Below are 55,818 nucleotides of genomic sequence, written 5' to 3'. Positions count from 1 at the left end.
TCTGTCAAAACAATTAAAACGAAACTGGCAAGACACTGGTTCGATATGATATCATAAACCTCTTTTCCTTATTTAAGTTCATATATTGTGTTTATAGTTAATTGTATGATGGATTTTTTAAAATTATCTTAAAGCATTCAAACATAATAGATTTGTACTTGCGAAAGCAACTTAATGGTGCTTAGATATTTCCTTTTTTTTAGCAAATGCTAAAATGTATCACTGTATGCTTTCCTAATAAAATAAAATAAATAAGCGTGCTCCATCTTAAAGTGTATTTTCACCTGTCATCGGGTGAAATCGTGGTCAAACGCAAGGCTATCATTGTCTAAATAAAAAAAAACTCAAAATCTTGAGCAGCCCGACTATAGAAGTTCCTCAACCTAACAGAAAATTCCAGCTATACCGCTTCCTAGTACTCTTGTGTCCCTGTGGTGAGTAAGGTAACCAGAGCTTTTGGGGAAACTCGGCATATCTTGGTCTTATGATTATAATTAATTAAATAAATCCATCAAAATAAAATTTTCTTAAAGTAATTCAAATGATGCAATATTGTTACATTGTTAGCAAAAGCTTTTAGACCAACTTCTAGACACCAAACAACTGGATATCGTAATAGTTGCATTTCGTTATTAGAATATAGCAAGGGTTAGTAAAATATAAACCGGAATATTTAACAAAACAGAAAGAACTAGTCAACTGAGGTAGAGCACAGTAGAAAGAGGTGAGTGAGAGGCGAGTAAGATGACCAGAGCTACTGCGAGAAACTGGGGATGGGGTCGGCAACACGCTTGTGATGCTTCTGGTGTTGCAGACGTCTATAAGCTACGGTTATCGCTTACCATCCGGTGAGCCGTACGCTTGATGAAGTCGACGGAACTTAAAATACCTATCAAATCTATTAATGTAGCTATAGATGATCTTGGGAGGGCTAGCCAGTTATATTCCGGTAAGACTTGTCTTATTTACTTTTGTTAACTATAGAAATAAATAAAATTGGAGTTTCTATTTGTAATATTAAAATAACCACTTTTTTAACCGACTTCGAAAAAGGAGGAGGTTACTCAATTCGATCGTATTTTTTTATGTATGTTCGAGGATAACTTCGTCGTTTATGAACCGAATTTGATATTTTTTTTGTTGGAAAGAAGATATCCTAAGTGTGGTACCATAATAAGGAAACCAGGATCTGATGATCTCAGAGAAATCGAGGGAAACACTCGAAAATCCGCATAACTTTTTACTAGGTGTACTGATTTTGATGATTTTTAATTTAATCGAAAGCCGATGTTTATCATGTGGTCACATTCAAATTTCATCGAGAAATGATTACAACTTTTGGCGTAATCTTTGATAATGCGTATTTACTTGACTATTTTTTCGTCTACCTACGTTGTATTACTTGTCGATATAATTGAAGTCGGTTTTTCATCGTTTGCCTGCAAACACAATTATTCGTCTACATACATGTTTATAGATACTGGTCTATGTAATTGAAGTCGATTTTTTTTCGTTGGCCAGCAAATACAATTATTTTATATTAATATATCATTAATCTTTAAATACAATAAAAATTAAATAAATATTTTACAATGCATACTATGGTCTATCAAATTATTACTCGAATTATTATACTACGGTATTTTGCTATGGATATTTTTACAATAAACAATTTTATAATTTAATTCTTCTTAAGTATCAAAACAATTTTATTTTCAGATTATTGGAGGCTTCACATCAGTTTTGGTTTTATTTTTTTTATTTTATATTTTAACCAAAAAAATGCAAACAGCTTTAATCACCGAGGCCACATTGACGCAGTGTTCACTGTAAATGACTGAACGCGTTTTGATTCCCGTTCATCACAAACATTTGGATTGGTCATACTTTTTTTTTTGTATTCTGGACATCTGTCATGTTTTCGACGTTAACGCTTCAGCCTGTAATATGCATAAATTGTTCAACATTTACATGTTTGTTTATATTTTACGTAGAAAGCTGGTAAACCAGAACAACTTTATATATATATATATATATATATATATATATATACTTTATTGCTCTCAAAACTACATATAGAAACATAAAATAATAGTAAGGTTTATGGCAAAGGTGGACTTATCTCTGAAAGAGATTTCTTTCAGTCAACCCATGGTCATGAGTAAGTGTTTCATATAGCGAGGCAAACAGTTCAAGAAGTATTTATTAAGAAGAAAAAAACACCAATAATTGTTTTTGCTCGCAAACGAAAAAAAAACCGACTTCAATTACATCGACGAGTAATACAACGTAGATCGACGAAAAAATAGTCAAGTAGCAACGCGTTATCAAAGATTACTCAAAAAGTAGTTATTAGATCTCGATAAAATTCTTCGAAAGCTTTCGATTAAATTAAAAATTATCAAAATCGGTACACCCAGTAAAAAGTTATTGCGGATTTTCGAGAGTTTCCCTCGATTTCTCTGGGTCCCATCATCAGATCCTGGTTTCCTTATTATGGTACCAAACTAGGGATATCCCCTTTCAACAAAAAAATAATTATCAAAATCGGTACATCCAGTAGAAAGTTATGCGGTATAATATAACGTAGGTCGACGAAAAAAGCGTCAAGTAAAAACGCAATATTAGATATAACTCGAAAAATAGTTGTTAGATCTCAAATAAATTTAAATGGGACCAATTGACACACACCACCTTTCGATTAAAAAAAAATTGTCGAAATCGGTCCACCCGGTCAAAAGTTCTGATGTAGCATACACAAAAAAAATACAGTCGAATTGAGAACCTACTCCTTTTTTGGAAGTCGGTTAAAAAAATAAAATAAATAAAAGATAATAAAATAATACCTGAACGTTAAAGTTTAAACTATTGTTTTGTTAAGCGGTTGTACATATTTACCTCGTAACCTATAAGTACGGTGGAAAACATATAGATAATTTTTAAAAAATAAGATGCTTATAATAAATATTTGTTATTGACGAAATTAAACTAGTTGCACAGTGGTCGAAACTGGAGTTTGGACCACTGGGCAACTACCAGTTAAAATTAATTTAAATTATAAGTTTGAACATTATTAACAACACAAAGTTTTTGTTTCACACTATTACACTATTTTCCTCAATAATATTTTTTTTTATATCCAACCAATAAAAAAAATTCATTAAAAAATAAAAATTTACCATATGAACTTCCTGTTTAAAAAAAAACTTTCAAAAATACTTCTCATATATTTTTAGATAATACACGTACAACTGATAATTTCGTATAGTCATTCAGACACCTCATGGCCATTTACTTTTATAAATTAGCTACGTCCTGTTGTTCGCGGCTTAGTAAAGTTGGATTAACACTAAGCTTCGGTGGTGACTGTAAAGAAAAGCGAGTGTCATGTATCTTTTTATTTATTTATTAACTCTCTTATTACACTTTTATAATATAAATACAGCGAATATTCTTGGCTTATTTCCGCATACGGGTAAAAGTCACCATATGGTTTTCGAGCCCCTATTACATAAATTAGCCGAAAGAGGTCACAATGTGACCGTTGCATCATTTTATCCATCCAAAAATCCTCCACCGAATTACCATGATATCAGTTTACGAGGTATGTATGAATTACGGCTTGAATCGTTCGATTTAAATATTTTTGAAGCTCCTAGTATATTGGACAGAATACCAAAACTAGGGAAGATGATGAAACAAGTATTGCAACTTCAGCCTTTCGCGGTTGCGTCTGTGAAAATTTGTGAAAAGCTTATAAACTTTTCACCGCTAATAAATGTATTAAGGGACGATTATGATGCTGTTATATTAGAAAATTTTACCAGTGATTGTATGCTTGGTCTCCTTTACGCATATGGAATAACAGCACCAGTGATATCTATTCTGTCTGGAACACCCATGCCTTGGACAGTGGAACGGGTAGGTGCTACTGATAACCCTTCGTACGTACCAACAATCACAGCTCCTTTGTCTTCTCGAATGTCATTAACGGATCGTTTAGAAAATACATTGGTTAATTTCGCGTTGAAGAAATGGTTTTATAATGAAATACAAACAAAAGAGAGAGCGATTATTGAAAAGAAGTTTGGTAGAATTCCAGATTTAGTTGATTTAGGAAAGAACGTTTCTTTAGTTCTTACGAATTCGTATTATACACTGACTGGAGTTAAGCCTCTTGTGCCTGCCCTAGTGGAAGTTGGTGGTTTACATTTGGATTTCCAGAAGCAACCTATACCGAAGGTAACGTACCACACTTAGGATTTCTTTTTGTCGTAACGACTTATTTAATTAAGCTTTTCCAAGCGTTTTAGACTAATATATGATGACTTCGTACCGTCATACTTTTGTTTTTTTTATTTTGCATAGTAAATATACATATTCTTTTTATTTATTATTATGTTAAGGACATTAAAACGTTGTCCTGATAATTAAAAACACACAAAATATTAGTGTTTGTAATCTTGTTTTCGTATTATTTCTTATTTTAGTTTATCGAGAAGTTTCTCAATGAATCGAATGACGGTGTCATATTATTTAGTTTCGGGTCTCACATAAAAACGAAAACATTACCAAAGTACAAAGAGGAAATCTTCTCTAATGCACTTTCGAAGCTGAAGCAAAGAGTTATTTGGAAGTACGAAGACAGTGGCGAGGAAGGAAATCTCTCCGGAAATATCCTCAAAGTCAAATGGTTGCCGCAGTACGAATTACTCCGTGAGTACTTTTTTTTTGTTTCATTCATTGTATCCTTCAAATCGATAACCTTGACAAAATTAAATTTCTTAAGTCCAAGATATTTAAATTGAAAACAATGAAATGATAAAAAAAAAACCTCCTCATTGTGCTATAAACAATAATATCAATCAGTGAATTCAACGTTTGTAATCATAGCAAAAAAATCCGAATTGTAATCGATCTCGGAAAATTCTTTTATTTATTTATTTTTTATAACTTAAATACAGATACAATACAGCCCTATCTACCACCTAACTTTAAGTTATGCAGGAAATAATTTTAGGTATAGATGTAAGTACGAAGATAAAGAAGAACCTTATTTTATAAAAGGGAAAATTTTGAAATAACCGCGTATTTATATATTACAAACCGCAATATTTCTTAAAAATCACATACATCTGCTCGATTTTGTTTAATCTGATCGTCGTTTAACTAAATAAGTATTAACAACATCAAGAATTGAAATGTTTATGATAGTCCATTATACACAAGCACACATTTACAATAAAGTTCCGAATTATTTTAAATAATTAGATACCTCATTGAAATTCTTTGATTAGGATTCGTGGCGTCTATAAGATTCGGTATCCGCTTGCCATCAGGCTGACCGAACCGTACGCTTGTTTGCCATCATTACTATATTTTTTTATTTATATATAATCCTGTTGGTTTTTTTTTTTATACGCAATTTATTTTTTTCGTTCTTATTTTTTTTATTTCTACTAACTTTATAGAACACGAAAAGGTCATTGCGTTTTTATGTCACGGTGGCATGCTCGGTATGATCGAGGCGACTGCAGCTGGTAAGCCGATGATCGTGGTGCCTTTCTTCGGTGACCAACCCTCGAATGCAGCAGCGGCAGCTGAAGCGGAAGTTGGCATCGTACTTTCTTATCAGGACCTCACTGAAGATGTCTTGAGTGAAGCTTTGGAAACTGTTATCAGTGATAAGTAAGTAATTAAGTATTATATTGAATTTAGTTATGCACTTTGTTCATTTTTAAGTACTTATAAAATAATAATTTTATAAGTAATTATAATTACCCAATTAATTTGGTAAGAAGAAACGAAAAAAAAAATGATAGCGGTCTTTCTTTTTTTTACAATATCTCCATTTAGAGACTGTCACACCTTGAACTGATCTGAAACTGCTTATATACGGCCTCCTTTGCTATACATTAGTTGGGACTTTATCCCCCACTGCTCCACGCCAACACTTAACTTCCTTATATTTAACGATAGTTCTCAAGTACAAATGATAACAATCGAGATCAAATGGATTACGTAGTACGAGAAATGATAAGAATACAAGGACAAACGTGTATATTTGAAAATAAAGGCCCAGAGTCAAGAACCACCGTAGCTTTTGGTGTACTGCGGTTTCCGCTGAAACCACTACACTAGAATAATTGGCAGATTTAATATTTAAAATCGGAGACAAGATTCTGATTAGCACGTCATTATACAGGCAACGATAAAAAGTTCAAATTACATTTTTAATATAAGATCTTGACATCTAATGCTAATTTACCTATCTATATTTAGTATCAAATTAAGTGACCTTCTGTATTAATACTTAAATTTCAATCATTGTGCTAGTTTTGCAATGTCTAATCATATTACATGTAAATTTATTTGGACATGATAAAACACTTACCTAGTTATTTTTGTGTGTGTCTTTATATGTATTTGTTAGTATGTATTATGTAGTATGTTACATTTTTAAATATATTTAAAATTATTATCTTACTACCGACCCGCCCCGGCTTCGCACGGGTGCAACGCTGATACTAAATACACTACAGAATGTCTTTATTTATAGTGTGAAGCTAGCTTATGACATGGTTATTAACATAATAACAACAACATTCAAATATGCGTCGTTAGATTACACGTTGTTACAGAATGCGTTGAAGAAATAAAGGCTCACTGCTCGTTCCCCGTAGGTGATAGCGTGATAATATGTAGTATGTAATATGTAGTATGTTGACCCGACTTCTTAATAATATTCGTGCCAAATTTGAAGTAAATCCATGCAGTACTTTTAGAGTTTATCCCGGACATACATAAAGACAAACAAACAAACAGACAAACAGACAAAAATTCTAAAAACTATATTTTTGGCTTTGGTATCGATTGTAGATCACACCCCAAATATTCTTTAAAAAAAATATTCAATGTACAGTTTTGACTTTCCTACCATTTTATTATATGTATGGATTATACATATATTCTGCTGTGTGACTACGGCAGATAAGAATATAGCTACCCGTTGGTATCGTAAGAGGGACTAAGGAATAACACAGTTCCACTACCATCTTGGAACTTAAAAAGCCGACCGATGGCGGGATAACCATCTAAATGCTGGCTTTGAAATACACAGGCCGATACGGGCAGCAGCGTCTTCAACACGCGACAAAGCCAAACCACCTGCCCAGCGTGGTGACTATGGGCAAAACACATGATATCGCGCCATTTTTGGCGTGAACTTGTGGAGGCCTATGTCCAGAAGTGGACTGCGATAGGCTGAAGTGATGATGATGAGTGACATATATTAAGTTGTGATTTTGTACCTACATTAATGTTGGAGTTATTTCTTGGTTTTTTTTCTTTTTCTTCTTCAATAAATACTTTTTGCACTGTTTGCCTCGCTATGTGAAACACTTACTCATGACCATGAGTTAACTGGAAGAAATCTCTTTCACAGATAAGTCCACCTTTGCCATGCACCTTGTTATTATGTTATGTTTCTATCTGTATTTTTAAGTGAATGTATTTGACTAATCTCGCTGATTAAGATTAGAATTATTACCGAATTAATACGAAAACTTTAGAAATAAGATAGATAAACGTGGTAAAGTGTTAGTATATGAATAAAATAGATTAAGTATAAAGTACTTACTTTGACCTTTCCTACAACAATTGTATTACTCATATGCCACAGAGTACTTTGTATATGTAAGTAAAGATATGCTTAATCATCTAACTTGCATACCTCCATCCCGGTTCTAAAAGTATGTGTACGTGTCGCTTCTGTTTTGTTTTTTTTTTTTTTTTTTTGCAGTTCAATTTATTTATTTTTTAATTTACTACGGAAGCGATGGATTTGTTTAAATAATTGTTTTTTTTGAAGAAAGTAATGTAGCTCTTAGGTTTATTACGTATTAAAAAAAATGTGCATATAAAAATAAAATTATAACGCCAAGTGTAAGTATGTACGCGAATAACTTTTAAACAATTATTATACCAAATTCGACAAATGTTATACTTTTGACTTTGTTTTTATCAGGACAAGGTTTGTATAGTAAAACTAGCTGACCCGGCGAACTTCGTATCGCCTAACACAAACTTTATCGTATGGTATTAAATTTCAAATTGACTTTTAAGTATTATCACAAATCTTTTGTATGGGAGTATAGAAAAGTGTTGTTTTGAGACTTTTTCAGGAAATTTTAATTTTTTTTTTTTTAGAATTTTTCTCTCCGTAAGAACCATCCTCGTACTTCAAGGAATATTTTAAAAAAAGAATTAGCGAAATCGGTCCAACCGTTCTCGAGTTTTGCGCTTAGCAACACATTCAGCGACTCATTTTTATATTATAGATAAAATTTAAAAGAACTCTATATTTTCGCGAAAAAATATGACAAAACAAAGTTCGCTGGGTCAACTAGTAATTACCTACTAAATGCCTAATAAAATAGAGTAAACGTAAAAATGCAATAAACGAATAATACGATTAAGTTCGACTTTTTACGTGATTAAAGTAGTAGGAGCAGTATAGCTAACCGATATAAATGTTAGTATTAATCATACTATCGTTCGAATTTACTAATTTAGTAAAAGAAAATAATGTTAATGTAGCACTTAAGCTATCATTATTTACAACTTATTTTATATTTAATTCACATCCGTTCAAAAATATCGGTAAACATTATAAATAAAATATATTTTTAGAACCAACGAAGGTTATATTCAATATCTTTCTATTTTTGTAATTTTATAATTTTATTTATTCATGTGTCATTGTGAGTGATATGTTAGAATAATTTATTTTAAGAGCATAGGTTATACACTATAGCTAATATTTTTATGCGTTACTGGTTTTAAGACTAATTATTTAAATCCAACCGACATTATTATAAATTAATTTATTCAATGTACTAATGTACACACGGTCGTCTAGTTTTGAGGTAGGAAATTTTATGTTTTACCTTAACACATGAATTAAGTTCTGACTGACATAAATAAATATATTTTACAATAAAAATCGGAAAAGGAAGGAATCGAATTGACAACTGAAAAAACAAAAATCAGAGTCATAACCATCTGCTGAAAATTTATCAATATTCTAAATTAGTAGTTATTGTTTTTTTTATTTTTTTATTTTTTTGTAACACTATTTATGAAAGTTGGTATTGAAGACAATTTAAATTCTTATACCATTTAAAAGCTCCATTATCAAAAAGAAGATAATTTTATATAAAAAATGTGCTATACGTACATGTTATAGCGTAACATTGACGAAGGTTATTCAGAAGAAATCATAACTATCCAGTGAAGGGTTAATTTATTTTCTAATAATTTCAGAATGCGTGCGCATGCGCGAAAAATGTCAAAAATATGGCATGACAGAGAGACAGCACCTATGGACAAAGCTGTATTCTGGACGGAGCACGTGATGCGCTGGGGCAACTCTGCTCATCTGCACTCCTCTGCAAGAGAACTCACATTCACCCAGCTATCGTTACTAGATGTCGCTAGTATCATTATTGTAATTACAATAATAATTATTATCGTAGCATTTTATTTTATTGTAAAAATATTGCAAATATTTAAAAATATTACAAAGGAAAAGTTGCTTTAGAAGTGAAGGTTTTTCGAATACAAACTTTCTGGTATTAAAAATAAATGATGCATTCTTTCGATCAACCCGTAAATACCCGTGTACTTACCTATATTATCAGATGTTTCACTTACTTAAATTATATAAAAAACACCTATATAATAATAATAATAATAATAATAGAGACTGAGAAAAAACGTAAATATCTGGATCTGGCGCACGAGATTGTCGACATGTGGGGTGTGGGGTCCGCTGAAATAATCCCTATCGTAATATCTGCCAACGGTTTGATCCCGGTTAGCCTCGCTCACCATCTGAGGCAACTGGGGATCCGGGACGGTTCGCTCGCAGCCAGGATGCAGAAGGCGGTGTTACTTGACTCGGCTAGGATTGTCCGCCGGTTTCTCAGCCTACAGCCCTAACCCCCGGCCGTTTGATCTCCCTGCCGGGGCGTATTCCTCCACCCGCTTATATTTATATATGTAAGTATAAGTAAATTTACTATATTATTTATATAAGTAGTTATTATAATATATGTATCTATTATGTATTGGGCGGGCGGAGTGACATTCAGTGAAATAATAATAATAATAATAATAATAATACTCTCTTGTAGCTCATTAAAAGAAAACTATATAAAAACATAAAATGAAAGATGTACTAAGGCGGTCTTATCGTAGAAAGAGCGATCTCTTCCAGACAACCTTTGGGTATGAAACGCGACACAGAAATTATGTTATATTTATTTTATTTTTGTTTATATGTATATTTGTATTTTATCATTTCACTTAACTTTTATATTCGATTTAAATTTATGGACTATACTTTATTAGTCTATGGTAGAATATAATTATATATTATAATTTTATTCTTCTTTTTATTTATGTATGTATCCTCTATAAGTATTAGAAGGCAGACAGGCATACAAGTTTATTATATAACTACACCACCTACCCAATTTAGATAGTTAGTTTCCTTATTATGTTACTATTGTCTGGAAGAAATGGCTAATTAGCCATAAGTCCGCCCATTGTATTTTATGCTGTAATTTATGCAAAGCATGACGACAATAGAGATAAATGCTTGATCAGCAGAATAGAAGAACTCGCATTGTTTCACGCTTTGGAATCGTTTAGTCATGAGAAAGTCGTTTTTTAAATTAGAGGGTCATTCAGACAACCAGAGCGTGCAATTCTGTCGCTGTCTTGTTTGTTCAGTCGTGTTCATTAGTAATTTTAAATTATTATAATTAAATAGTTTTTTGTGCTGTGTGGCTACGGCACTAAAGAATTTAGCCACCCCCTCTCTTCCCGTGGGTGTCGTAAGAGGCGACTAAGGGATAACAAGGTTCCACAACCATCTTGGAACTTAAGAAGCCGACCGATGGCGGGATAACCATCCAACTGCTGGCTTTGAAATACACAGGCCGAAGACGGGCAGCAGCGTCTTCGACGCGACCAAGCCAGTACTGCGGTCACCAACCCGCCTGCCCAGCGTGGTGACTATGGGCAAAACACATGAGTTCACGTTATTTTTGGCGTAAACTTGTGGAGGCCTATGTCCAGCAGTGGACTGTATAAGCTGATGATGTAATGATGAAAAAGTATTTAAAGTCGTTTCAAGAATCAAGAGATTTTTATTATTATTTAAGAATTATAAACATCTTAAGGTCTTGAAACTGTTAATAACTCTAAATATTAAGTCATAGTTTTTAAACGTTACAAAAAAGGCAAAATTTTGAAGAGGAAGGTTTTTTGAAAGCAAGGTTTTCCGTAGGTACGTAGCTGCCTTATGTTTTTTTCATATTATTTTTTAAGAAAAAACTTTATATCGAGAATATTACGCTATTGTATACAGCAAACATTCTAGTAAAGTAGTGATTAGAGTTCCAGTAATGGGAAACAGTTGCGGGTATGATTTTCACTCGAGACGGATATTCGTAGTTGTAATAGGTATGAGATTCTAAGTGCTTGTTCTTGGGGTCTTCCCAATATTCCTCAAAGCTAGTTATTTTTTGTTAGGGAAGCTATCCCCCAGTTCTTAGGAAGTAACGTACTTAGTAATTTATAGTTCAACCATTTCTCCTCATAATAAATATGTATATTTATTTTCATATGACTTGGTTGGAAAACAAGCAATGGTAAGCGAATACTGTAGGCTATAGAAGCCTGCAACACCAAGAAGCGATAAGCAAATTGCCGCATTTTCGACCCTACCGCATAAACACTTCCATGCACAGTTGCAGCGAAACTGAGTAGTATATACTACCATATTGAGAAACCTTCTATCGTAGTAAGATAAATACTAAAAAAATCAAAATATTTTTTTCTGACGGATTAAAATTGATTTTATAGCTCTAAAACTAGTTTTATTCTGGTTCTATTAGAATATGTTCCTGCAATGAATAAGGATAAGGGATAATCTCATTACTTAAACAATCGACTGTTTTTTTTTTGTGTACATAAATTCTGATGTAATGCGATTTTCTTTTGGAGTTTACTTCCATATAGGTCCTCATATTTTTTTCATACCCCACGGTATGAAAAAAATGAGGCGTAAAATCTACTGAACTAATGACCTCGTTACATTTTTGTCAACGCCATCTATCGTAACCCTTTTGGGTTATTTGGTTCTTTTATTTACCATTTAATATGCTATAATTATATTTTTTTCTTAGACTAGTAAGCCTTTTTTGTGCCTATTTAGACAGCCGATCTGAAGGAGCTCCTGTCGTGCGTCGGACCTAACACGCACTTTTTGTTTGTTCTATTGTTATTGTTACTTATGTCTCTATAAAGCAATATCGTAAATGGACATAATTTCATTGCATTGTAAAAAAATAAAGAATTTGCAACAACGTGCTTTGGCGACTTCTAGGTCAAAAGTTTAGGGAATATTGAAAAATATTTATTCTGATTGTAGATGGAATTTGAAGATTTGTGGTGAATAAAATACACAAGAACGAGTAAGATTTTATTCATATTTCCAACATAAATAAAAACATTGTATAAATTAAGCAACTACATGTGAGAGCCATTTTGGTAAATTTTATGATGTAGGTAGGTACCTAAAATTAAATATTTTATCTATGAAAAAAGTCTACAGAATACACTCGGTTCTATAAGGTTTTGTATTTTTATATTAAAGGATGTTAATAAATTTAGCTCCCGATTTTTTTTTTATTTGATGCAATAATGTTTAAGCCTTTCTAATATGTGCAGGACATGACATGTTTTTTTTTTCGTAAAATATCAAAAACAATGATCTTCTTTAATAAAACAGATCATTTGATTCTAATGTTATACAGCCTTTATGAAGTGCCTATCCTCCAACTAGCTCATTTTCTAGCTTTTTAATCTTCAGTGGCAAAATATTTACCATTTCTTGACACAAACTATATTCTTCCTTCATCATTTTCGCTGCATCTTTGTCATACTTACAAATATCAACAACTGCTTGATACGAATCATAGCTCTTCTTGACATGTACCAGTTGTATATTTTTATCAACGGCAATTCTTTTCATACTATTCCTACCAATAAAAGCATAAGCACTGATAACAGGTCTGATGAGATCAAAATCTAGTTTAAAAGGCATTTTACCATTTTTATCTTTGACTGAATTCAAAAAGTGATCGTAATTTTCGATACTTTTTTCACACAACATGTTAATCTTCTTTAAATGATGTGGTGACGGTTTTTCCTTTGTCTTATTTAGTTTATCCAATTTGATATTCAATATTTCTGAATAGACTTCCCCTAATTCGTACCAAAGTTGGCGACAATATTGAAGGTAGTATGTTGGATTTATTTCTTTTATTAAATCTTCGAGCATATCAACCCTTCTTTTATGCATTTTGGACCTTCTTTCGTCATCTTCTTCAAAGAAAGCAAGGTATGAGTATGACTGAGAGCTATCTTGCACTAACTCTATATAATCTGAAGCTAATGTATCTAACTTATAATACTCTTTTGCCTTATTCAACCAACTCTGACAACTTAAGAACACTTCTCTAGCGTCTTGGTAAGTGAGTAGAAATTGGTCTCCGATTTTCTTTTCATATTTACTAACATCTAGATCAGAGAATATTAATTTTTTAATATCACCACCACAAATATTTTCATTGTCTTCCAATTCTAGGTTAGACATATCTGAAACAGGATATGGTACAATATCATTATTTATTCATATTATCATTAATTCTATGATTTTTAATTATAAGTAATTCATTACAGCAGCCTTTCGCAGTACACTACTGGACATAGGCCTTCACAAGTGTGTTTTGCCCATAGTCACTACGCTGGGCAGGCGGGTTGGTGACTGCAGGGCTGGCTTTGTCGCACCGAAGACACTGCTGCCTGTCTTCAGCCTGTGTATTTCAAAGCTAGCAGTTGGATGGTTATCCCGCCATCGGTTGGCCTTTTAAGTTCCAAGGTAGTAGTGGAACTGTGTTATCCCTTAGTCAACTCTTACGACACCCAGGGGAAGAGAGGGGGTGGCTATATTCTTTGATGTCGTAACCACATAGAATTTTAATTATAATTGTTATAATGCAATTTTATTGTGTGTATAATTTACACAAATAAACTTAAGTAAATTTTGTTTAGTCATAATTATGATTTATATGGAAGGCACATTAATGGGACTTTTAAAGGCTCTTCAACTTAGTAAAATAAGGCGATGTACTTTAACAGTATCGTACAGACTTAGACTATAGTTATTTTCGAAATACCTACGTAAATTCCCATTAAAAAAAAAAGTGTATCTAACTGAACCTTTGTTTGCTTTGAACCTTTGTTGTGAAAAAATAAAAACAAATAAAAGAATGTTTTCACATTAGTTATTATTATATATTTATTTTGTTCAGTTAGTTTTTTACAAATAATTACATATGTAATGAAGGTATAGACTAAAAATCCTACATATTAATAATAACTGGTTTAGTAGTTTTTGCATGAAAAATTACAAAATTACGCATCTATTCATAAATCCACCCTTATAAACTTTCATATTTATAATATTCGAACAAAATAAATTCTATTTAAAATAAGATATACCTGTAATTGCATCACTGATCTCCTCTCCATCATTCATTAACCTTGCTTTAGATGCTGTCATTAGTAACAGACAATATTTCGCCCAGCATCTCGCAACGTCAGCCGATCTATGCTTAAAAACTTCTTTTTTTGCCAGAAAACTGTCATCCGCACTTTCAGACTCCATCAATTTAGCTTCATACTGTTCTAGAATAGCTGATGCTGCAGCAAGATGATGTCTTGATTGGAAAAAACCGTTTTGCTCAGCGAAAAATTGAGATAATGTTGCAGAATTCAACGACCACTCAATCGGCTCGTAATCAGAATACTGCAACTGTCTCCTTAGTGTAACATGACAATATATTGCAGACTTTAAATTTTCTTTCAATGATCCGTATACTTGTGCTAAATAGTATAATGTTAATGTGTGAGCTTTTTCTAGAAACATGAAATCGCCAGTTATAGTTTCACCTGTATTGCTTATTATCTGTTCGATAGGTAAAGGCATTTGTAAAGTGCATTTGAAATCTTCGTAAAGCGTTTTCGCTTTCAGTAAATACGATTTTGCTTTTTCTGGCTCGTCTCTGTTAGACCACAAGATGCCGAGGTTATTTTGAACATTTATTAGAGTTGTTACGGTTTCAGGCTTTAAGGCATTCGGTATCAAAAGGTCTTCCGCGTCTATCAATACTTTTTCACTAGCAGATAGCTCCTCTGTCTCCATGTCTATAATTCCGATGTTCAAAAGTACCACTCCTAACATCGCATCGAGTTTTATTTTATCCAAATTAGTATCAGATTCAGACACGTTTTTCAATGTGTCGTGCATAGTATTTAGGATATCTCTGGCCTTGTATTTTGATAAGTATGGCTCATTTTCTGGATCATTTTTACTGACCTCATCCAATAGCTTACGAACCTTACCATAATTTTCTTTATAATCGTTAATAAACTCTTTTGCAGACATGTCTGCAGTAACTGTCATATTCTTTGTAAAAAAAACTTTTAAAGTGTACTCGCTGATTTTAAATATATATAAACTAACGAAAATTACTAAATCATTTATAATACTTAAACAAAAATATTTTCATTCAAATTCAATTGTTTCTTGTGAGATATTGAAACTTAGTTTTGTCAATTTGACTCAAGTGCACTGTCACCAAATGACACTTTATTTCGCCAATGTCATGTAGGGTGGAGTGTGAACGATGAATATTTCTACGTGCTGTCAAGAATCCAAACTCAATTAAATTATACATTTTATATTTATATAGTGTAAATTCAATTGTTCATTTTGTTCTACAACTACAAACACATAACGTGTTAATAATATGTGTATTATATATATGTAGTAGGTACCATATGATATTATTTTACAGAAGTGTATGGTTTGTTTTTACATACTACAAAGGTGATAAAAAAGTGTACGGTCCGGCCGGATCCCATCAAAAGCCTTTTAGAAATCATTGTTCTAGCCACTTTACTCACCATAAGAACACAACTCTACTTGAGAGCAGTGTCATTTAGGTATATTATTGTAAGGTTGAGGTACTTCTAAAGTACCCATCTCTTCCCGTGGGTGTCGTAAGAGGCGACTAAGGGATAACACAGTTCCACTACCACCTTGGAACTTAAAAAGCCGACTGATTGCGGAATAAACATCTAACTGCTGGTTTTGAAATACACAGGCCGAAGATGGGCAGCGTCTTCGGTGCGACAAAGCCAGCCCTGCGGTCACCAACCCGTCTGCCTGTGGTGACTATGGGCAATACACGTGAGTTCAGGCCATTTTTTGCGTAAACTTGTGGAAGCCTATGTCCAGCAGTGGACTGTGATAGGCTGCAATGAATTAAATGAGTGAATGAGGTACTTCCCCATTGGGGTGCTTCAGCAGCTTCTGAGGAGAAAATTGCTGCGCCCTATCTCAATGAAAATTAAATGTCCATATAGGGTCATGCAAGTATAACATAACTCAAATTTTGAAGTTTTGTGTGACTTAAGTTTTTCAGATGACGGTTTGTCTGGGGTACACAAATCTACCAATAATTCGTAGCACTCTAATCCGACTACGGTGAATAGCGTTGGTACTTTTAGCTCACTCGCTATCTTATTAACAATAAAATACTGTTCTAGACACTCCACATATAACCGCCAATTGTCCGACCGCAGATTAAATTCTGCGATTTTACCGATTGACATTTTTATATTATAATATAATTATATTATAATAAAATTATATTATGTGCTGTGTGGCTACGGCACTAAAGAATTTAGCCACCCCCTCTCTTCCCGTGGGTGTCGTAAGAGGCGACTAAGGGATAACAATTCCACAACCACCTTGGAACTTAAGAAGCCGACCGATGGCGGGATAACCATCCAACTGCTGGCTTTGAAATACACAGGCCGAAGACGGGCAGCAGCGTCTTCGGTGCGACAAAGCCAGTACTGCGGTCACCAACCCGCCTGCCCAGCGTGGTGACTATGGGCAAAACACATGAGTTCACGTTATTTTTGGCGTAAACTTGTGGAGGCCTATGTCCAGCAGTGGACTGTATAGGCTGTAATGATGATGATGATGATTTTTATATTATAACACTAATAATAATTTTATAAGATGCGTAAGTCCACTCGTCGCCACTGAGAAATATCTAGCCGTACTATATTAATTAACTGGGGCAAAGGAAACACACGTAAGCACTTGACCGTTTATTCGCACTCACAAAACAAGTTCTAAATACCCTCCGATTTAAACACATAGAAATAATGTTTCTACCGTGAAAACTACATATATTACAGTTTGACCCTCTGACCCTTAACGTCCCACTCCAAGCGCTCCGTAACACGTAAGTGACTATTTTTACGTTAAAGTACGTTTCTCAAAGTACCGGAAAGTCGGTAAGACACCTTTATTATTATTTTAATTAACATTTGCTAAGTTACAGGCCTAGCGTTTAGCAACGAGAGAAATTGATGGGCTGCCATATTCTCTGCTGAAAATTCCAAATAAAAAACGATGATTTGTATAGGAAGTTATTGTAAACTATTGTGTGTTTGAATTGGCATTCTATAATTTTCATATAATTTTTACCTGGATCCAGTTAGCCCAGATAGCTTAATTTGATAGCAAACGAAAAAACCAACTTCAATTACATCGACAAGTAATACAACGTATAGAACTATAGATGACAAAAATTAAAAACGCATTACGATTTTCTAAGATTCCCCTCGATTTCTCTGGAATGCCATGATCAGATCGTGGTTTCCTTACCATGGTCTTGGGATATCTTCTTTCCAACAAGAAAAAAAAACAACAAAATTGGTTCATTAATGACGAAGTTATCCGCGAACACACAAAAAATATTTACGGTCGAATTGACAAACCTTCTCCTTTTTTGAAGTCGGTTAAAAAGCCCATTAGGCCAAAGCATATTAGGCAGCTCAGTGTGATTTTTATTAAGTAAAACATCACAATAATCGTCAAAACTCCAGCAACGTGTCGGAGCCGAGACGCACACTTTTAACCTACTTTGATAAAGGAGGAGATTCTAAGTTCGACTGTATTTTTAACCGACTTCCAAAAAAGAAGGAGGTTCTCAATTCGACTGTATTTTTTTTTTTTTTTTTTTATGTATGTTACATCAGAACTTTTGACCGGGTAGACCGATTTCGACGAATTTTGTTTTAATCGAAAGGTGGTGTGTGCCAATTGGTCCCATTTAAATTTATTTGAGATCTAACAACTACTTTTCGAGTTATATCTAATAATGCGTTTTTACTTGACGTTTTTTTCGTCGACCTACGTTGTATTATACCGCATAACTTTCTACTGGATGTACCGATTTTGATAATTCTTTTTTTGTTGGAAAGGGGATATCCCTAGTTTGGTACCGTGATAAGGAAACCAGGATCTGATGATGGGATCCCAGATAAATCGAGGGAAACTCTCGAAAATCCGTAATAACTTTTTACCGGGTGTACCGATTTTGATAATTTTTAATTTAATCGAAAGCTGATGTTTATCATGTGGTCACATATAAATTTTATCGAGATCTGATATCTACTTTTTGAGTAATCTTTGATAACGCGTAGTTACTTGACTATTTTTTCGTCGATCTACGTTGTATTACTCTTCGATGTAATTGAAGTCGGTTTTTTTTTCGTTTGCGAGCAAACACAATTATTATTAAAGTAAAACTTCTTTACGCAAGCTTGACTTGGGGAATAAGCTGGTGAATGCGTGACGAGAGTGTTACAAAAGGTGTGGTCAGGTGAGGCGAACGGAAGTTGAGAGGGAGATATAATTTAGTGAAGATATAAAGAGAGAGAGTTACGTTTCGTAAGTTTTACTTCAGTCGTGTGGTCTAAAGCTATGGGTATGGTTTTAAGCATATTTGTGACGCACATTTCTTACACTAATTAAAATAAGTAGTAAATAACATTATAAGTCAAGTCTGTAATTATAGATTGTTTTTTTACTATAATTACTTTCTTACTCTGCATCAAAATCGACAAATTATTATCTTATCAATATACAAATTCTTCTTTTTCAAGTACCTACCTACTAAATGTATCTGATAAAGTAGGCAAACAGTATAAACTTAATTTTCGAGACTAATAGATAAGTACCTACTTCTCTTTAATTAAAAAAAAAAAATTGTGTAACTAGCGGAACGCAAACGTTGTCTTACCTGGAACAGCAGCTTCTCGTAAAAATTATATTTAACATTTAACATTAAAATGTTAATTTTGTTATTACATTATTACTTCTAACAAATCTACGGTTGAATCGTATTTTTTTCATATCTTAATGTACTATGGTCTCTATGTCAAAATTATTTAATAATTCTATTTCTTCTAGGTCTTCTGTGGTGGAAGTAATAGCGTTTTTTGCATTCTATAAAATATGTTAAAGTTTTTGGATATGATAAAAAATATACCTGAACTAATTCTACTTATTTACATAGTAGTAAAAAATTCTTACAACAAACTTAAGTCTTGTTGGTCATAGAAAAATATATTTAAAGGGCATTTTACAAAAAAAATACATTTCGAAGATTTGCACTGTTTATTCTTATTACTAATTTTTACATCATTATTATCTATGTTTTAGAAGTATAAAATTTATAATTATATGTGCAAATATAAAACAAACTGCAGTTTGTACTTATGTGGGCATTTGTATAACCCTTTTAAACAGTCTTAAGATGCATATAAACCAAAAACTAGTTTAAATTACGTTTGATAAAAAACAATCTGTTTCTATTTCAATAAGTATTTGTGTCTGGATAAAAAAATTTCTTGCCACTTCGACGCAAGTTATCACATTCTTCTAGTTATCCAAAATTATGTTTAGTAATAGTATTAAATTCAGAATTTTAGATAGTATAAGTACTTAGAGCTAGCACTTATTTTTTTTTTTCAATCAACATGAATTTAAATACCTCGGGAAAAATTTAATAAGTCTACAAAAAAAGACAAAACTTAAAAGCTAAGGCATAAATGATAGCCCCAAATAGTATTACTTTTCGAAAAGAAATTGAAATTACCTAAACTAAAAAAAAAACTAAGTTATACTTAATATAAAAAAGTAATTCTGCAATTTTAGACAAACTGTTGCAAGGCTTAAAATGAATCATATAGTTTAAAATAATGAATATACATTGTATTACATACCGATTTATAGATTTGTGTATGTATATTTTGAAAAAATAATTTTTACCCAAGTAATTATTCACACTATTTTAATGTAAGATTTATTGCAATTTTTATCATTTTAAAATTTGATATGCATTTAATAGTACATATTTATATATTTTATTACGCATATTAAAATATGTAGCTTTTTAATCGGCATTGTAAGAAGTATATACCATTAATATAAAATATATTGAAGATGTTACATAATGTTAAAGCAAAATTTACACAAACAATTTACTAATTAATTCAAGAATCATTCATTAAATAAGTCAAACATCATAATTACATTAATTCTAAAATAATATTAAAAATCATTAGGTATAGAGCACTAACTAACGTAAAAATACAATGAAAAACCTACAGAAACACTTACCGTGGGGTATCAATTATTGTTTAAAATAAAATATATTTTTTTAATAATAAAACATAATTATTAAAAATTAAATGTAAAATACTGAAAAAAATTAGTAAATTAATGATACACGTATCAAACATGCTCATATTTACACCATTATTTTAAAAATTTCAACCAATATAATAAGACTACTTAACACTACGTAAAAGCTGTTTGCTAAATAAATTCCAATCAAAAGGAAGTATGTGTAACATAACTTACCAAATAGAGAAAGAGGAGGTATTTAACAAACACTATATCTACAGCTCTTCATATTTTTACCTAATTTTTTTTTCTTTCTCAATTGGCTTTATATGTTTTTGTCTTGGACATCCTTCATTTTAAGTGTAGGCTTAATATTGACTGTGTTGTAAAAAAAAGTGAGCCAATGTGACATAGGTCTAAAAAGTTATGCTTTATGTTACGTATTTTATGAACAGTGCCATACATTTTTGTTTAGCTTGTAAGTACTTATGTTAACTTACTTATTATTAATAAATAATAAAATATAGAACTAAAAATATATTCCACTTAAGGAATATTATAATTAAGAAATAAAGTAGTTGAATTATATTGGTTAGAAAGTCAAGCACAAACAGCTAGTATGGTATGCTTAGGCCTGTTACACCATTTGTTGATAAATATGAATAATATGTTATTGATAGACTTTATAGATTATAGGGACGAAGAGTCATTAGAGGTTGTTTCATCTCAACCAATGAAAAAGTAAGTAAATGTGAATGGAAATGATAAGACTGGAGTTTGATAGTGAAAATTAAAAATATTATCAAGATTCAGTGAAACAGGCCTTTCTTTAGGTATTTAAACATCACAGGAATAACATTACTATAATGATATTTATAGCAACATTACATTAACATCACACTAGATACAAAACTTTCATTTCAATGAAGCTACACCATTCCTATATTCACAATTACAAAATATCATTATTTACACTGCTCTAACCATGTGTATAATAAAAATGAGCTTACTATGAAAATTCTTGTTAATACTAAAATGTAATGAATATAGGAATAGTTAGGTTTCTATTACCATATATGTCATAAACAGTGCATTCTACGTGAGTGATGGCATTGCCAAATATACATGTATTAGGAAACTGTATCGGGCTCTGGTTCCTCGGTCGACAAGGTTCGAGGCGGTGTAGTGTGAGTGTTAAGTTGAGAAAAGACCTCTTTTTCACCTAAAGCTAAAGGATCGGGCTGAGTAGCTGGTGAAGGCACGTACACCATCATAGGTGTTGGAGAAACCGGTCTTACAACACTCGTACCAGAAGCTTCTTGCTCTTCCAAGAACCTGTCCATGTAATCAGTATGTCCAGGATGCAGAGTATACTTCTTTTTTTCTAACCGTGTCTTGTTCGCAAATATATCATGTCTTTCTGTCTTCTTCCAAATATAGTAAAATTGTACAAGCTCACCGACCGACCTTGTTCTTACCTTTTGTTGACGTATTAAGTGAAAATCTTTACCATGAACTTTGATGCCATTTTCGAAATTCCTACATTCTTCTTCAGACCACACGCTGGCATGGGCTGGGGTCTGAGCTGAAATTCTCCGTCTCCTCAGTGCTTCTTCAACATTGTGGCCACATTGTTGCAGCAGAAATAAGGCCTCTTCATCATCTCGTAGCTGCTTCCCTTTAGGTACAGCATCAATGCCGGTTCCTGAATTCATAGCACAAATCTTTTTCATATAATCTTCAATAACTTTTTCATCGAGAACACTCGGGTTCCATAGTAACTTATCCTCATTTTCATAGGGCAATGCATCATCATAGCTGCATAATCCTTCTGGTATACCTGCTTGAAAGTCATTACCTACCATAATGGTTTTCTTCCAGTCGTCTTCATCAGGACTGTAGTCATAGTCATCTTCCTCTTCAGAGGGCGGTCTCGAACCAGATCGAAGGACCCGCGGGGCCTCGGGACTAGCGTTATCATTGTATAACTGCTGCAAGGCGGATTCCGGCTTCTCAATCTCCTCAGGAACCACCTCTGGTGGTTGTTCTGGAATAGGTTTATCCATATTTCTATTGTAACCGTATAAAGCAAGTAATTCCTCTAAAGGCATATCACCTTCCCGCTGCAGACTATTTAATTCAGCCTTCGGGTCTTGACGCTCACCTGCCGCCAAAGCTTCTTCTTCGTCTAGGGTTCTCTCGTCGTCGAAATCATTTACCATCATATCAATAGTAGGCTCGAATAGGGATTTGTCATTTCCCACATCCATACTGGCATCGTGCTCGCTTACAGTGGCTACCAGCGCGCACTCTGTCATGACTACCACCAACAGCTATGGTGAAGATGCCTCCAAAACATGACATTTAATCTACGCAACTACATTTACCTCGTATAGTTAATTAATAAAAAACGCGAATTGTGTATGTTCTTTTACATACTAGCCATATAAGAAAGTAAAAATACGAAGAACCAAACAAAAATATTTTGACACGAAACCTACTACCACAGAGTATAGTAATACTTCCTACTACAAACTCGGACTGACGTTTTAAATACAGTGCTGCCAACAGACAAAACTATCTATCCCTGAAGGCTGAAGCTAGGTACAAAAACCACATTCGAAAAACGCAAAGAGCAACACGGAAGGGAGTAAGCCTTAGCGTTTTTTTACCGATACAAAACTGTCCGTCATTTTTGCGGGGGGGTAAAGCACACACACACGTACACTTTATCTAATTTCCACACAAAAATAACCCTCTGTCACCAAAGAGCAACACGGAGGGGAGTCACCATAGCGTTTTTTGCCGATACAAAACTGTCTGTCATATTTTGCGGGAGGAAATCACTGACACGCACACTTTATCTAATTCCCACACAACGCACACTTTATCTAATTCCCACACAAATATAATCGTCTGTCACTACGAAACTCACACATACTAAATTAAAAACACACTTACATTTTTACACACACACATAGATACATTCTGTGTCATTACAGTATAATGACATAGCGCAACTACACTGACAAGTTGCTTACAGCCGTAACAACTGTCAATACGCATTATCGATAAATTCAAGTACTCTGTTAGGGAAATTAGGTTTTTAAAGTGATACAAAGGTAAGGTATTATTATAAAGATGGACTTTATTTATTATGTACTACAATAATTATCATTTAAAAAATGAACTAAATGTTTATATAATTTAAAAAACCAGTGGTAGTTGTATCTATTACTGGTTTTTAAAATGGATTAGTCTTTTATCCGAATACATTTTTGTCGATTTTCTTTTTTCATTAACAAGGAAATGCTTGTGCTGGTATATTTTTCCATTAATAATCTTGCCAGGTCCACACTTGAAAGTCAGAGGTATTGAAATTATTTGAGCAAATGACACTATTTCTTGTGGGTGTCCAGGTTAATCTGTTTTTAAAAGAACATAATCCATATGTCTTAAATTTGGATCTTTAGGAAACCTGCAAAAATTAATATAAAACATTATGGTCGAAGTTTACACCAAGTAATTCTAGTAAAACGTGTTAATACTCGTAAGTATTGTATTATATTTAATTTAATGTAATTTTATTATAAAACTATGTATATTAAAATTAAGCTCGCAATACTATATTATAAATAAATCAGAATCTCAAATATGTCTGTCTTCTCCTTTGCCTTTGCCGTTTTTATCGATAACTATCTACAAACAAATCGGTAATAACACTATCGCTCGGCGACGGCAACTTCTCGGATATAGACTCGGATCAGTCGCTCGACCGATCTGCATATTATATGAGAGCGAGTGGCCTGTGTTGCTAAACAAATCCAAAACAAAACGACCGATAACATTCGTAATTTACAAGCTTAAAAAAAGGTTTATAAGCAGTATACTGTAATAATGTGATTAAAAAATACTATATTGTAAACAAAAAAAAAATACTAATTGAAAAAAAATTTGTAGCTACGAGATTATTTTTTTTTTGCAATCTGAACTGTATAATGATATAAAGTATTTATAGCATTTCAGCAAATAGTCTATTCCGCAAGTTGTTATATACATAGTTTTCAACAGAATTGGTGTCGTGATTAACGCTAGTCCAAATTGTTAGTCATTTTCAAAATAAAATATTGAACAAAATAACCTTACATTACATGACCCATAAAAAAATCTTATCCCATATTTCATAACTAGCCCTAAAATAAATAGGTAGCCCCTAAATTTGGAAAAAAGACAAAGTTGGTAACATTGCTTAAAGAGTCACATCCATGGAGCATAGAGAAGGTCACATCTACGGCTCTACGCAGATTATACAAATGTGAAGAATGTAAAAAAAAACTAAAAAATGTTATCATTGAAATAGGAAATTAGCGTACAAAATTAGATTAATATAGAAATTACAATATTTATTAAATACTGAACATATATTTTATTTTATTTACATTTTATAAACTATTATATTTAAGGTAAATTTATTGTCACGAACGAACATAGATCAAGTAAAAAAAGGTAGATAACGCACCTAGAACAGAAAACTGAAGCCACTTTTTTAAAGATGTGTGAGTGAGTGAAGTGTTGACACCTTTTAAAAAAAGTCCCTAAAATTTTTATTAAACAATTAATTTAATATAGGTAAAATGGGTATGTGAAAATAAAAACCTGTTTATAGTTTTAAATAAATTTACTAAAAATAAAACAAAAAATCGGTAGAATAATAAAAAAATATATTCGTAAGATAATCGTATGAATGGACACTTCCTATCCGCTCTGTTTATCTTTTTTCAGTTTGCAGTCGGTTTTTTTTAACTATTTTTCTTAAACCTAAAATCCTTTATGTTGTATAGGTTTTTTAAATTTTTGTCGCTTAGAACTCAGAGTCATCGTCATTGTTTGCATTTTACTTATATGATGTAGTCTTTTGTTCAAATATTTTTCAATCACTAATCGTATTAAATTGACTTTATGCGCATGGCCAGCATAATCGTGGTCATTTTCTCAGTCTTACAGCCGCTACCCATTCACCTCTTATTAAAATATTCGTTGGAAACCTAAAACCATGAAATTTGATAGTAAAATATGGGTACCTAGTTTACTCAAAACTTGTAAAAAGTTAAAACATAAAACAAACGAGTTAATAATTCATAAATATATTTTGATTTTTTTATTTTCAATTTATGTAACATAAAATAACACGAGAAAAAAAACAATAACTATGTCTACTTTTTACTTAATTATTTTTCTGATTGCGTACAATTTACTTACCCACATTTTGGGGTATTGAAAAAAAGAACTACTGACAACACTCCCGTAGTACGTCATTTCGTGACATTGAAATTATAAGTTCCGAATAACCTCAATATTATTTTGGAATAACAATAAATTTAAAGTTTTATATGTACTTACGTGTGAAACGATATTCCTTCAGATTTTTTGTTTACATTGGTATTGTTTTTGCACCATTTAATCACACAAGACGGCATTTTATAAGCAAAGTTACTGTATGAAGCCTCGTGACATACTAACGAAAATGAGCGTAGTTTGATGCATATGTGTGCGTGAGCGCGTGTATTTACTTGAAGGAGCCGAGTTTTGTGGCTTCACTAACAACAAAGGCCGCGCATTATCTACTTTTTTTTACTATATCTATGCGAACGAAATGTAGATTTTATATCATTGTACACTACGCTTACGACTGATAATTTCTGTAATTCTGTCAATGCAAACCTGTGATGCAAACGCAAAGAGTAGAAATGTAGAATAACTTGACAGGTTCTGGTATTGTCAAGCATGTCCTTTTGTATAGAAAAGAATTTTGAAATAATTTTTTTCTCATAGTATGTAAATAGGAATAATGTTTTGGATACATTCACAAATCGTTAAATAGTTTGTGGCTACTACGTTCCCGGAGAGAAATAAAGATGTTGCAGAGCGTACTTTTATATATAATAGTAGTTGTAAACGTTGTGCTCGGCTTTTCCGATGTTGGAACATGGGATTTACCTCTGAACGGGGTAAGAAAAGTATTTAATCGAAATAACTTTTTCTATTACTTTTTACTTCTATTGATTTAAACGTTATCGTGGCCTAGCACGTCTAACATAGGTGACTCATTGCCTTTGAAAAAGTAATACACAGAACAACTATTAAATGATAAAAATCTAGTGATAATGTTTAGGAAACGACAAAATTAATTGATTTCACATTTCATAATTTATTATTGTTTTTTTTCAGCAAAGTTGCAATTTCACACTAGCCAAGTCACTTTTCAAGGATTCAAAACTAATAATCGCATGTAAGTGCTAATTTTTTTTAACAGATTGCTTTAATTGATAAATAACATATTATTATTTAATTACTAATATAAGTAATTTTATACAAGAAATGAAACTGATCCAGTTTTTTTCATCACCTATGATGCCTCCAAAAGTATTTATAGTGTGAACAATTTTCTTATTATTACTTTAGTTTATTGTAATATTAATTTTTAGTGCACTGTAATGTTAAGGAACCGACAAACATTACAATAGCATATACATGGATGCAAACAAATTGCTCACCAGATTACTTCCACTATTTTGAAAAGGTAATGTATATTTTGTACTATAGTTTATTTGTAATTTTGAAAAAAGTTTGAAAGCATTTACAGTACATATTAAAAGCTTTCGTTCAAAAAGGATTTAACCAATTTCATATTTGAGATTCTGTAAGAACTTCAAAATATTGGTAATCTCAATATGTTAAACACAAAAGGAAGAAGATCGCGAACATAAAATCATATCAGAGCTACTATCTAATCTCTGTACAAAGCTTAGAAATTCTTTGAAAATATAATCAAGAACTACTTCAATAAAGATAAACTATGTAACATTAATGTAAAAGTCGTTCAAATGCCTAGTTAAATTAGTATGAAAATACTAATATTTGTATAATAAAAAAGATTTGAATATTGTCCCATAAGATTTTTTTTTTTCAATTTCATCTCTTTAAAATATGAGAATTTTATTCAAGGATATTTTTCTAAGTACACAAAACAACTTTCTTAAAAACCAAAGAAAAGTTATAAATTGTTTAAAGTTTGTATTGTGTTTCAGAGGATAGTTGAATGCACAAATTATGTAGAGAGCCCTTTTGAAGAAAATAATATAACGAAAATATTACCAACAGTGCTCTGTCACGGACAAAATGTTATATATCTAACTAACAGTAAGAGTACCAATGATAAGAAAGATGTGGAAATTGTTCAACCAGTGAGTATATAAATAAACATTTGAACAATTGAGGGGTATAGTTTCAACAGCTAAGTCTAATGTTAATGATTTTAAATAAAATGAAATAAACGTTTTCCTCCCTTCATCATAAAGTAGACTTTACAAATTTATTAAATAATAAACCAAACAATAACAATACAAGTCATAATTATTATAAAACAATGTATTTATTGTCCTAAATATAAATAAAACACTAAAAACCAATGGACTTTGCGTTTTTTGAAACTAATCTGAGGACAATGCAGGTTTTGAATTAAACTTTGATGGACATTGCTGATATTGATTATACTATTTTAGTATAGTGCAACTTCTATAGATAGTTTGATACTTTACGAATTTTTTTAAAAAATTACATAAGTATCTATAAATTACATGACTATGAAGGGGCAATTAAAAATATTAAGTATGATGTAATTTTTTGTTAAACAAAAACTTTTACTAATTTATCAATTTAAATTTTATAAAAAAAAAAAACAATAGAACGTCAAGCGATTTTCTTTGGAAATAAGTAATAAAGGATCTAGAAAGGAAATATCTGTATTGCGATTATTTAATCAAATTCGAACATCAGGTAGATCAAAATTTTCTTGACAAGATGCTTCTTCGTTTTCTTCTTCATGTAGTTCGCATCTTCCGCTATCTATATTTTGAGGTAGGAGCTTATCATAATAGGACAATGTGGGTAATTCTCTTATATTCTCTCTATTCTCTCTTACATATAATTACATACATACACATAAATATTATAAAATATCTAGACTTATTTAAAAATAAAATATATATAAACAATAATTTTAGGTATAATAATATTTGCCAGGATTAAAGGATCAAAATTAGTAAATGAAACTAAACTAACCGCTCCAATTTCTCCAAATTTCTTTTCCATTTTGTGGGATCTCTGATTCGTTTTCTAGATTTGTTATTATCGACAACTATTGGCGAGTTATCCATAATTAACAATTGAATAGTCAACCAACAAAATACAATTATTTACTATTTCTAAAAGTTGTTTTATTGGGTACAAAAGTCACACCGTATTACTCTCTGCGTTTGCACCCGCCATACTGTTTAGGCATAACACGCCGGCCTCTCATTGGCCGAATGGACAATGCTGTTTTTGATTTAACCGCATTAGGACATTGCTGTTTTTGTTGCATTCTTCATTCTTTGACCTCTAATTTCTATTGGATAAAGCTAATGTTGCTTTGATCGGTAAGAACGAATTAGTAGGAAAAGATATGAAGTTAGTATATGTATAAAAATGTGGCTACTCTAAAAAAATGGACTTTGCAGTTTTTGATACTAAACCCCTCAATTATCTAGATGCACCAACAAACTTTGTAATGTGATACTTTTTTTGTGAATATATCGATTTTTTGAAGTGAAAACCGCACCACACACCAATTTTTTCGTTGGTAGTAAATGAGGCTGATCCGTCACACTCTGAGGTGAACAGCTTGATTGGTTGCACTCGGGACTGCCGAGTGTACCCGAGTGAGAAAGATACAGTCAGCAGCTCTTCGCTGTTTTTTTTTTTTTTAAGTGATATATCCACAGGCTTATTATGCCCGTGCTTTTGTTATTCCATATATATTATTTTCTATATATATATTATTCCATATATATTATTTTCTATATATATATTATTCCATATATATTATATATATATTTTTTCTTTTTTTTTAAACATGCATCTTTGCATTGCTCTTCGCTGTTGCGCCGCTGTGTTTAGTATATTCAATTAATACGTAATAATTGTCATTAATAATTTAATAGTTATTAGTGATACGTAATAATAAGTTTTCACTTCTACCGTGCTGTCTTAAGCATACACTCTATTTTTTTTTTTTTTTGTTTAATACAAACATTGCCTTGACAATAACAAACAAATAAAAAGAATAATCTAATTTGGTGCAGATGAAGTTTTGAAATACACACACTTCAGTGATTCATTTTTGTTCATTTACAGTTAGTAGTCACATGAAGATTAGTTAATTAGAACAAATGTAATCTTAAACATTGGGCATTCCCGATGAAACACGTTCAGTATCTTAATTCAGTGTAGTCTCAATTATGACTTGAGAGTATTTTTACAACAAACCCATCCTTATATAATTGAATTGTGTAGAAATTTCGGTACAATCAGGACATAAAAGGATAAAACAGTCAAATATTTCCAACACTCTCATTTATTAAAAGTAATAATCAAATCAGGCTTTATCAATTATTTTTGTATTTAGTCAGTTATAATTAAACTAAAATTTACTATTATTGGCGAGATAATGAGTTCACATACCTTGATAAGCTGCTTTTTGAAGTGCTGTTTAAAAAGTTACTAATTGGTAAAAAAATTGTTAAATAAATTACCATAGAAGGATAATTTAGTAGGATTAACTTGAAAACTAAAAATATTTAGTGAAACTGATACTTTTATAGATGGTATAAAATTTTAGACAAAAAGATAATTTTAAAGTACCTAATATATATGTATTTTTTTTTTTAAATATACTAATGGTATTAAAAGAACGATTATCATATACCAGAAATAATGTTTTTTTTTTTTTGTTTTTTTTTTAATGACTCAATTTTAGAATAGGGGTATTCGAGAATAGGGTTTTTAAATTTTATTCTAAAGTAACTTTTAAACGAGTCGGAGAGACGTCCCAACGTGTCTGTATGAACTTGGACAAAACGCAAGCTATGTTTAACAACAAAGTCATATCGAGACCGGTATCGGTCGATGGTACCCTTCTCGAAGTTGTTCAGGATTATATTTACCTAGGCCATACTATCCAACTAGGCCGCAATAACTTCGAGAAGGAGGCCGATAGGAGGATTTGGTTGGGCTGAGCGGCGTTTGGCAGGCTTCGTTGAGGCTTCACTTCGAAGATTCCACAATGCTTGAAGACAAAAGTCTTCGAGCAATGCGTCATGCCTGTGTTAACATACGGAGCCGAGACGTGGACACTGACGAAGAGACTGGTCCACAAGTTTAAAGTCGCTCAACGTGCAATGGTACGGGCTATGCTTGGGGTTTCTCTGAAAGATAGGATTAGAAGTGAGACTATCCGCGAGAGAACGAAAGTAACCGACATAGCCCACAGAATTAGTAAGTTGAAGTGGCAGTGGGCTGGTCATCTGTGTCGCAGGACCAATGGCTGTTGGAGCAGACGGGTCCTGGAGTGGAGACCGCGTCTTGACAAACGCAGTGTGGAACGTCCTCCGGCCCGTTGGACCGACGATCTACGTAAGATTGCCGTTGTAGGCTGGATGAGGATTGCGGAGAACCGGGGAGGTAGCGAATGCTAGCGCGACCCCGTCTCGCCCCACCCAGGCGGACGACTGCTCACACGTGGGGGTTTTTTTGTCAGTAGGAGTCTGACATAACCCTCTGACGCCCCCGCGCCGGATTGCAGAAAACCTTGATGTCTGGCGCGAACTTGGGGAGGCCTATGTCCAGCAGTGGACTGCAATAGGCTGAGCTGAGCTGAGCTGAATTTTAAAATAATCGAGGTAGGGTACAGCAGGATATATCTACCAAAATCTGGAATCTGGTCTGGGGGAGTATCACTCTTACAGAAGATCGCAGCTAAATAGTATTACTCTTAATGTGTGTTGCGTTTCTGTGGTGAGTAAGGTGAGCAGAGCTCCTGAGGAAGGTCGGCAACGCCCTTGAGATGCTTCTGGTGTTGCAAGTGTCTATAGGCTAAGGCTACCACATACCATCATGGGTAAAAAATATATATATTATGTATTCATTTTAACAGAGAGCACCCTTCCATGTCGTTCAAAGGGAAGGGATATACGCCCTTTGGATGTCAGTCCGCAGCGACAAGAAGTACGACGCGTCAATGCACATTGAAATGGTATCCCCATCTGGTTATATGTCAGCAGCTATTTGGCCTCTATTGCCAGTAAGTCACTATTTTAAATTAATACTTACAGTAGCATGCATACATTCAGCCTGTAACATCCCAGTGTTGGGCATAGGTCTCTTTCTCCATGGAGAAGGATTGGAGCTTAATCCACTATGCTGCTACACTGTAGTTTAGCGTATATTAGTAACGATCGCTATCAGGTATTTATGATTACAACCAGGACCGACAGCTTAACGTGCTCTCCGAGCCATAGTGGGGAAACCTACAAGGACAGACATCCGCACCAGACAGAAATATTTGTACAAATATCCATCCATAGCGGGAATCGAATTCGCAAACCGTCGGTGTAGGGTGACTACTCGTACCACTATAACAGAGCGCTTGTACTATATTTTTATGTATGTATGTGATGAGGTACATTGAGTGTGAGGTTTTTATTAAAATACACTTTTAAAGTACCCTCTATTTAATATGTACCGATGATGATAATGAGCGCCGACACGTTTAGTCGGAGACGCGGGTTCGATCCCCGCTGGAGCGGTCAATTTTTGATATGATATTCAAAAATGTTTACCCTCTATTCAGTATAAGTCTAGTCTTTATGCACTGTTAATTTTTATGGTCAGTCTTACGTTGTCTTTGATATTGACAATGTCTCGATTAGAGGAAAGGAGAGGGGTTCGATAGGAGCTGAACGAGAGAAGTGTACTAGTAAGCTATGAACGTAACTCGTGTGCGCAGTTCTTCGGCGTGATGTGCGCGGTGTACACGGCGCTGTGCGCGGGCTGGCTGTGGGTGTGCGCGCTGCAGTGGCGCGACCTGCTGCGCATCCAGTACTGGATCGGCGGCGTGGCGCTGCTGGGCATGCTCGAGAGCGCCACCTACTACGGCGTCTACTCCGCCATCGACGGCAGCGGGTGCGTCTGTCCCTCTCGCTCTCACGGCACATACGTCTGTCCCTCTCGCTCTCACGGCACATACGTCTGTCCCTCTCGCTCTCACGGCACATGCGTCTGTGCCTCTCGCTCTCACGGCACATACGTCTGTCCCTCTCGCTCTCACGGCGGTGTGCGAGTGTGTGTTTGAGTCACATACGTTTGTACCTTTCGCTCACACGGCGGGAGGGACAGACGTAGAGCGGATCTAGTTCACTGGGAAAAATCAAAACATATTATGGACGTGAACTAACCGGTATTGCCAGTATTTCCTACTTTATACTGCCGTGAAAAGTGTCAATAAAAAACCGAATAAATGACAAGTCAGATTTTTGAGCAATAAATCAAACTGCGGTGTCAAAAAGAAAAAAAAGCGTGAAGCATTTATGCCTCTCCTTCTTTTCCAAGTTATTTGCGCAAGCAAGACAAAAAATAAACTTAATAATAATAACCTGACTGGGGTAGTACCTCGACCTTACAGAAGATCACAGCAAAATAATACTGTTTTCAAGCAGTATTGTGTTCCTGTTGGTGAGTAAGGTGACCAGAGTTCCTGGGGGGATTGGGGATTGGGTCGGTAACGCGCTTGCGATGCTTCTGGTGTTGCAGGCGTCTATAAGCTACGGTAATCGCTTACCATCAGGTAAGCCGTACGCTTATTTGTAGACCTAGTGACATAAAAAAAAAAAACTAAAAATTAACTTCTATCTAATATCCAAACCCTGCCGATCCAATTAACAAGGAAATCTATTGTTTTATGTAAAATAATTTTGTTAAAAGAAATCATATTCTGCATATTATAATAAACAAAAATGCGCTATGTAAATTTTAAATTCTTTTCCACATAGTTACTTTAACGCCGAGGCGTACATGTTCGCCGAATGGATGTCGGTTGCGAAGAGAGCGCTCGCAAGAATGTTAGTTATCATCGTGTCTCTAGGCTTTGGGATAGTCAAGTGAGTTTTTGTATATTTTTTTTATCAAAGTAGAAAATGTGTCAAGTGTTATTTTCTTTTCATTAAGCTATTTTTTATCTGTGATGTTTATTAAAAATTTAAGCAACTGTAATAATTCATTAAAAAAAAGTTTGTGTGTCAGCTCCGACGCACGACTGGAGTTTACTTCTTCATTTACTATTTACTAGGCTTACTAGTCTAAGAAAAAGATTAAAACCATAACAAGTAATAAATAAAAGAATCAAATAACGCCATCTATCGATGATATGTCCGATTTTCGCAGTAAACTCAAGTGGCTCCCAATTCGCCTTCGCAGGAATACCCATGTACTTACTCTACTCTACTGTGTTCTTTTTAATCCTAATGCCCCCCCTCATTACCTTAAAGAATGGTTCACGGTTCTTTGCGATTCCCATGAATGCTCCCTTAGATCTGAATTCAATTTGCTTCTGAAAATTCCTCCCCATTCTATCTCCTTCTACTCCAATTCATTTACTGTTAATGCTGTCTGTCTGTGGAACTCTCTTCCGCTTTCAATAAAACAAGCTTTAACACAAGCTTGCTTCAAGCAACGCCTTAAAAAGCATTATATGTCGCTCATTAAATCATAACTGTCGCGATTTGTAGTTTACTTTATGTGTACATATATGTATATATTTTTATATGTGTATGTATGTGTGTATGTATCTATATATGTATGTATATGTATATTATATAGTATACACTAAAATATTTACTTATATGTTTTTTTCTTTTCTTTATTATGTAAGTCTATCATATTGTAGTTTTTATCTATTTATTATTGATTTTTCCTCCTTAATTTGTGCACACTTCTAACCGCTACTACTGTATCGTGTCCAGTACCCAAAGGTTATCTGGAAGAAATCGCTATTTAGCGATAAGATCGCCTTTGTACATCTTATATTGTATCTTTCTTTATATGTGTCTGTATTTTGGTGTACATTAAGAAGAAATAAATAAAAAATAAATAAATACGTTACGACGAGATGGCGGTACTAGAAGACGTCGCTACGCCTTTAGACTTTACGCGATAGATGGCGTTAGCAAAAACGTAACGAGGTCATTAGTTCAGTAGATTTTACTCCTCATATTTTTTTCGCACCGGGGGCCATATATGAAAATCGATATTTAAGGAGTAGACTCCAGGAGTAGTGGTTGAGCGCGCACGCAGATATTTTTTTTGCACCGGGGGCCATATATGAAGATCGATAGTTAAGGAGTAGAGTCCAGGAGTAGAGTCCAGGAGTAGTGGTCGAGCGCGGTCCGTGCGCAGGCCGCGGCTGGGCGCGCTGCTGCAGCGCGTGGCGGGCGCGGGCGCGGCGTGGGGCGCGCTGGCGGCGCTGGAGGCGTGGCTGCGCCTGCACCACAAGGCCGAGGACTCCAACCGCGACCTGCTGCTGGCCGAGGCGCCGCTGTCGCTGCTGGACAGCGCCATCTGCTGGTGGGTCTTCGTGTCGCTGGCCACCACCATGCGGACGCTGCAGCTGCGCAGGTACGCGCGCCCCCGGCCCGTCCTGTTTAACTGAGGTGGGGCACAGCAGGAGTTTCCTGCTCAAAATATGGAGCAGCCCGACTGGGGTAGTAGCTCGACCTTACAAAAGGCCACAGCTAAATAATACTGTTTTCAAGCAGTATTGTTTTCCTGTCGGTGAGTAAGGTGACCAGAGCTCCTGGGGAAGATTGGGGATTGGATCGGCAACGCGCTTGCGATGCTTCTGGTATTGTAGGCGTCTATAAGCTACGGTAATTTCTTACCATCAGGTGAGCCGTACGCTTGTTTGCCGAACTAGTGATATAAAAAAAAAAAAAAAATATCATTACATTCATACGCGAAGCTAAAGCTTTGTATCTTTGAGTGAGTGAAATTTCGCAAACTTATAGTTTACTAGCTGCCGCCCGCGACTTCTTCCGCGTGGAATAGTTACTTTGGACTAACGCTAACTTCAACCCACATTTAAACTGTTTACGCAGCGCACGCAGCGGAATCTCTTAAAAGGTGCTCCTCTCCTATTGGTCTCAGCGTAATGATAGCCTATAGCCTTCCTTGATAAATGGACTATATAATACTGAAAGAATTTTTCAAATCAGACCAGTTGTTCCTTCTGCTTTATAATATTCGTATAGATATAAAGATGATAATTTTTGAGTACAGAATGATAATTTTTTTTAATTATGCATAAAAGATACCTGAAATCAACAAAAAAAACTTTACACACTACCATGTATTTGACACACACACGGATATATACTCTTTTGCTTATATTATAGAGTCTTTGAAAACAGAACCTTAAATAATGCTTAAACTTTTAATTTAATTATTTGACCACTAAGCGACCACTTGTTATTATAATAACGTCATGTTAAATAGATAGATAAAAACCATATTGCAGTCTCTACTTTATGTATACGACTAGATTGGCAAACAAGCGTACGCTCTTCTGATGGTTAGCAATTACCGTAGTCTACAGAAATATAGACGCTTGCAACACCTCAACATGAGAAGAGAACAGTAGTATTTAGCGGTGATCTTCTGTAAGGTTGAGATACTTACCCATTTAGACTGCTTCAAGTTTTAAGCAACACATTTCTTGCTCTGCACTACTCAAAAAATCTGATATACGATAATCATTATAAAGTTATTAACCCACCAAATTTGTAATAGCGAAATAGTTTTCTCGTTTGCTGACCTTGGTGGGTGGTTTCTGGGTTGCTTCTTTTCATTAACTAAAAGATGTTAAAACATAACAAAAAATTCTACGTACAAATGTACGTGTAAAAATGTATGTGTAATATAAATTAATCAAAAATTGTCGTTTTCAGAAATGCGGTAAAGCTCGCTCTGTACAAACACTTCACGAACACTCTAATATTCGCGGTCGTCGCCTCCGTCATCTTCATGCTCTATTCTCTCAAGTCGTATCGAATAATATTTTGTATTTCAGTAAGTATTTTATTTTTGCTTCAGCCTGTAATATCCCACTAGGGCATAGGCCTCTTTCCCCATGTAGGAGAAGGATCAGAGCTTAATCCACCACGCTACTCCAATGTGGGTTGGCGGATATATTCCCTACTATGAGTAACGATCACTATCAGGTGTACATGATAACAACCGGGACCGACGGCTTAACGTGCTCTCCGAGGCACGGTGGGGAGACCCACAAGGATAGCACAAACACCCAGACCACGGCAAACACCTGTATGGCCAATACAGATGTTTATCATGTGCGGGGATCGAACCCGCAACCGCCAGTGCAACAGATACAATCCATGGTTGTGACCTTTGCGCCAACGCGGCAAACATTGTCGCTAAGTAGAAATATAGAAATAAACATGCAGAAGACATTGACAATGTTATTATTTTTATTATAAATCTAGCTACGCCACTCTTAGCCACATAAAATAAAAATAGCTTACCTATGTGTTTTTCTGGATATCCAGCTATCCATTTACCAAGTCATTGGAATCAGTTCACTATTTATTATATTTAAATTTGATATATTTTGTTAACTGACTTCAAAAAAGAAGGAGGTTACTCAATTCGACCATATATATATATATATATATACTAGCTGTGCCCGCGGCTTCGCCCGCGTTGAAGTTAGTGTGTCACAAAGTTTTGCCGGCAAACTTCCAGTGAAACTCTCATCAAAATCGGCTTAGCCGTTCCGTAAACCTTCCTCTTGCCAATGGTGGAGCCCTCTACAATGATGAAACCGCATAAAAATCCGTTCAGTAAATTTTGAGCGAATCGATCACATACACTTTTGGGGACTTTGTTTATAATACGCTAACTGTTGCCCGCGATTACGTCCTCGTGGTTATGAAGTTATATATTACTATTAAGATGTTTAACGCAAATTATGTTTTTATTTCAGTCACTTGAAATGCTTATCAAACTGAGTAACTTTTTAAAAGGCACAATTTAGTATAATTTAATAGTTATTTTTATAAAACCTCTCTATACACCACATTTTCGGTTTTATTTTCAGGCTGTATATGTTTCATACAAACTATCAACCCCAATTAAACCCACTTAGCGATGGAATATCTTAAAATCCGTTCTTAGCGGACGTCTGCTAACTATAATCTACATCCCTGCCAAACTTTATATTTGTCCAACCTGGATGGATAGACCATCCAGCGGTTTTTGATGAGTGAGTCAGTGACCTTTCTCTTTTATATATATAGATTACGATGCATTATTTGGATACCTGCTCACCATCTATAGAACATATATTTTGAATTTCAAGTCTCTTACTTCAAAAACATAAGACTTTCATACAAACTTCCGACCCCCGTTTTATCCCCTTAGGTGTCGGTTTTCGTAAAATTAGTTCTTAGCGGATGTTTACGCCCTATAAGGAACCTACCTGCCAAATTTCAAGTTTGTAGCTGTTATAGTTTCGGAGGTTTCGTGATGAGTGTGTCAACCTACCATCCCCCGTTTTAACTCCAAAAGAGAGTTGCTTTCTAAAGATACATTATTTGGTCACCTTTCTACCATCTATAGAGCATACATTTTAAATTTCAAGTCTCTTACTTCAAAAACATAGGACTTTCATACAAACTTCCAACCCCCGTTTTATCCCTTTAAGGGTCGAGTTTCATAAAATCAGCTCTTAGCGGATGTTTACGCTCTATAAGGAACCTACTTGCCAAATTTCAAGTTTTTAGCTGTTATAGTTTCGGAGATTTCGTAATGGGGGAGTCAACCTACCATTCCCCGTTTTAACCCCAAAAAGGAGTTGACTTCTAAAGATACATTATTTGAACACCTTTTCACTATCTAAAGAGCGTACATTTTAAATTTCAAGTCTCTTACTTCAAAAACATAGGACTTTCATACAAACTTCCAACCCCCTTTTTACCCCCTCAGGGGTCGAATTTCGTAGAACCCATTCTTAGCGAATGTTTACGCCCTAAAAGGAACCTATCTGCCAAATTTCAAGTTTGTAGGTGTTATAGTTTCGGAGATTTCGTGATGAGTGATTAAACCTACCATCCCCCGTTTTAACCCCAAAAGGGAGTTGATTTCTAAAGAAACATTATTTGGACACCTTCTCATCATCTATAAGGCATACATTTTAAATTTCAAGTCTCTTACTTCAAAAACATGGGACTTTCACACAAACTTTCAACCCCCGTTTAACCCCTTTAAGGGTCGATTTTAGTAAAATCCGTTCTTAGCGGATGTCTACGCTCTATAAGGAGCCTTCCTTCCAAATTTTAAGTTTGTAGCTATTATAGTTTCGGAGATTTCGCAATGAGTGAGTCAGCCTACCATCCCCCGTTTTAACCCCAAAAGGGAGTTAATTTCTAAAGATACATTATTTGGACACCTTTTCACCATCTATAGAGCTTACATTTTAAATTTCAAGTCTCTTACTTCAAAAACATAGGACTTTCATACAAACTTCCAACCCCCGTTTTACCCCCTTAGGAATCGAGTTTCGTAAAATCCGTTCTTAGCGGATGTCTACGGCTTATAAGGAACCTACCTGCCAAATTTCAAGTTTGTAGGTGTTATAGTTTCAGAGATTTCGTGATGAGTGAGTGACCTTTCGCTTTTATATATATTATAGATTATAGATATATATGTATATATATATATATATATATATATATATTTTTATGTATGTTCGGGGATAACTCCATCGTTTATGGATCGATTTTGATAATTCTTTTTTTGTTGGAAAGGAGATATCCCTAGTTTGATACCATGATAAGGAAATCAGGATCTGATGATGAGATCCCAGAGAAATCGAGGGAAACTCTCAAAAATCCGCATAAATTTTTACTGGGTGTACCGAATTTGATAATTTTTAATTTAATCGAAGGCCGATTTTTATCATGTGATCACATTTAAATTTCATCGAGATCAGATTACAACTTTTGGAGTAATCTTTGATAACACGTATGTACTTGACTATTATTTCGTCTACCTACGTTGTATTACTTGTCGATATAATCGAAGTCGGTGTTTCTTCGTTTGCCTGCAAACACAATTATTATAAAGTACAACACAAATTCAGGCTATAATTTTTAAGATCATTTTCTATTTTTCTCAATAGGGTTATTATAATACGGACAAGCTTAAAATTATGTTCAAGGAAAATCTATTTTATTCGACTTAGTTCTAAAGTAATTAAATGTGTTCCGAAACTCGGTAGAACCATTTATTACATGTGTCTGACTATTATTGCTTTCACTGCTGTAAATATTAAATATATGTAAATTTTGTTAAGTTGATATATGTTTGCTATTGTAAGTGCTAACTGTCAATGAACAGTTTTTTTTTTAAATTGATGTCAAAACGTTACTGGTTAAGAAGTTTCTTAAATGTATTTAATGTTTAAAATGTAGTTGTGGTGTACAATAAAGTATAAATAAATAAATAAATAATAATTGTAATTGATTTCAGGATTGGAAAGAAGTGTGGATGGATGAAGCCTACTGGCACATATTGTTTGTGGGTGTCCTAACAGTCATTATGGTATTATGGAGACCGACAAATAATAACCAGAGATACGCTTTCACACCATTGTTGGACAACGCTGAGGATGATGAGGGTACTCTTAAAATATTGCCTTTCTTTATTTAAAAAACCGTTAAATTCGAAATGTTTTCATAAATTTAATTCAAAAAATATTGGTGCGTATTTAGAATACGTAAATAAGCCACAAAAAGGTTATTTTTAATATATTGCCCTTATTTAACTAAAAAACCTTTGATTTTAAAATTTTGCGTGTTTTGATAATTTGCAAAAAAACTTGCTTACTTTGAGATATTGTATTGTAACTAATGGGCCAGCCATTAATTACGTCACACCTTAAGAGAAGGGATAGGGGGTAGATGATAGGTGGTAGATGATAGGTGGTAGATGATAGATGGTAGATGATAGGTGATAGATGATAGGTGGTAGATGATAGGTGATAGATGATAGGTGGTAGATGATAGGTGATAGATGATAGGTGGTAGATGATAGGTGGCATTGTGTGACAAGGGTAAGGAAGGGGTCCAAAATTTTGTAACATCACATTTTAAAAATATAATATACCTACTGGTAAGTTTTAAAACATGGTATTTCAACTACATACTTATTAACAATGAACTTAAAAAATTAAAATTCAAATAGTTTTGTTGGAAAATTGACATAAATTAAAACGAAAATAAAAATAATGAAGAAACTTATGTTGACAAAAAATGGTGAAATTCGTGTGTCGTAATATATGGACGGCCAGTAAGGTAACTTAACGACTTAATAAAAAAAAAAATTATAAATTGAAAACAAGACAGATAATTATAACGTATAAAATTGTAGTTGTAAAAAGGTTAGTGTAAAAAAGTTTTTTTTTTTTTTTAACATACAGAAGAAGAAGAACAATTCGTAAACGACGCCTACGGGGTTAAAATGCGAGCCACAAATATAAATGAAACGCCCGACGTCCCTCGAGACCCAGAACCAAACACGACATCTCTAGATTCAGATCTCCGATGGGTTGAAGAGAACATACCTACAAGCACACTACCGCTATTAGACTCAGACGAAGAAATAATAAATACGAAGTTCGAAGTATCAAAGATGCAGTAATAAAATAATAGTATTTGTTTATAAAAGTGTCACTGTGATTTACGTGTTTTTTATTTAATAAAGATTTTCGTACGCTTAGTTATGTGAATGGAATCTGTTTTTTTTTTCTTATCAACCTAAAGAAATAAAGAATACATAACCTCATTGTTTATGTTATATGTGTAATTGAATCAAAATAATTGTGTTTGCAGGCAAACGAAGAAAAACCGGCTTCAATGATATTGACAAGTAATACAACGTAGGTAGACGAAAAATAATCAAGTAAATACGCATTATCAAAGATTACTCCAAAAGTTGTATCAGATCTCGATGAAATTTAAATGTGACCACATGATAAACATCGGCTTTCGATTAAATTAAAAATCATCAAAATCGGTACACCCAGTAAAAAGTTATGCGGATTTTCGAGAGTTTCCCTCGATTTGTCTGGAATCCCATCATCAGAGCCTGGTTTCCTTATTATGGTACCAAACTAGGGATATCTCCTTTCCAACAAAAAATTTTTTATCGAAATCGATTAATAAGCGACGGAGTTATCCCCGAACATATATATATTTATATACGGTCGAATTGAGTAACCTCCTCCTTTTTTGAAGTCGGATAAAAATAAGTTTTTTCGTTTAACATCTGTTTTGAAAGGACTGATTGAAATTGGTTTCTAATAATCTATGCCTAACGGTAAGTCGTTTTCGGTACATAATCAATTTTTTTTCAAATATATTAAATTTATTTTAAAAACTTGATATAAAGCTCCAGCTGAGCATATTCATACTAAGCTTTGACGTAGTTAGTGGCAGTTGTGACGTATATTTTTTTTTCAAAAACTAACAAAATCGATGCGTACCCACAAACTAACGTTATAATAATAATAATTAGTAGGGTGTTATAATACTGCTAGTTTTCCTGTAACTACTTGCTACCATCCTCACTCATAGTCATAACTGACATAGGCGAAATCCTATGTCTTACCTCCTATATTATATCTATCTCGATAAACTATCACGCAGTTTAGCGGATTATAAAATGGTACAGTATCTAGTCAAATAAAGAATTTATTATTATTATCTATCGGAAACTATCAAAGTAAAACAAATAAATGAGTTTCCTGCTTTAGAAGTCTTAAGTATTAAATAAACTAATCAGCAACTTAAATGCAAGATAAACTTATCGTCATTGTGTATGATTATGATTACACCACATGTAAGTATGGCTTTGCTGTGACGTAAGTTTTTGCGTAAGTTTCTTCATGACTTCAATAATCGTCAAACCAACTTGAAGTTTTGTATAGAGGAACATACGTCATATTTTTTAATATGTATAGAAACACATGGATTTTCAACTGACTTCAAAAAAGATGTTTCGCAATTCGACTATATTTTTTTATGAGTTATTTAGTCCCCAAGTCAGGTGCTTATAAAGTTTTACAAAAAAAAAAAACGTGAAGTAAAACATACAAAACTTTCTATCTTCACTAAGTTATATCTGCCTCTCAACTTCCGTTCGTCTCGCCCGATTACACTTTTCGCAATGCTCTCGTCTCGCATTGCCTACTCCCCAAGACAAGCGTGCGTAAAGTTTTACTTCAAAAAATAACTGTATAATGAAAGTCATTGTATATAAAATATTTGTTTATTTTTATTATAATACGATTATACTAAATTTATTTGTCAATCTTTGGTGTACATAAAACGTGGTAATAAGGTGAAATTATAATTATGACTCATAACTAAAGAATACTTAAACATCATCAGTTAAATGAAATAAATATCGATTTTATAAACATCAATAAATTTTTTATCTTTACCCTTTCTTTCTATATCACTGTAAAATGAACTAAGACTACATGTATATAAAAAAATAGCATATAAAGAATACACATATGTCATTCTATTATTGTATGAAATTCATATTCATTTATTGTTGATTGAAATTTTAAAAATGAAATACATTTTATTATTTATTATGAATGTTAATCCATTTGTATATGTTCTGCGAATGGCTCATTGAACTTACAAAACTTTAATGTGCTATTAAATAAATGCTAATAATGAATACTTAAAAATATGGGCAACAAAATGATGCAGGAATGAAAATATATCCACTAAATAATTCTTGAGATACACTTAAATACTAGGTATAATACAATACTTGATTTTATTTACATTAATTTTAAAGTTTATTTAATTATTTTCATAATAAAAATCGTAGTCTTCTGGTTCTGGCGGGATTTGAGGGGGATCTTGGGGTATGTCAATACCTTCAGCGTCAAGCAGTCTGACCTTTATGTCCATAGACAACAGAGTTTCCAAATCATTCTCAAAAGATTTGCTTGTCATTTTTTCTTTTAGCAAGGCGTTGATGCCATCTGTCCAGTAATCAAATATTTGCTCATCTGGTGCAACAAAATCAAGCGAAGGAACTTCTGCTGCCTTTAGTATAAGTGAGAAAGCTAAATGTGGACTGCTAATCTTTCCTTTCAAATCCTTCATGTGGGGGCAATCTTTGCCTACAACAACACATTTGATATCAGCGACAGCCAATTTAGTACCCAATTCCTCCAAACTTGGTGTACTTTTTTCGTCGCACTCTCCATAATGTAGAATTTTATGATTTGGTGATAATCGGATAAACCAAAATTTATCTTTCCTGTTGATCTTCATATATTTCTTAAATCTTGTTCCATCTACCAAAACACCTAGGCGCTGCTGTTGAATTAAGTCTATAATCTCAGGTGTTATTTTCTCTTTAAGTTCAACAATGGGTCTAGCATGGGATTCCCATACTTCTCGATTAGTACGCTCTTGCTGCCACAAGTGGGTAATTTCACTATATGTCAATTCTTTAATCTTCTGTCTGAATTTATCAAAGGTCTTAGGAGATGCTGCCAATGCCCTACTAATCTGTTCTTTAACAACACTCAGAACTTTGACAAAATCTTCTGTTGTGGCTCTCATTTCTTTCCATGTCTTGTTTAGTAAGACTATACAGATCCGGAATAACTCTTCGAAAGGATGATCATGTGTGAAGAACAAGGGGTGATAAGTTTGTCCCTGTTCACTTGGTGTTTCCCCTACATGTAATATTTCACATAGTAGTTTAACTAATTCAACGCTAGTTTTGCCAAATGGACATTCCTGTTCATCTGCTCGACAGCTATTCCGGAGAACTATCTTTGTATAATCCTCTCTGTAGTTTCTTGCAAAATATAACATGCAATCTAATGCCAGAACACCAGGTGGGGTCTCATTGAAATCTTTGATAGGATCTATTTCACATTTGAAGCCAAGTTTTTTGAAGTCCTTTGATAAACTACCTGTCTGCCGTCTTGTTGTGACTTCCATGTTGGTATTATTGTCATTTTCAAATGCCAACTTTCTCAATTCTTTTATTTTCTCTTGAGACTCCTGTTCCTGAGCATCAGCTCTTTGACGCATTTTCGGCTCGAGCAGCCCAAGAGTCAATGTTTGTAACACATAAAGTTGATGTGCAAGCTCGGTGCCTAGTGTTTCCTTCGATACATTTTTGGTAATAAGATTTTCATAAATTTTATTTCTTACTTGTTTTGAGCACAATGTAGCTGCGATTGTTTTTTTCTTTATTAAGTCGGCCTTAGAAAATATTGCATTGATAAGGGCAATTGCATTTTGTTGGATGATCCTGTCCTGGTTCTCTAGATGAGAGATCAAACTGGGTATAGTAATTTCTTTTTCAACATGCGAATTTTTTCCTGAACTGTTCAGTACAATATTTTCAAGAATAGAAAGGCATGACTGAATTATCTTTGGATCTTGTGCATTTGTTTGATTACCAACAAAGCTAACAACCTTATTTATAAACTGATTTTCCAAAATATCCCAGGATATAATACCATGGTCCATTAATTCTACGAATGTAACCAGGGCATACTTTAAGCAGTTGCCTTTAAATTTTCCTGTTTCTATGTTGTTGATAATTAATGATAATCCTTTTTTATTAATAAACTCAAGAGCGAATGTTAGGTCGCTGCTTACATTCGATAGTTTTGTTAAAGCTGCAGTTTGTTCTGCTTCTGTACCTGTGTTAATTTTGGCTAATATATCGTGAACCGTTTTGGCTGGTGACTGTTCGAGGCGTAGGACAGATCCATTCTTTATTTCATTACGGTTTTTCTCCGTAATATAATTTTGATTATTGCTTTCGGAAAATTGCAAAGCATAGTTAACGGGATCTGGAAGACCCCACGCCTTGCACAAACCCTGGATAATACTCGATAAGGGTTGACTTTGATCAAACTCAATCAATTGTGGTACTTTGTCGGGGGCATTGAGCATTTCCACCGCAATTTTCAATATCGTTGAATCTTTCGTCACTGACGGCATTTTTATTTGCTTTACAGACATTTATTTACCATCTGACAATCACTTCCTTGACACGAACGCGCCCACAGAAATCAGAATAACTTAGACGCTTAGACCAAAAAAGTACACATCCTATTAAATTAACAGGACCAGTATCCTGACAGTCAAAGACTGACAGTGATGACCATAGATTATACATATACACCAGTGTTGCCAACTTTATTTTTACCAACCCACCAAATGAAGCCGTGTACACCACCAGAAACCACTAAAACTTATTGGCCTCTCAAACCACCAGAATTCCACTAAAAAAATCAAACACAACGACTACCTACCTAAATAAAATTGGAAAATACAGCAACAACAGCAACGTAATTATGAAAATAAAATAATAATTATTTAAGTTATGTACTACAGGAAACAATAATTAATGTAACTATAGAAAAAAAGGAAACAATTAGGTAAGTACATAACGACTATTATGTACAATATAGGTAGATTTTTTTATCGGAGGTTAAATTTTTGTTATTTCTGACTCTACCTTAATTCCGGTGCTGCGGTTAGTGTACTCATGCTCCGTACTGCGACTATCACGCGTTATTTTCGAATAAATTTACGTAAAAACCATCTTTACTGCAAGATCAAAATACGATACGAACTGACCTTTCACGACTGACAAATAGACACTTTTAAACAAAATAACGCGTCAGACATAATCTTATATATAAAAATGAATCGCAAAATGTGTTGCTAAGCGCAAAACTCGAGAACGGTTGGACCGATTTCGCTAATTCTTTTTTTTAAATATTCCTTGAAGTACAAGGATGGTTCTTACGGAGAGAAAAATTCTAAAAAAAAAAAATTTAAAATTTCCTGAAAAAGTCTAAAAACAACACTTTTCTATTCTCCCATACAAAAGATTTGTGATAATACTTAAAAGTCAATTTGAACTTTAATACCATACCATAAAGTTTGTGTTAGGCGATACGAAGTTTGCCGGGTCAGCTAGTATTCTAATAAAATAACCCTTCCTTGGCAGTCGGGTAATTAGTAACATTGCGTGCTAGAATATAGGTTTAGAAATTTGAAAAATACCCAAAACCGAATCGGAGCACCCCACTGTCCACGTGGTCCTAGAGTGTTTTTTTTTTAAGCTGGAGGCGCGGAGGGAGGGCAGCCCTCGCCCGCCGTGCGAAAGTGCGCGAACGAATGCGTAGAGGAGCGGCTGAGGCAGCCTCCGCTGCGGAACGGAGCATGAGTGAGCGTGCTTTCGCACGCAAGGGCGGAAGGGCTGCACTTCCCGCAGCGCCGGAGCCAAGCGTTACTCTACCACCCCCATTTCGCCCCATAAATTCGAGGCCGTTTAACTAACGAATAACCTTTGGGTGTACTGTGGCTTGGGCATTATCAAATACTATTTAAAACTATTTCAAAAATAATTTTACAGCGCTAAACAGTTTAAAAACAAATTAAAGCAAGATTGAGAAGTAAGTATCATTTATAGATTAGAGAACGATTGCGAACCAATAGCGAACTATACTGTTCAACAGAACTGACTGACGAGTGAGTAAATAAATAACAACTTGGTCTTTCGAATCAAATCAAACTTAACCCAACATATAAAGTTTATGTTCATTCAATAAATTCATAAACAATTTTCGGGGGATTCCCAACAGCCGACAGGTTTTAATTCGTTCGGTGTTGCCTACACAACAAAACTATACCATTTTTGCCTGTTGTGTGTACCTGTAAAAAAATCCTAGAAAAATACTAGATTATTCGGAACAAACCTAAACCACTAAAAAATCCACTAGCCACTAAAACCATTTTTTTCCCGCCAAAAGGGGTGTCTAAACCACCAGATCTAGTGGAAAATCTACTAAATTGGCAACACTGATATACACTTATAGTCTTATATACTGGTATAGATACGCCACTTAGAAATTAAAATTGATGTATCACGACCTCCCCCACCAACAGATGGCGTGCACATACAATTTTATTTCTATAATAATACTACAGATGGCGCTGATAATTTCTTTTTTACCAGAATGATTATTATTCAAATAATAGACTATAATATGTACTTTTCACTATTTCCACTTATTTATTAATATAAATAGTTTGTATTAATAAATTGGTGGAAATAGTGTGAAAAGTATTTTATATCTATTTATCATTAATTTTCATCAAAAAGTAGCAAGTATGTACATTAAGAAGATTTAATATTTTTTTGTGTTACGTAATAAAATTTTGATTTCAAATTAATTCTATTTTACCAAATATTAACAGAAAATCGAGAGTTTAAAAATAAAACACCAGTACGATATAGAATTCATAAAACTGTTGTTTATTTTCGTCTTTTATTATAATAATCGGATGCTTGTTTTTTAACATGGTCATTCCTATCAAAATTTGAAAATTTTCCATTTAATAATCGATTTAATCCCAGGCACCAACTGTACACCTTAATACAAAGATTGCTAATAAAATCAACCAAATCAACTCTATGTCTCTCACAAGTTATTATGCTTACTTAAGTTCAATGTAGGGACAATATTCCTCGTCAATCGTCTGCTTGATGATTTAAAATACTCCTCGAAATGTTTGTGGCATATACGAATGGAATTGTAAATATAATTGTTTCCTTTTCTTGAATTGTATTGTCAAGTACAAATTTCTATTGGTTAAACTTCTCTGTATGAGAATATTCCCATTTGGGAAAGGGATGTAAAGGTCCTGAAAATTTTTAATATTCTTAAAATATTGCTTTATACATAAAACTGATACTAAAGACACATAATAATGAATTCTAAATGCAATGAAAGGAAGAAAAAGAGTTAATTATTACGTCTATTTTATTAAGGATGTGATTTAAACAGTTTGCAAGGTATTTGTATCTTTGTTAGCAAAAAAATATTATTGGTTAGCTAATAGTTGATCAGCAGCATATAGTCAGCAAATATTTCTAAATCAGTTTGCAATTTTTATTGTCTCTGAACAGTATATTTTTTTGTACAGCTGAATATATGTAAAAGCAGCAATGAGTGACTCATGTTAATTTAAATTTTGGTAAGCACTCAAGAGACTAAGCAAAAATTTAATTTTGTGCTGGTAATATAAGCCTTAAAGATAATAATGCCTACTGAAATAGTATGCCAAAAAATGCCTTACTGTGAAATTAAATGAGAACAAAAAAAAATTCGATAGAAAGGGATCCCTATTTAGTAATATTGAGATAGTGTCATATATGTAGCTTTATTTTTATAATTATCCCATCCACTTTTAACGAACACTGTTGATTTTGAAAAAAAAACGCAATCTATTTTTATTGCTAACCAAAATTTAAATATGAATGTCAATCAATCCTGCTGACCAAATAATTATTTTGCAGTATGAATGTTTATTTTGCAGATACATAATAAGACAAGCTACCTGCTTATGTTTAAATTATTATTATTATGATTTTATAAAGAAAAAAAATTGCATCCTGATTTTTATTATGGCTAAAGAAATCTTTGTATGCTGGCCAAATGATTTATAGGCTGTTTTTTTTTTTGCTAACCAAATTTTAAAATGGCATACAAATTTATTACTTCTCTTTTATAAATAATTTTACTAAGTCGAATAATACTCTTGGTATAATACTTAATGTCTAAATACTGCTTTGAAACGTTTCTTTAAATAATTGGATTACTCACCATCGATATCACATTTGAAATAACATTTTAATTAAGCTGGTTTCGGCATCTTAATATACTTTATCAAAATTGCAAAAATTGTAATACGTGTAATAGAGAGACAAGTTATCAGTCATGCAATTAATCCGGGGTCCAAGTAACAAGCCAGGTGATGTCGTAACACGTAGAAGATCAAAAAGTCCGTAAACAAGCCAAAACGTAGAAAATAACACCTACCCTACCCCAGCCTGCAAAATAATGATACTTGTAATGTTGAGCTATTGAAAATCTATCGATTAGTAAATCGATAGATTTTCAATAGCTCAATTCAACTATATTGTCCTTTTAAATTGCTCACCTTAAACTATTTAATTAAAAATCAAAAAAGTCGTTGAAAAAAAAAATCAATTATCAATATTTTCAAACTCCTATATCTTTTGATGTATACAATATTTTAAATTGTTCAAAGTGTTAGAAAACTGCTCAAGTTGCATTTATAATTGCTCAAGTACAGTTTGGAACAGCTCCACTTTCCTTCATTTTTACGTCTCTACGTCAGCATAGTGCGCAGCATGGTACTGTACGGTGCCCTCGTGTTCACCGACGTTCTCGCCACTCGCAGTAACAAGGCCCTCCTGAGGAGACCCCAGAGGGTCATAGCGGTGAGAACGATACGGGTATACCGTACGGTGTCGTAGACGGCGGCCACGCTTCTCGCGGGCGATCCGCCCTGAGTACTCCAGGAACAAGTTATAAATAAATTATAAATAGCGCTATCGTTATAAATAGCGCATCGTTATAAATAGCGCATCGTTATAAATAGCGCTATCGTTATAAATAGCGCTATCGTTATAAATAGGGCATCGTTATAAATAGCGCATCGTTATAAATAGCGCTTCGTTATAAATAGCGCATCGTTATAAATAGCGCATCGTTATAAATAGCGCTTCGTTATAAATAGCGCATCGTTATAAATAGCGCATCGTTATAAATAGCGCTATCGTTATAAATAGCGCATCGTTATAAATAGCGCTATCGTTATAAATAGCGCATCGATATAAATAGCGCATCGTTATAAATAGCGCTATCGTTATAAATAGCGCATCGTTATAAATAGCGCTATCGTTATAAATAGCGCATCGTTATAAATAGCGCATCGTTATAAATAGCGCATCGTTATAAATAGCGCTTCGTTATAAATAGCGCATCGTTATAAATAGCGCATCGTTATAAATAGCGCTATCATTATAAATAGCGCATCGTTATAAATAGCGCATCGTTATAAATAGCGCATCGTTATAAATAGCGCATCGTTATAAATAGCGCATCGTTATAAATAGCGCATCGTTATAAATAGCGCTATCGTTATAAATAGCGCATCGTTATAAATAGCGTATCGTTATAAATAGCGCATCGTTATAATTAGCGCATCGTTATAAATAGCACATCGTTATAAATAGCGCATCGTTATAAATAGCGCATCATTATTTTCACGGCCCCAGGCGCTATCATTATTTTCACGTCCCCAGGCGCTATCGTTATTTTCACGGCCCCAGGCGCTATCGTTATTGTCATGGTCCCAGGTGCTATCGTTATTTTCACGGCCCCAGGCGCTATCGTTATTTTCACGGCCCCAGGCGCTATCGTTATTTTCACGGCCCCAGGCGCTATCGTTATTCAAAACGTCCTTCACACCTTCAAAAGTACAAATAAAATAATAACAACAAATGCGAAACAAGAGGGTAAAATTTTTGTTCAAAACCCGCACGACACTCAATGGAACTTCGAGCTGACTGCGATTGCGATCCGCGATTTGCGATGATAAGGCTGGCTTACATTTGCTATAAATTCCGTGCTTTTTAACAGGAGTGGGAAATTAAATTAAATTTATCATTTTCAATGTCTACTTACGTAGTAACTAATACTTAATCTGTGATGTCTACATATGCGTTATCTCTAAGGATTTTGTTTTTATAAGTTTCACTGTATGGATCCCACAAGCTCGCATGTTTTTCGTTTTCTGTTAGTAATTTATGTATCAAATCCCGTGTCTATGTGTCCATGTCACTTGCGACGCCATTTGTATTAGATGCTTTTTTAAGAGCACAGATTTTTTTTTAACCTTCCATCTATTTACAATCAGCCCCTTAGCTTTAATTAAATTTGTTGAACTTTTTCTTGGACTTTTCGGAATCAGCACATCCCTCATTAATTTAACTTCAAATGGAAACTAGTCTTGATCTCTTAAGTCGAAATATACTATTATCAGTATCCATTAGAGTTCTAGCCAGTTGGTTTTCGTGCCGGTCTAATTTATATTTGTACGCTTTACAGAAAATATCAATCTCCTCCTCGATTGTGGGTATTTCCAAGTATCTGTGTATTTCTTTATTTTGGGTAAACCAGGGAGCATTAATTAAAGTTTTTAAGGCTTTATTTTGAAACCGTTGAAGAATCTCAATATTGGAGTTGCTGGCCGATCCCCATAGTTCAATTCCATACATTGCATTTAGTAATTATTACCGTAAATTTATTCGTAACTTTGGTGAAATAGTTTTACCATTAAATAAATTATGTCAAAAAAATGTTAAATTCGAATGGACACCGAAATGTAACAACACGTTTGAGCGCCTTAAAAATTACTTTCTAATCCACTTGTATTGGATTATCCAGATTTTTTCATCAAAAAAACGAATTTATTTTACAAACTGATAGTTCAGGTTTTGCTATAGGGAGCGTACTATACAATGGTAACGAGAAACCGATTGCATTCGCGAGTCGGGGTTTGAATAAAGCTAAATTGAACTATGCGACAATTGAAAAGGAGCTATTAGCCATTGTATGGTCGATTAAATATTTTAGACCTTATTTGTGTGGCAAAAGTTTTGTTATTCGAACCGATCACAAACCGTTGTTATACTTATTTAATATGACTAATCTATCTAGTCGTTTGACAAAGTTTAGACTTTTATTAGAGGAGTATGACTTTAAAGTAGAGTATGTTAGTGGTAGAGATAATGTGGTGGCAGACGCCTTATCTAGGATAATTATAACGAGCGAGAAAGCGAGAAATAATGAGAGCAAGATTAACTTAATTTTTTTCACGGTAATCGAGTTTAATCTAAAATAATACATTATTTACGAAGTTTCTATTACTGAACTGAACAATTTTTTTTTAATTCCATGCAGACAAAGTCGCAGACTCAGCTAGTTATGATATATAATATAATAATAAACTTTCTGTAAAACTTATCCGAGGGGATGTTAAACCACTGATCATGTCTCTCGCACCAATCATGGTTCAAGTCTCCCTAACTTAGCCTTCCTCACTTTAGCACGTGATTACAGAAAAATGTGAAATCATACTTAATATTGAATCACACTGCGATCCTAAAACTATATTATTTTATTAACCTAAATGATTAGAAACTTATTGCTTATCTTTATATTTGTCGGGAAAATGTTAAAATATTAAAAATCTTTTTTTCTTGCTAGACATTCAGCAAACTAAATAGAGCAAATATTTAAATGATATAATCAGACTGGAGCATCTCTCCTACCTGGGCAAGCGTCCCGGACACCCCCTACTTAATATCCCGACATTCTCACGGTCTGAAATTATGTAGCTGAGATCGCGAGGCGTAACTAGTAGTTTGTATAAGTGGCATGTTTTATTTGAATTTTTGTTGATCATGTATAAAACCTCAAGCCTTAACTACTGTATCTAGGTAACTACTAATTAATGAACGCCACCAAAGGGCATAGGCCATCGCCATCCAAAAGGCCATCGTTGGAACCTCTCGGTAAAACGAGGAGTAATTCAAAATTCAAATATGGCCGACTAACGAACGATGGGCCTCAATAATAATTGCCACGGCGAAAAATATTGGAGATAAAATAAATTTATACTTTATAATATATCTTTTTATACCTATGAATCATACAAAACATGTTTGAATGATTATTTAAATTAATTATATTTGCAAAAATTCTTGACTCTACTGCTGCTACTGCCATCTATTTTCGACACATTAATATATCACCCCGAACTCACCCTCCTCGTAGAAGATATGGCGTTAGTTTGTAAGACTATTTTTGAATTACGATAATGTAGGCGAGAACTATGACAGTAATATCAATTAACAATAGCGTTGGGCGATATTTAACGTAATCGAATTCAGTAACTATATATGTCTATACAATAATCAAAAAAGTAATTAACATGTTTTGCAGCCAGTCCTTAAGCTGGATAAAGTATGAAGGGAAGTTAATTTGATTATACTATCCATCAATATTAACGTACGTAACGGGATTCGTATGTGTTACAAGTTATAACATATAACTACTTCATAACCATAATACAAACAAAAGTAATATAACGTAGTAACTGATGCTGTATACAAAAATAACTAGTTACAAAAAATAAGCAGTTTCGAAATTAGTTACGTGTATCCACGAAACTACGTATAACCGATTACACATAAAAGACGTTACGACCCACGACTAGACAATATTGAGGAATTTTTTTAATTTATTTATCAAATAAACAATAATGTACATATTTATTCTAATTAGCATTAAAAAACCATGCAGGTTTATGACAATGCTATTTAGTAATAACCAATGAAACAAAAAATATAAAATAATCACATATTTACCTACCCTCCTATTAGAAGCAAGCTAGGACTGAAAACACAAATAAAAAGATGCACACAATCAAATATATCAAGTCACAATAGTATCAAGAAAGTAATTTTTAAGTTTATTTGTTAAATTCATTGGTGTAATACTTTCAATCAATTTGATGGTTATTAGTCTAGGCACTAAATAAGCTGTAGTTCGCTCACCATATGTGATGTGTAAATCAGTGATGAAACGGATAACAGTTTGGCCGGATACCGGATACCGGATATTCGACCAACCATGTGGTCGAATTGCCGAATATCCAGCCGCCGGATATCCGGCGGAACTTAGCTGTTTGGTGTATCGCACACACACTTGCCTTTCTTCCTATGGGCGTCGTAAAAGGCGACTGAGGGATAAACCTGGCTCAAAATCATCAGGGTCCTGGAGAAGGAAAACTTCATTTGAAACCCGAAATGGGGTCTCCATCAAACATTCGTGGCATAGCTCTAAAATGCGAAAGACTCCTGCAGCCGAACTGGCTCCACAGGTATCGACTCGTCGTTCCTGTGGTCCTAGCCAGTGAGGTCGAGAGGGTGGCGCAGAGCTTAGGCAACTCTGCGTTTTCCCGAAGAGTGTCCTAGGCGACACAGTGTCTGTCGGACACTGTCTAAATCGTCTGCAATAGACGGACTAAGGCCAATGATGATGATACTGAATTAATATCCGGTATCCGGCCGGATACTGAAAACAAGGCCGGATAGGCCAAATACCGGATAGTTACCGGATATCCGTTTCATCCCTAGTGTAAATATATTTTTACAATTATTGTCTAATTATATTTATAAACCTAATATCTGTATTTAAAATAAGTAAGCATTTTGTAACAATTAATGGGAGATTTAAATAAAGGTAGTAAAGAGTGATTTTTCACATGGAAATAGATTTTATAATATCCGCTCCTAATAAAATTAGAATAAACAGCTTAAATAATTTTTTTAAGTTCAGTCCCTTGCTTAATGGCTTTTTGAGTGAATTGGTTATATTGAGTGACTTTTAATTGTAATTAGTTATCTGTCGTCGTTGCACAGCACACTCATCGATCATCATGCCTCTGGCAGCCGTAAATTAAAAAGAAAAGCGCAACCATTAAGCCGACGTACCCCACTACTGTAGTTATTCGACCTGTGTATAAGACCGTGGTTCCCAGATTGATAGATGAAAACTCTGGTCTGATTAAATTATTATTTTAAAGGATTATAGTCCGGTTCAAAAATATTGACAGCTTGCCTAGCCACACCCCTTGAACAATAAATTCAGTTTGAAATTGATAAATTGAAGTAAGACTATTAGCTATAAACATTTTTGTTCTTCGGAAAGACTACACCACTCCTATCGTTTGTCCCATCATTTTGTCGATAGTTCTGTTTGCTCGCAAACAAAAAAAAAACCAACTTTGATTACATCAACAAGTAATACAACGTAAAACTTAAAAAGTAGTCATCAAATCTAGATCAAATTTAAATAAAAACTGCAAGACAAGCATCGTAGCTTTTGTATAATACAAGAATAATCAAAATTGATCACCCAAAAAAAAGTCATGGAATATAATACAACGTAGGTCGACGAAAAAATGGTATAGTTAAATACGTATTATTAGATATAACTCTAAAAGTGACCAGATCTCGATTATACTTAAATAGGACCACATATCAACCACTACCTTTCGACTAAAAAAAAAGAATGATCGAAATCGGTCCACCCAGTAAAAAGATCTGAAGTAACATACATAAAAAAATACAGTCGAGTTGAGAGCCTCCTTTTTTGAAGTCGGCTACAA

The 55,818-nt window shown here is 33.8% G+C and overlaps 6 protein-coding genes across 6 annotated transcripts; 3 read left to right on the top strand and 3 right to left on the bottom strand.

The window, feature by feature from the left end:
• Window positions 1-864: 864 nt before the first annotated feature.
• LOC123655789 (UDP-glycosyltransferase UGT5-like) lies at window positions 865-9,674 on the top strand. The gene is made up of 5 exons (XM_045591544.1): window positions 865-949; window positions 3,446-4,242; window positions 4,491-4,716; window positions 5,472-5,688; window positions 9,325-9,674. Exons 1-5 carry the CDS (start codon window positions 865-867, stop codon window positions 9,599-9,601), a joined length of 1,602 nt encoding a protein of 533 aa, XP_045447500.1. The 3' UTR covers window positions 9,602-9,674.
• A 2,866-nt stretch (window positions 9,675-12,540) lies between these two features.
• Window positions 12,541-15,762, bottom strand: LOC123655499 (KIF-binding protein-like). Its single transcript, XM_045591276.1, has 2 exons — window positions 14,638-15,762; window positions 12,541-13,731 (listed from the first exon to the last, which is right to left on the bottom strand). The coding sequence occupies exons 1-2, from the start codon at window positions 15,599-15,601 to the stop codon at window positions 12,902-12,904; spliced, it is 1,794 nt and encodes a 597-aa protein (XP_045447232.1). The 5' UTR covers window positions 15,602-15,762; the 3' UTR covers window positions 12,541-12,901.
• A 6,060-nt stretch (window positions 15,763-21,822) lies between these two features.
• Window positions 21,823-23,010, bottom strand: LOC123655976 (mesoderm induction early response protein 1). The gene has a single exon (XM_045591707.1). The coding sequence runs from the start codon at window positions 23,008-23,010 to the stop codon at window positions 21,823-21,825; it is 1,188 nt and encodes a 395-aa protein (XP_045447663.1).
• Window positions 23,011-26,392: 3,382 nt separating this feature from the next.
• LOC123655595 (transmembrane protein 87B-like) lies at window positions 26,393-33,771 on the top strand. Its single transcript, XM_045591360.1, has 7 exons — window positions 26,393-26,700; window positions 26,921-26,981; window positions 27,178-27,272; window positions 27,781-27,936; window positions 31,725-31,871; window positions 32,577-32,752; window positions 33,619-33,771. The coding sequence occupies exons 1-7, from the start codon at window positions 26,608-26,610 to the stop codon at window positions 33,728-33,730; spliced, it is 840 nt and encodes a 279-aa protein (XP_045447316.1). The 5' UTR covers window positions 26,393-26,607; the 3' UTR covers window positions 33,731-33,771.
• A 962-nt stretch (window positions 33,772-34,733) lies between these two features.
• Window positions 34,734-41,426, top strand: LOC123655788 (transmembrane protein 87A-like). The gene is made up of 5 exons (XM_045591543.1): window positions 34,734-34,774; window positions 35,021-35,239; window positions 36,568-36,688; window positions 40,169-40,316; window positions 41,118-41,426. Exons 1-5 carry the CDS (start codon window positions 34,734-34,736, stop codon window positions 41,336-41,338), a joined length of 750 nt encoding a protein of 249 aa, XP_045447499.1. The 3' UTR covers window positions 41,339-41,426.
• A 1,527-nt stretch (window positions 41,427-42,953) lies between these two features.
• On the bottom strand, window positions 42,954-45,839 carry LOC123655564 (engulfment and cell motility protein 1). The gene has a single exon (XM_045591333.1). The coding sequence runs from the start codon at window positions 45,715-45,717 to the stop codon at window positions 43,519-43,521; it is 2,199 nt and encodes a 732-aa protein (XP_045447289.1). The 5' UTR covers window positions 45,718-45,839; the 3' UTR covers window positions 42,954-43,518.
• Window positions 45,840-55,818: the final 9,979 nt, after the last annotated feature.

Source organism: Melitaea cinxia, chromosome 8, assembly GCF_905220565.1.
Source record: "Melitaea cinxia chromosome 8, ilMelCinx1.1, whole genome shotgun sequence".
NCBI lineage: Eukaryota > Metazoa > Arthropoda > Insecta > Lepidoptera > Nymphalidae > Melitaea > Melitaea cinxia.
Note: the sequence above shows the minus strand (reverse complement) of the source record. Positions and strands in the feature narration are given on the sequence as shown.

Excerpts from the sequence above, each read along its gene's own strand:
- LOC123655976 (XM_045591707.1), bottom strand. The coding sequence starts at position 23,010 with ATGACAGAGTGCGCGCTGGTAGCCACTGTAAGCGAGCACGATGCCAGT.
- LOC123655564 (XM_045591333.1), bottom strand. The coding sequence starts at position 45,717 with ATGTCTGTAAAGCAAATAAAAATGCCGTCAGTGACGAAAGATTCAACG.
- LOC123655789 (XM_045591544.1), top strand. The coding sequence starts at position 865 with ATGAAGTCGACGGAACTTAAAATACCTATCAAATCTATTAATGTAGCT. Across the intron at positions 4,717-5,471 it reads GCCGCAGTACGAATTACTCC|AACACGAAAAGGTCATTGCG; the intron begins GTGAGTACTTTT and ends CTAACTTTATAG. Across the intron at positions 5,689-9,324 it reads GAAACTGTTATCAGTGATAA|AATGCGTGCGCATGCGCGAA; the intron begins GTAAGTAATTAA and ends TAATAATTTCAG.
- LOC123655788 (XM_045591543.1), top strand. The coding sequence starts at position 34,734 with ATGGCGGTACTAGAAGACGTCGCTACGCCTTTAGACTTTAC. Across the intron at positions 34,775-35,020 it reads GCTACGCCTTTAGACTTTAC|GCCGCGGCTGGGCGCGCTGC; the intron begins GCGATAGATGGC and ends GTCCGTGCGCAG. Across the intron at positions 36,689-40,168 it reads GAATAATATTTTGTATTTCA|GATTGGAAAGAAGTGTGGAT; the intron begins GTAAGTATTTTA and ends AATTGATTTCAG.
- LOC123655595 (XM_045591360.1), top strand. The coding sequence starts at position 26,608 with ATGTTGCAGAGCGTACTTTTATATATAATAGTAGTTGTAAACGTTGTG. Across the intron at positions 27,937-31,724 it reads ATGTGGAAATTGTTCAACCA|AGAGCACCCTTCCATGTCGT; the intron begins GTGAGTATATAA and ends TCATTTTAACAG. Across the intron at positions 32,753-33,618 it reads TCCGCCATCGACGGCAGCGG|TTACTTTAACGCCGAGGCGT; the intron begins GTGCGTCTGTCC and ends TTTTCCACATAG.
- LOC123655499 (XM_045591276.1), bottom strand. The coding sequence starts at position 15,601 with ATGACAGTTACTGCAGACATGTCTGCAAAAGAGTTTATTAACGATTAT. Across the intron at positions 13,732-14,637 it reads GATCAGTGATGCAATTACAG|ATATGTCTAACCTAGAATTG; the intron begins GTATATCTTATT and ends ATCCTGTTTCAG.